At 44.2% G+C, this 61,816-nt stretch overlaps 2 protein-coding genes, 1 long non-coding RNA gene and 1 other non-coding gene across 17 annotated transcripts in view; 2 read left to right on the top strand and 2 right to left on the bottom strand.

Annotated features, from left to right (window-relative positions):
- Positions 1 to 490, top strand: part of LOC130706632 (protein transport protein Sec31A-like) — a 23,796-nt gene extending 23,306 nt beyond the window's left edge. The window contains exon 11 of the mRNA XM_057539328.1: positions 1 to 490. This exon is cut by the window's left edge and continues 100 nt beyond it. Coding sequence (XP_057395311.1) covers positions 1 to 80 — 80 coding nt within the window. The 3' untranslated portion in view covers positions 81 to 490.
- A 7,720-nt stretch (positions 491 to 8,210) lies between these two features.
- TRNAG-CCC (transfer RNA glycine (anticodon CCC)) lies at positions 8,211 to 8,283 on the bottom strand. Its single transcript has one exon. It is a non-coding gene; the product is annotated as a tRNA-Gly (tRNA).
- A 6,275-nt stretch (positions 8,284 to 14,558) lies between these two features.
- On the top strand, positions 14,559 to 45,599 carry LOC130706630 (stearoyl-CoA desaturase 5-like). Of its 3 annotated transcripts, XM_057539325.1 has the most exons (4): positions 14,559 to 15,096; positions 26,225 to 26,367; positions 41,988 to 42,083; positions 45,282 to 45,599. In XM_057539325.1, the coding sequence occupies exons 1-3, from the start codon at positions 14,856 to 14,858 to the stop codon at positions 42,036 to 42,038; spliced, it is 435 nt and encodes a 144-aa protein (XP_057395308.1). In that variant the 5' UTR covers positions 14,559 to 14,855; the 3' UTR covers positions 42,039 to 42,083; positions 45,282 to 45,599. The 3 variants fall into 3 exon arrangements, with proteins under 3 accessions (XP_057395308.1, XP_057395307.1, XP_057395309.1); XM_057539324.1 differs by lacking the exons at positions 41,988 to 42,083; positions 45,282 to 45,599 and adding an exon at positions 40,935 to 41,196; XM_057539326.1 differs by lacking the exons at positions 41,988 to 42,083; positions 45,282 to 45,599 and adding an exon at positions 36,501 to 38,394.
- On the bottom strand, positions 23,693 to 60,725 carry LOC130706631 (uncharacterized). Of its 12 annotated transcripts, XR_009006814.1 has the most exons (9): positions 59,419 to 60,718; positions 41,790 to 41,915; positions 32,590 to 32,730; positions 30,201 to 30,346; positions 27,857 to 28,355; positions 27,390 to 27,572; positions 25,676 to 25,784; positions 24,490 to 24,635; positions 23,693 to 24,000 (listed from the first exon to the last, which is right to left on the bottom strand). It is a non-coding gene; the product is annotated as an uncharacterized LOC130706631 (long non-coding RNA). The 12 variants fall into 12 exon arrangements; XR_009006813.1 differs by lacking the exon at positions 27,390 to 27,572 and having other exon boundaries at positions 27,857 to 28,514; XR_009006810.1 differs by lacking the exon at positions 27,390 to 27,572 and having other exon boundaries at positions 59,419 to 60,717.
- Positions 60,726 to 61,816: the final 1,091 nt, after the last annotated feature.

Consider the following 61,816-nt stretch of genomic DNA (forward strand, 5'->3'; position numbering starts at 1 on the left):
CCAGCAACTTCAGTGAGACCTCTGCTTTTATGCCAGTTCTCAAAGTTGTTCTCACCCAGGCCAATAAGCTGGGTGTCTAAAGGATGGCTTCACTCTCAGCCACTATTGCCGTTTTTCCAAAGAAACATGTTTTAAAAAACGATAAGATGTGGACCAGTCCTCCTTAGCATGTTTCCATAGCAGCCAGTCAAGAACATTTACATTGTTTCTGCAGATATACTCACCTTAGACCTGCTCAAAACCCTGGTGCTTTCTTTTGTTGTAATCTTTGATTGCCTGTGATGATTTTCCTATTCTGCAAATAATGTATTTCCTGGATTACACATAGTATGCTTTCCTGAAGTATTCTGATAAAATATGGTTTCTGAAACCTCAGGTTTACTTTTTGGAGAAGGAGCCTTTGGTTATGTGTAAAGCAGAGCTGCAACTAAATTTCTTTCATGTCTTCCCTACTTCCTCCGTGTCAATCATATTAAAGTGTGTAATCCTATTTATGTGTATGTAGTCTTTTTTTTCAACAGCTACTCACAGTTTAGTTTAATCTCTATTTTTTGTGGCTTTGGCTTCACTTTGGTCCTGAACAAATAACTAAATCTAGAGGCTGCTACATAGATGTTAGCAAATATTAATGAAAAGTGGGATCACTAGTTTCAAGTATCTATAGGAAAAGATTGAGCATTTTCATTGTGTAGGATGCATTGAACTTTTTTCTGTTAATGTTTTCAATATTCTGTTTGAGTTTTAAGATTGAATTGTCTCCATTTTATATTTAGAAACTTATTCATCCATTTTTTAAAAGTTACCTATTTCTCTGAGGTATTTAAGTTCAGAAAGAAAGCTTTAACTTCTGTCAGCCTCCTGAATCGACATATTTTCAGACAGTATTTTCATCAAATGATTTTATTGTAATCTGTCTTAAGAACAGTGTGGTAAACAAAAGATAATGGTCCCCAGAAAATCTTGAGGAGAATTAGATACTAATAATTTTCGTTGTTTAAGCAATTTTACCTAAGTGAGTTGGAAAACCAGAAGATAAAAAGTGTGACTACTGTGAAGACAGGTGCTGTTTCAAGGACTAAGTGCAGTTCATCAGGCATTTTGCAGCCTAAGTGACATGGTTTGCAAGACCCTCTTAATTTCCTTTGCTGGGATTCCCTGCTCACCAAATAAAACCCCTCTTTTAAAAATAAAAATAGGGACTTCCCTGGTGGCGAAGCGGTTAAGAATCCGCCTGCCAATGCAGGGGACACAGGTTTGAGCCGTGGTCCGCGAAGATCCCACATGGCTGCGGAGCAACTAAGCCCGTGCGCCACAATTACTGAGCCTGTGCTCTAGAGCCCGCGAGCTACAACTACTGAACCCACGTGCCACAACTACTGAAGCCCGAGTGCCTAGAGCCTGTGCTCCGCAACAAGAGAAGCCACCACAATGAGAAGCCCGCGCACTGCAACAAAGAGTAACCCCCACTGGACTCAACTAGAGAAAGCCCACGCACAGCAACGAAGACCCAATGCAGCCAAAAAAAAAAAAAAAAGACATTAATAAATAAAAATAGTTTTATAACTAAAAAAGGAGAACCTTGATAACATGTATGAGCATTGGAGACTCACGAGTGGGGTGATATATCAGCTCCCTGGGAGTTTGATGGTCTGAGTCAGTCCTACGACTCACTGAAGTGGCGACTTGACCTTCTGGACCTGACCCTCGACTGTGGTGTCAGCCCAAGACCCCATCTGAACAGCAGGCTGGCCTCTAGTAATATTTTTGATGTATTGCACTTATAGTTAGGATTTGTGTTATGGCTGCATGATTACCTTGACGTGACAATGGCATAACTGGCAGCGTTTTACAAAAAAACATTCCAAAAGATGAGAAACAGGAATAGGTGGCAGTGGAGCCCTGACCAACCCCAAAGATTTTACAAGTATGAGTATAAACAAACGATTTGCCACTGACATCTGAGCAGCTGTTACAAGTGGATGGAGGTAAGAAGATTTGAACCCAAAATAGAGTTTAGTCTTGCAGTATGAAGATAACAGATTATGGGAAGAGAGCAGTTTGTTTTCCTGAAGAAAAGCGAACAAGGAAAGGGGTGCGAGGGAAACTGGTAGGTGGGGCTGGGTGTTGGCTGGGAGACATAGCAGATCCCTGGGATGTGCTTTCTCATACTTCACCTGCTCCTCTCCTCCACTCTGTGTATGACCTTTTGGGCTGGATGGGATGGATGTACCTTAGGCCCCGTCTGAGAATCTTTATGTGTGTGGGATGCACGGCTGATGGAGATGGTGGTTCATTCTAATAGTGTGGCAGCAGGAGAAAGTTGGAAACAACCGCTCTGCATCTGACTGTTGAGAGTCCAACAAGCCTATATATTCCTTTGGATTCAGAAAATTCCCGTGTATGCTGGAGGACGGAAAGATGCAGTAGGATTCTTGGCAAGCAGATGTACTCTATTTAACACCTGCCTGAAAGATAAAGGGAGGGATGGTGATCGGTTAACACTTTTCTGATAACCGCTTATCTCCTGAACCAGATTTGTGTTCACCTAAGAATGGCTGCAAGGCCATCTGTTGACTGCTCAGCCATGGTGGAGACTTCATTTGGAATGGACATCTACAAATGCACACATACATATATACGTATGCACCCCTCTTTGTTGTTTAACTGCTTCGGTGGCAGCATTCCCAAATGTCACCCCTGACAAATCTATCAGGGTGTTCATCAGATGCTGAAGAAGTCACAGGCAGGTAGCATCTCCAATTATTCAGTGAAGAAGGACTGCCTATGCACAGAAGCTCTTAACTGTTTCCTCTAATAGATAAATGCTCCAAATCTTTTAACCAAACTAAATTACAAAGAAAAAGTGCTCAAATTAGCTTTATAGTTCCACTTTTCCTGGCACACTGGTTTTACATACATTTCTGTAGCATCTGCTCTGCTCAGGGCTTTGGTGACTATACCATTCACTCAGGCTCAGGTTGAGTAGTGCACCTACGAGCTGGGGTCAGACTGTGCCACTCCTAAATTTCCAGCTGTTTGCTTTCTCTCCCCTCTGAGAGATACGGAATGTGTGGGTTTTAGGGTGTTGGGACAGACCTTGAAAAACCTAATAAAATCAAACAAAAGGAAACAGACTTTGGTTTAACCATGGTGCATGTTTTTTACACTCTGGATTAATGTTTCCAGAGACCTGCTAAAGTATTTATTTAGCAAACAATGTTAGTCACCTAGTATAACTTTGTATAAACATCATTAACTCAGTAATGTCTGAGATCATTTTTTTAGTGGAGCTGCACACCCTGTTGTTTTTTTTTTAGTCCATTTCTTTTTTTTTTAATAGATGTATTTATCTTTGGCTGCGTTGGGTCTTCGTTGCTGTGCGCGGGCTTTCTCTAGTTGCAGCAAGCAGGGGCTGCTCTTCGTTGTGGTGCGTGGGCTTCTCATTGTGGTGGCTTCTCGTTGCAGAGCACGGCCTCTAGGCGCGCGGGCTTCAGTAGTTGTGGCATGCGGGCTCAGTAGTTGTGGCTCAGTCGTTGTGGTGCATGGGCTTAGTTGCTCTGTGGCATGTGGGATCTTCGCGGACCAGGGCTCAAACCCATGTCCCCTGCACTGGCAGGTGGATTTTTTTTTTTTAATAGATCTTTATTGGAGTATAATTGCTTCACAATACTGTGTTAGTTTCTGTTGCACAACAAAGAGAATCAGCCATATACATACACATGTCCCCATATACCCTCCCTCTTGAGCCTCCGTCCCATCCTCCCTATCCCACCCCTCTAGGTCATTGCAAAGCACTGAGCCAATCTCCCTGTGCTATGCTGCTGCTTCCCACCAGCCAACTGTTTTACATTTGGTAGTGTATATATGTCCATGCTACTCTCACTTCACCCCAGCTTCACCCTCCCACCCCATGTCAAGTCCATTTTCTGTGTCTGCCTTTGTATTCCTGCCCTGCAACTAGGTTCATCAGTACCTTTTTTTTTTTTTTAGATTCCATATATATGTGTTACCATACAGTATTTGTTTTTCTCTTTCTGACTTCACTCTGTATGACAGACTCTAGGTCCACCCACCTCACTACAAATAACTCAATTTTGTTTCTTTTTATGGCTGAGTAATATTCCATTGTGTATACGTGCCACATCTTCTTTATCCATTCATCTGTCGATGGACACTTAGGTTGCTTCCATGTCCTGGCTATTGTAAATAGTGCTGCAGTGAACATTGGGGTACATGTCTCTTTTTGAATTATGGTTTTCTCAGGGTATATGTCCAGTAGTGGGATTGCTGGGTCGTATGGTAGTTCTATTTTTAGTTTTTTAAGGAACCTCCATACTGTTCTCCATAGTGGCTGTAGCAATTTACATTCCCACCAACAGTGCAAGAGGGTTCCCTTTTCTCCACACCCCCTCCAGCATTTATTGTTTCTAGATTTTTTGATAATGGCCATTCTGACCAGTGTGAGGTGATACCTCATTGTAGTTTTGATTTGCATTTCTCTAAGAATTAGTGATGTTGAGCATCTTTTCATGTGCCTCTTGGCCATCTGTATGTCTTCCTTGGAGAAATGTCTATTTAGGTCTTCCACCCATTTTTTAACTGGATTGTTTGGGGTTTTTTTGATATTGAGCTCCATGAGCTGTTTGTATATTTTGGAGATTAATCCTGTCTGTTGTTTCATTTGTAAATATTTTCTCCCATTCTGAGGGTTGTCTTTTCGTCTTGTTTATGGTTTCCTTTTCTGTGCAAAAGTTTTTAAGTTTAATTAAGTCAACTATACTCCAATGTAAAATAAAAATTAAAAAAAATAAAGAATATCTATGTGTAAAAGAAAAAGCTACTAGAGAGCCCGCTCTATCCCAGTTGCTATAATTACATCTTCACGAGGGACAGTGAAGCAGAGCACCGATCTGAGAGTCAAAGAGCTGGGTTCTAGTGTCTTCTCTGTCACTTACTGTTGGTCAAACCACCCCATTTCCTTTTGCCTCCATTTCTCACCTGTAAAATGAGGGGGTAGGACTAGATGATCTCTAATTTCACTTACAGCTCTGGAAGTCTATGACCCATCTATCTGTCCCACAGTGTCTTTGTATGTTACCTACAAGTCTTCAGAAGGAACCAAAGACAATTTTGGGATAGTACCAAAGCTTTGAAGAAAGATAACAGAAACAACTCAAGCCTATTTATATTTGGATACCTTTTTTCCTCTCGTAGACTTGATTGATTTTTCTGAAGAACAATCAGTGCAGTGCTTTCCTTGGTTGGAAATGAATAGGCGGGCATTTAAGAAATAAGTTTCTAATTTGAGGACTTGGGACAGATATATTTGCTTGGCCTTGAGGTCCTTAAATAGTGAGTCCCCCTCAGCAACGATAAATATTTCCATGAAATTAACCTTTCTACACACCCGTTCCCCACATCAAGAATACGCTAGGCCTTCCCTGGTGGCACAGTGGTTAAGAATCCGCCTGCCAATGCAGGGGACATGGGTTCGAGCCCTGGTCCGGGAAGATCTCACATGCCGTGGAGCAACTAAGCCCGTGCGCCACAACTACTGAGCCCATGCACCTAGAGCCCGTGCTCTGCAACAAGAGAAGCCACTGCAATGAGAAGCCCGTGCACCACTATTAAGAGAAGCCCCTGCTCGCCGCAACTAGAGAAAGCCCATGCACATCAACAAAGACGCAACGCAGCCAAAAATAAATTAATTAATTTAAAAAAAAGAATACGCTATATTTGATTACACAGGACACTCAACAATGAATGAGTTTTCCCTCTGGTGCTGCAAATCTGGGTCACTCTTTTGACATTCCTGAACTCTATTGACAAATGCCCTCTCCAAGCTAGAGAACCACAGGGCCTTTGCTTTAAGAGCAGCCCGTGGTAACGGACACAGCAAGAAGAGAAAGAGGTCATTGAAACAGAAACAATGACAGCAGCTAATGCTGAGAAGTAAATAAGAGCTTCTCTGTTCATCTGCCCTTGGAAACCAAAATAACTATCCTAAAAGAAAGGTGGGTGTTGTCGGAGGACGGGGACGGGAGAGCAGGAAGAGATGTGGGAGAAAACCTCATCAGCACTGTCTTTCTTCTGCCACAACAATAGGGATTGTTCATTTAGAGAGCTGGGATTTGGGAGCAGGGAGAGAGAGTGGGGAGGAGTGTGGACCTTGTTTTGGTTTGTAGACCTCGTTTCTAGGCAGCTGTTGGTCAAAGGGGGATGTGGCGTAGGTACTGACAAACGTTCACATGTCACTGCTGGGTCGTAAAAAGGAGTGACTCCTCTGTAGCACTGGTTAGCGTCTGTGCATGCACGCCCTATAGGGATTATTTGATCCCTCTCTGCCTCCCTCCCGGGCTGTGAGTTCCAGGAGCACAGCCGTGCACTCCTCTGTCCGTGGAGCTGAGCTCGGTGCTGGCTTCTAGAGGAGGCGAAATCGATAGATGCTTAAGGAAGGACTCTTAATTGATTCAAACTGAAGATAACTTGGAAAGATGCAGGGGGCAGCATGTCACTGACAGGTGATATCAGAGGCAGGTTTGGGTTGGGTTTTTCACTAAGAAGACCCTCTCCTATCTATGAATTAGGAAGTAGGGTCTTCAGATCTGGCTATTTCCAGTGGCCAGTTTCCTGCTGCCAAATTGGAGCACTCTATGAAGAGTGGTCAGGAAATGGGGGAAGAGTCTTAAGCAGTAAGGCTGGGGTTTTGTTAAAAGAAAACCCCTTCCTCTCTTCACATCCAAAGCAATAGACGCATTCCTTTCAGAGGAACAGCTTCCCCTCATCCACTGCTATAAAATCTTAATGGGGAAAATATTCCAATCCATTTAGTACAGAAGCAGAGATGACAACACTCCTGTGATTGAAGGAAGCTGAGAAGACTAAATTTCTAGTATGCCTAGGTGTTGCTGTATCTCAAAACCGATCCTCCCATAGTCTTGGAGGCTAACTTCCCAACTTTATGCTCTCCTGAGATCACTCTAATCTAAAGCCTATGAGTGGTTTTCTTACTCCGGGAGCAGAAAGAGGTTTACATTTGAAATTGCTGTCCATGCATCTCATCCAAGAGGCAACCCCCCGTCCTTTAATCCGCAAGAGCTGCAGAGCTCATTCCTTCCTGAGCCAAAGGAGTTGCCTTAAATGATTACCTCTGATAAAGTAGAGCAGGAGACTTTATTTTATTTCATAGTTCCCTTCAGAGCAAACGAATCCTGGTGCAGCCAGAATCCCTTCCTTCAAGGTCTGAATCCCTCCAGCCCACCCAGGGATGCGTCTCTTCCCAGTCTGGGGCCCCCAGAAGCATCCTGGCGTCCTGGCCAGGCAGGTTTCCTAACTGCGTGCAGTCTTATCTCTCTGGTATGATTAAAAACCGATAAAATACCAACATTATTCAGCACTTAACTAGGTATCAGATATCGTCCTGAGCTCTATTCCTGTGAGGTAAGGGGTATCTCCATTTAGCACATGAAAAAACCGAAGTTTAGATTATTAGGTAAGTTGCACAGAGTATTCCCAGCGTGGAGCTGTCTTAATTCTCACATTATTTAGAATGAAATTGAAGATCTAAGAGACTGTCATGTTCCCCAAATCACAGAGTACTCAGACTTGCTAATTCAGAGTGGTGAAGCCAAACTCAAACCCAGGTTTTCACATGCCAAACCTGGATCATTTTCACAACACTGTAGTTCCTGTAGGCAAAATCTAAATTTCCTTAAGAAAACCACAGGCATGAGAATCAGTGTAAATCTCTTACTTCAAGAATGGATCTTTTCTTTCTCTTTCCTTCCTCCCCAGAGCTTGCATTTTCTCCACAAACTCCTTTTTTTTTTTTTTTTAATAAATTTATTTATTTATTTATTTATTTATGGCTGTGTTGGGTTTTCGTTTCTGTGCGAGGGCTTTCTTCAGTTGCGGTGAGCGGGGGCCACTCTTCATCGCGGTGCGCGGGCCTCTCACTGTCTCGGCCTCTCCTGTTGCGGAGCACAGGCTCCAGACGCGCAGGCTCAGTAGCTGTGGCTCACGGGCTTAGTTGCTCCGCGGCATGTGGGATCTTCCCAGACCAGGGCTCGAACCCGCGTCCCCTGCATTGGCAGGCAGATTCTCAACCACTGCGCCACCAGGGAAGCCCCTCCTTTTTTAAAAAAAAAAATTAATTTATTTACTTATTTATTTGGCTGTGCCGGGTCTTAGTTGCGGCATGCAGGACCTAGTTCCCTGACCAGGGATCGAACCAGGGACCCCTGCATTGGGAGTGCAGAGTCTTAACCACTGGACCACCAGGGAAGTCCCTCCACAAACATTTCTTATACAATTTTTAAAAATCTTGTATTAACCCTTTAGCTAGATACTTTGCCAGGCTCACTCCCATCTCTGAGACGTCTCTGGCACAGCGTTCCAACTGGGAGTTGCTACCAGGTCATTCTATCTTTCAGGGCCTTGTTTGCTGCCACCGTCTCCAGGAAGCCCTCCTGACCACGCCAGCCCACACATCTCACAAGCAAGTCTCACACACAGTTTTTATAGGTAGTGTTGCCATCCAACACTTCCATCTCCTGTCCTCTTTCTCTCCCTACCTGAAGCAACTTCTACGCCGAGGCACATACTGTTGGCCAGAACCTAGGCATTCTGGCTATGACAGTTTTCTCCCAGTACATCTCAGAGCTGCCCTTTTGTAGTTTGTGTTTATAAACTTGTATAACTGTTCATTGACATTTGAGAACTGCTACCTGTCCTTGTTTAGGAAGCCTCCCCACAGCCCTTGGGCACCTGGCTCACAATCTTCTCCAGCTAAACCCATATGCCTCCCTGTGGGACTTCAGTCTTCTGTGGAGGTGCTGTCCAGATACCTCAGCCTCCTCAGCTCCAGTGACTGCCACCTCCTATATAACCCTGTGGCCTCACCTTGGAGTTTATCATTGGAAACTCTTCGACCACCATAGGTCTTAAGTTCCGAATCCCACTCTTGGTGCACAGTGGCCATTGCTTCCTTTATTCTCATTCCCTGACAGACAGAAATCTACCCTTCAGCTTCCTCCAAACCTCGATGCCTTTGCTTCCTCCACTACCTGCGAGTCCTTCACTTCCTTCTGATCACATTTCCTCCCCCTTTCCCCAGCCTGGACTCCTCACAAACTTCTGTCTCACCAGCACCTCAGTCACCCGGCTCTCTTGTCCTCCCATCAAGCCCCCATCCCCACTTCCATCTGGAGATCCCATCCGACTGCCGAGTGAGGCTGTGTCACCACGACTGTGCAGACTGGCGCCTTACGAGCTTGTGGCTTCCGTTCTTACTTGGGCCCTTAATTTGGCTGTACAACCTTTTAGGGGTCTTGGTCAGCTTCCTCTCTCATTCTGCTCAACAGCTCCTGGAATCTTTCATCACTTTTCCCCAGCTTTCTACCAAATTCCCACTCTGCTTACCTAGCAGGTGATCTGACCTCCCTCCAGAGCAAATCAGCCCTGAATCACACAGCACCCTGCCTCACTTTACTGGCTCACTCTGCAAGCTAAATCCGCCCTCATCCTCATTTCCTTCCAGTGTCAAGAAAAAGCTGTCCCTCTCTTCAAAGCTCAGCCAACCATCTGATCACTTGATCCCATCCTGTCTAACCCCCAACCCTAGGAAAATAGTTCCTTCAAGCATCCTCTTTCTCGAACCTGCCCCCCCTGCACTGGAAGTGCAGGGTTAACCACTGGACCACCAGGGAAGTCCCCCTCCTCCTTCTTATTCTTAAACACACCTCTGTGTAAGGTCTGTTCCCATCACTCAATGAAAAGGCCTTGGCAAAGGTCAGCGATGACCTCTGTATGAAGTGGTCTCTTCATTCCCAGCCTCCCCAGCCTTTCTGTAATATTCGAGGTTGCTCTCCCACACTCTGCTACTTCTTCCCCATCTTTCATCAGTCCTGCTTTGTCCACACCACTGGCTTCTCTTTCTTTGCTATTCTCACAAATAGCAGTTCACTAGAAGTCTATCCTGAGTCCTTTTCTTACCTTCCCTGGGCAACTGCTTCCACTGCCATGGATTTTACTAAAATAATCTTGACAAAGAAGAACAAAGTTGGAGGTCTCATACTTCCAGATTGCAAAACTTATTACAAGGCAACAGTAATCAAAACAATGTGGTACTGGCAAAAAGACAGACATATAGACCAATGGAATAAAATAGAAAGTCCAGAAATAAACCCTCAAGTATATGGTCAAATGATCTTCAGCAAGGATGCCAAAACCATTCAGTAGGGAAAGGAGAGTCTTTTCAACAAATAGTGTTTAAAAAACTGGTATCCACATGCAAAAGAATGACATGGACCCTTACCATACACCATATACAAAAGTTAACTCAAAATGGATCAAAGACCTAAACATAAAAGATAAAAGCTATAAAACTCTTAGAAGAAAACACAGGGAGAGAGCTTCATTGGATTTGGCAATGATTTCTTGAATATGACACCAAAAGCACAGGGAACAAAAGTAAAAATAGGTAAATTGGACTACATCAATATTTAAAACTTCTAAGCATCAAAAGCACAACAGTAAAAAGGCAAACTATGGAATCGGAGAAAATATTTGCAAACCATTTATCTAACAAGGGGTTAAGATCCAGAATATATAAAGAACTCCTGCAACTCAACAACAGAAAACCAAACAACATCTAATTTAAAAATGGGCAAAGCCTAGAATAGACATTTCTCCAAAGATGACATGAAAAGCTGCTCAACATTGCTAATCATTAGGGAACTACAAATCAAAACCACAACGAGATATCACCTCACACCCATTAGGATGGCTGTAATCGAAAAAAAAAAAACAAAACAACAGAATATAACAAGTGTTAGTGAAGATGTGGAGAAATTGGAACTCTTGTGCACCGTTGGTGGGAATGTAAAATGGTGCAGGTGCTATGGGAAACAGTATAGAAGTTCCACAAAAAAATTAAATATAGAATTAGCATAAAATCCAGCAATCCTACTTCTAGGTATATATCGAAAACAATTGAAAGCAGATATAACAGTACATCCATGTTCACAGCAGCATTATTCACAATAGCCAAAAGGTGGAAGTAACCCGAGTGTCCATTGATGGAGTGGACAAGCAAAATGTAGTGTGTGTGTGTGTGTGTGTGTGTGTGTGTGTGTGTGTTTATGGGGGGGGGGGAGAGAGAGAGGGAGAGAGAGAGAGAGGTATATTATTTGGCCTTAAAAAGGAAGGAGGGCTTCCCTGGTGGCGCAGTGGTTAAGAATCCGCCTGCCAATGCAGGGAACACGGGTTCGAGCCCTGGTCTGGGAAGATCCCACATGCCTCGGAGCAACTGGGCCCGTGAGCCACAACTACTGAGCCTGCGCGTCTGGAGCCTGTGCTCCGCAACAAGAGAGGCTGCGATAGTGAGAGGCCCGCGCACCGCGATGAAGAGTGGCCCCCGCTTGCCGCAACTAGAGAAAGCCCTCACACAGAAACGAAGACCCAACACAGCCAAAAATAAATAAATAAATAATTAAATAATTATTTAAAAAAAAAAAAAAGGAAGGAAATTCTGACGCATGCTACAATATAGATGAAACTTGAAGACATTATGCTAAGTGATGTAAAGCAGTCACAAAAATGCAAATACTATATTATGAGATATCCAGAGTAGTCAAACGCATAGAAACAGTAAGTACAACATGGCGGATGCCAGGGAGTAGGGAGACAGAGAAATGGAGAGTTGTTTGATGTGTATAGATTTTCAGCTTTGCAGGGTGAAAAAGTTCTGGAGATTGGTTACATATCCATGTGAATATATTTAACATTATTGAAGTGAACACTTAAAAATGATCAACATGGTCATTGTTATGTGTATTTTACCACAATTAAAAATTTTTAAAAATCAAGTTCCAAAAAAAAGAAAGAAAAAAAAAAAAACCTTTACCCAGATATCACCTGCCTCCTCCCCTCTAGTGTGAATTAACTACTCCTTTCTTCATGGCCCCACTTAATTCCTGCACATACCTCTAGTAGCGTCTTATCACATTTTTGGTAATTCTTTGTTTGACAGGATAAGGGTTACTGTCCCATGAGTGAGATGAATACCCATCCACTTCTAGGCTCTTGACCAGAAGCTAAGAAAATATACTAGGGTCTTTAGTAAGATGGAGAAAAGAGACAGTAGCCCTGACGGCATAATATGCCACAGGGGATACTCAAGAGTATACCTTGTATGTGTAGAGGTGTCACTCTGAGGCTAGATCTGGAGGGGCTAATGTCCTTCAGCCATCCTTCTGTAAGCAGCATCTGAAAGGCCTGAAGAGCACGTCCTCCCACCTCCAACAGATGAAAACATCCCCTTCTCTATCATGAGTCCAACCAACTGAAATGATTGGCCACACCCAGTCTGACCTGTTGGCAGGAAGAGAGGAAGATACTCATTTCAGATAGAGCCAAGATAAAGGAGCTTATGTAACAGACAAGGTACTCTGGGGCCACATAAAGAACTGTTTTGCTGCCTCCCCTGAACTCTTTGTATGTACACTTGATGCCTAACAAGAATTTTTTTTTTTTTTTCTGATAACGGACTGGACCTTCCTACCCTTCCCAGTTCATAGCCAAGAGGTAACACTTGTTTGATCTGTCTTCCCTCCTAGATGAGGAGCTCCTTTAGGGCATGGACCACACCTTATTCGTCTTCGTATCCCCTGTGTGCACCAGTGCTGGCACATAGCAGGACTGGTACACACAGCCTGCCCAACAAATGACTGAATGGTTAGAGTGAGGGTGTGGTGAGTCATTACAATAATCCAGAGAGAGGCTTTTGACAGAGCAACTACTCCACCCCTAGAGAAAGGACAGTCTGAATAGAGAACCACAGGGAAGATGTGGGTCTGGTGGCTGTGGGGAGCAGAAGGGGCATGAGAAGAAAAAGTGGTTCGTTATAAAGCCAAGGCTGAGCAGGCTGATGAAGTTTATGCCCTCAAGTCTCATGTTCTGTTGTCTCACTGGTCTAATGACAGGGCCGGCGTTTATCTGGTCGCCGGGCAAGTGTCCCTTCATTCTATAATTTCAGCTCCAACTAAAGCAACACCGTAACACTGGCTCAGTGGCCACCATTCCACAAGCCACATACGTTGCTTCAGTTTTAAATTAGGTATTGTTTTTTCTGGCTGATTGGACTGATTCTGGTCTACTAACAATGAGATGCTCATGTATGGCCCTTTCATGTAGTCAATCCTTGGTAATGTTTTTCCCTCTCCTGTAACGCTGGAAAGGATTCCTAACAAGTTGATCCAAAAATCAGCTTTCTTTGTCAACATAATGGTATCCTTTCAAACTCACATTTATAGACTTTGCAAGCTGGAAAGAAGAACAAAGCTTAGTTCCTGGTAAGGAAATTTGTCCCCAGAGGACGGAGTTGGGTCCCAGTGAATTAGAAGTAGAATCCAGAGCCCCTAGCTTCCATTCCTGGCCTCTGTCCTTCTGCTATCCGCCGCAGGTGCAGCCACAGCTGCTTGGGACACGGCCAGCTCGCCCTCCTCTGCACTTCGGTGCGATCAGGGCTCCCTCTGGAGAGCTCTAAATTATCCGCGTTGGGAGAGGAGGAATGAGCAGACACCATTCTTCTGAGGATAAGTTTCCTTGGAACGTTCTGGGTGATGTTTGTCTAAAGCTCCATCTCAACAATGCTGACTTTGAGGCTTAGGAGACAGTCCAGAAACGCACTGGTTAGCAGAGAATTTGCCAGAAACAGCTGCGTGGCCGATGGGCCGCGCAGTGGCGGCGCACTACTGTATACTAACCAGCCCCCAAACCATTTATTCATCACTTATAGGCATTATTTGAGCACCTACTGTGTGTCTGGCTGCAAGCTGTCCAATAAGGAGTTGAGCGGCTCGGGGCTTTGTGACCACCTAGAGGGGTGGGATAGGGAGGGTGGGAGGGAGACGCAAGAGGGAGGGGATATGGGGATATATGTATACATATAGCTGATTCACTTTGTTATACAGCAGCAACTGACACACCACATTGTAAAGCAACTATACTCCAATAAAGGGGTTTTCTAAAAAAAAAAAAAAAAAGATTTGAGCGGCTGCCTGCAACCCCCGCCCCCCCCACCCCCCGCCCCAGGCCCAAGGAGCCATAGGAACCGGGAGACACAGGGACTTGTGATTCTCAACTCAGATCTGGCCTTAGCTTGTGTTCCCACCTGGGGCAAGTATTTTAAGTCCTCCAGCCCGTAGCTTCAAAGCAAAAAGAAGTCTTTTCAAAAGGGAAGGGTATTTCTGGGAACCGGAGAAACACACAACAACAGCTGCAGAAGTGCTGTGAGCCCCTCTGCAGGCTCCCTGACCCGGGAACCACCGCTCACCCACCCGCGGGCGGAGGCTGCCCGCTGCCTGCCGAGCAGGCTGCCCCGTCCGGCCCCGGGGAGCCCGGGCAGCGGAGGCGCAGGGGGCGCCTTTCTCTTTAAGAGCCCCACAGGCGATGCTGATTGGCTGTAGCTATGCGGGTCTTTCTTCCCAGCTCCCTCCCTCGGAGCGCTCCCTCCCCCGCCGCTTTCTCGGCTTTTTCCACACCCCCTCCGCCCACCCCCCTGCGTCCCCCCCAGCCCCTGACGCTCGCCTCCGGTTCCTCGCCGCAGAGTTCAGCCCCGGCAGCGGTAGGGGCGACTCGCTAGCAAGAGATGCCGGGCGCCAAGATTTGCATTCTTCAGCCGCGCTGAACGCCAGAAGAAGAGAGAAGGAAGCAGAGAAGCCCCGGGAAGGCGGGGACGGGAGGTGCGGAAATCCCCGCCTAAAAGGCAGAAGCCGTCGCCCCCACCAGAGAGCTCCGCGCCGGCTGCTCGCCTGCTTGCTGCCGCTGCCACGAGCGCCCGCCTCTCCCCAGCCATGCCAGGCTCGGCCGCCGACGAGGGGAAGGTCCCCTTCCGCACCGCCAAGGAGGAAATCCGTGTGGGCTTCGGGGTCGAGGGCTCGGAGGGCGGCGGCGGCGGCCGGGAGAAGCCCGGCGCGCGCGGGCGGCGGCAGGACATCGCCTGGAGGAACGTCTTCCTGATGAGCCTGCTCCACTTGGGGGCCGTGTACTCCCTGGCGCTCATCCCCAAAGCCCAGCCGCTCACTCTGCTCTGGGGTAAGTCCCGCCGGCCCCCCTGCGCCCCGGGCACCGAGGCGAGGCGGCGCCGGGGCGCGCGGGGGCGCGCGGGGGCGCGGGTCGCCGCTGGCTTCGGGCGGTGCGGAGCCCCCCCTCCGCTCTCCGCTCGCCTCCCCACCACGCGCCCCGGCCCCCCCGGCCTGCAGTCGTACGGCCTTTGGGACAGGCAGGTATTTCTGTGCTGGTATTTTCAACTTCTGCCTCCCCCGCTATCTGCTTGACTAGGCGCCTTTGGCGGCGCCTGGACGGAGTCGGGGCCGTTCGGCGCCACCGCTGTGCGCAGAGGCGCACCGGCTGAACCCGGGTTCCAGGGCGGGGAGACCGATGGGATGATTGTGTCGCCCAGGCGGGTCCCAGGGGCGCTCCTTTCTGCCGCCCTTCGGCTTCTCAGTCTCCTCTCTGGGCCACGGAACTTGGGGCCGAGTTAAGGACAAGAAAGGGAGTTGCAGCGGGGGTGGAGAGACCCGGCACCGGATCAGTCTTGATGTTCGTGCAGGAGATGGAAGACACCAGTTCCCTTCCTGCCCCTGCAAGGCCCCCATCCCTGCCCCCTCCGTGATCTCTTGTGCCCAGTTGCACTTCTACGGTCCCAGAAGTTTCTCGGCGAGCACACCAACCCCGCGGTGAGAGCGCTCTGCCCCCTGCGAAAAGCTTAGACCGTGACCGAGCAGATCCCTTTCAGGGACCTATCCCTTCTGACCAGTGCCTGTCTGTCACCGCACCTGTAGCTCTTCCTCTCGCCACCCTCTTTCCTAGCACCCGCAACCCTGCCGGCATGGGAGGGAGCCCAGGAGCCCCCCCCCCAATGCCCCCCACCTCCCGGGGCCCGGGGGCCGCGTGCCTGCCCTACGTGACTCCAGTGGCTGACCTCAGAACCACTTCCAACAGCCCCTGCCCCAGCAACTGGTTTTGGCCTCAGTCCCTGCAGTGGCCACGTTAGCCGGGACAAAAGGCGCTGGCCTTGATATCCTGGGCTGAGAATTGGACGAGATGATCCAAGAAGCCCTTTCAGCTCTCCTCTCCGAGATCGCCAAGGAACGGGGGCAGGCGAAACACAACCTACTTTTATTCCCAGAGGGGAAGAGGAAGGAAGAAAATAAGAAAACCTCTTTCTGCAAGGCGTCTTATTTAGCATAGTGCCAGCTCCAAACGCCTGGGTTCATAATGGGGCCACTCGTTTCCAAGCCTTCCCCTGAAACTCTGCAGTCCCTGCTCTCGGAAGCAAACTCTTCCAGAAGATGGGGGCCTCTTAGGGGAGTGTGGCTGAGCAGAGCTGAGGAATGATGAGAGGGGCGGGGCGTCTGTGGGGATCTGTGAAGCCTCCCAGAGCCGCCTAAGCTTTGGGTAACCTCCCTGCTCAGCCCTCCCCTGCTCAGTACACCTCCTCAATTCAGTGTCCTTTCCACCATCTTCTTTACTGTTATGTGTTGGTTTCATTCTCCCTGTCTTCCTTCTTCCTTTACTTCCAGATGACTAGATCGTGAGATGCTCAGTCATTGCTTCATGGACACACTCCCCCCACCTGCCAACCAAAACCCTTATTGCCCTGGATCCTCCAGGGAGCTGCTCCCTCTCCACCCCACTCCTTCTCCCTGCAGGGGCAGGACTGTGCCTTTGGACTGCAGAGCTCACCTGCCTCCAGGGGATTGGGGCTTAGCTTTAATAGCAGCAGTGTCAGAGAGCTCAGGGAGAAGTGAGCACTTAAAATATTGTCTTACATGCCTGGAGCTCCACAGACCCACAGGCTCCATCCCTTACTGCCACCCACCCGCTGGTTCTGGCATCCCACCAGGAGCCACAAGGACAAGGCCCCCTCTCCAGGTTTGCCAGTCACCTCTGCCCTTTCCAGGCCACTCACCGTGGTGGAGACAGAATCTTTCTTCTGAAAGACCTCGGCCAGAAGACACCGTCCTCGGCCTCAAACTCCTCCAGCTTCCCCGGAGAAGTCAACACACTGCAGGACTCTGGGTTCCCCTTTGTGGGTGATGTTGCCAAGCCCATCCTTGTGCCTTCCTGCATAGTCTATTGCCTTAGCTACTTTTCATCAGTTCCATTCCCTGAATCTTGATTCACTCCCTACCTGGGTTTCATTGCTCCCCCCCCCCCCACCAAAAAAACCCAAACAAACAGAAAAAGAGCCGACAGTGGTGGATATTGTAGTTTCAGATTCAAACTTGTGACTTAGAAACATTCCAAGTAAGTGAATGTTATCTGATGGATAGCTTGTGAGAGAAGAAGTGAGGGAGAGAGACAGCTAAGATCAGTGTGCTGATGGCTAGAATCTATAGGGAGACTGTTGATCAGGGTTATTTTCATTGAAAGCCCTGGTGCTGTGAGCTTCAAATTTCTCCCCACTGGATGCCCGTTTCATCATCTCTCCCACTGGCTCTGTCTAGTGTTAGGACTGAGTTCACGCACCAGTGGGCTGTTCGTCCACTGCAGGGACCTGAGTTGTCAAGGCAGTAGGCTTAACTAGCCCATCTATTATTGCTTGCCACCCTCCACCCCAGGTATGGTTGCCCTGGAAACAGGAGGCATCCATGCAGAGCACCCAGCAGAGGATGTTTTAGGTGTTCAGTTGTGCGACGAGTAATTTGCGTGGCAGTAAAATGTCATCCATGAAAGATCCCATCAAGTTGTTCAGTCCAGACCTCCTCCACTGCCTCACTCCCCACCTTTTTATGACTCTCCTTGGGCCCAGAGCAAGTTGTTTTCTCTTCTTATCCTTTGCAGTTTTCTGAGTGGGCAGGCTGTCAGAACGGAATGCTCTTGGTGCCCGCAGGTCCTGAGGGATGAGTTTATGACTTTTGAGCACAGAACACGACCTCCAGCTGGAGGAAAAATCTTCACCTGAAGCCTTGAGCTCACAAAAGTGCCTGCTTTGAGGGTTTTTGGCCAAAGGGGCAGTTTGTTCATGCCCTGAATCCCAAGACGAGTGGAATAGGGGAGTGAGGAGCTGCAGCTGTGGTGTCGAGGTCAGAGTCCTGGCGCCTCTTCCCAGCAGCTTTGCCCTGTCTCCAGGCGTTCTGGCCCCTGGTTTCCAAAAACATGAGGGACTTTTCTGGTTTCCCTTGAAATGTCATCCGAGTCCCCTAAATATGCCTTGGTGACACCATGACAATTTCAGTGACAGTATCAGGCATGCAAAACAGTAACATGCCTTGCTCCCTTCCGTCTTGCCCCAGGGCAAATGTGACCATTGCTAAGGTAGAGACAGGATTCTCTGGTGCCCTTCAGGTTGCTGGCACCCAGCCTATGGCGAGGAATGTGAGCGGTGGCAGGAATTGACGAGGCGGTCTAGCAGGAGGGAGGGTCAGGAGAGGCTGGGGTTTGGAAGGTACTGGTCCATCAGTCAAATTCTGTCCAATTCGGAGAGTTGCCCAAAGATGAGCTGTCTTCTGTCAGGCCTTGGGTAACCTGAATCCACACCTTCGATGGTCCTGATGTGTTTGTTGGGCTTCTTTTTCCACCAAATCCCTAACATTGTTGAGGCGCTCCAAGAATGCGTGGCCATGGACTTCTGTTTTACCTCCGGGTTTGCTAGGGTGAGCACAGCTCAGAAGAGAAACAACTGAGAATGTGAATCCCTGCTCTCCTACTTACTTACCAGCTGCATGGCCTTGGGCAAATGAACATCTCCAGACCTCAGCTTTCTCACCTGTAAAATGGGTATATCACTACTTCTTGCTCATGAGGCTGTGAGAATTAAATTCGATAATAGGTGTAAACTACTTAGCACAGTGCCTGGACCTTGGCTGATGTCCAGTAATTGTTAGCTGCTCTTATTATTATTGGTCCTGATGCTGGTTTTTTTTCTTTAGTAGAAGGAAAAAAGGCCCTCTTGCAGCACAATCAATTCTACAAAGCTGGCACACAACATGGCTTCGTTGCCTCTCTTGCATAGAAAAGATTGCTTTGGCTTGGGAAACAAGGGTCCTTTCTCAAAGTCTCCAAAGAGAAATGAACACAGATCCCCCTGTCCCTCCTCCCTCCCCCATTCCCTTCTCTTTCCTCCTCTCTTCCTCCTATTTTCCTCCAGAAGGCCATTATTTTGTAAAGAAGAATCTTTTTGTTCAGCTGATAACTCACCTGGTCTTTAGTGTTTTCTTTGGGGCTTTTTGAGCAGAGCCAGTTAAATTGCTGTAAAAACAGGGCCAAATCATTTCTCCTAAATGTCTTAGGGTGTCAGTTTTGACTTTTTTCCCCGTTTTTGTCTCCTTGAATTATCTTTTTTTTAAAAAAATCTTTAATGCTCAAACTACTAAAAAACTGAAAAACATAAATGAATCTTCCTTTTAAATCTTGTAATTCCCAGCCCATTGTTGCAACTCTTGCATTTTTAATAACCAGGCAAGCACTAAGAGCCCTACCCCAGGCTGGGTGGAATGCAGCGAAACCCGAGAGAATGGTGTGCTTTTGCTGGCTTAATAGTCCCAACAAGTATAAATATAGGTTGAGGTTAACATTATTAACTCGGTTTTTTTCTAACACTGGTCAAGGTCACTGCCAACTGCACTGTCATCCTGAAATGTGAAGTCGCTCTGCAGAGTGGAAAGCAGAGCGGGAATCCCAGCATTGCCACTTAGTTCAACTTCTGGCAGGCCCCTTTCTGGTGTGTGAGCCTCGGTTTCCTGGTCTCTGAAATAGGGATGGTAATACTGAGCTGAAAGTTGTTTTAAGAATCAGGGCAAATGTCAAACTGGTGCCAGAGGATAGACATGCAGTGCCCTCTGTTCCTACCAACCCCACCGTGGGCCAGGCGTCAGGGAACCCGCAGGGCTTCCGTGTCTGTTTGTCTGGGACTTGGAGTTCTCGTGGCTCAAATATAAGGCATAGCCTTTAAATCCAAATAGATTATCCTGACCTCGTGTAACATTTAGTTCTCATCTTGTCCTGATTTGTGTATTGTATAACATCATAATAATTGTTTGGAAAAGTCACTGAGAGATTTACAAAAGGGTGACACAGTCATGGTGGTTTCTCTGAATTTTTATAAAAGGCAACATCGTCTTTGGTTGGCATTATTCTTGTCGAACATTTATTTTGACATTCTGTAGTCTCTGGTGTGCGGTCTCGCCATCCCTCTGCTGTGACATGTCCTGCTTCTGTGGAAGTGCCACCCTGGGGTTAAGAGTGTGGACGTGAGAGTCAGAGGATCTGGGTTCAAGGCCCAGCCCCCCAGCTATAGCCTTGGGCAGGTCGCTCACCCCCCCCCCCCCCCCGTAGCCTCAGCGTCCCCAGCTGCACAGTGAGAAGAGCGGTACAACCAGCAGCATGTCGCAGGTGGAGTGAAAGGAACGAGAGTGAGGCACTTGGCCCTCGGTGCTTCCCTTCGCGCCTTCCCTTCCTTTAGCTCCCCCTTTGGTGGCTGGGACTTGTTCCGGCTGCCCCCTGGTTGTCAGAAAGCCCTGGTCAGGGGTAAAGCAGTTGGTTTTCTGAGTTTGTTTTCCCTGGCAATGGGTTGGTGGCCACCCCAGCAGGGACCCGCTATCCTCCCTCATCAGTGTCTGCCGTTTGTTCACTCTGAGTGTGAACGGCCACGAGAGAAAGCCTCACAGTTGCACGTGCAGTCACATATTCACTTGTCCACTAATTCATTCATTCTTTTCCTTTTCAACTATTGTCCAAAGATATCAGAATCACTTGGGGATCTTTTAAAATATTCAGAAGCCTGGGCGCACTGCCCCGCCCCCGGACCTACTGCACTGGAATCTCTAGGAGTGAGGGCCTGGCTTTTTTGAAAAAGGCATTAAGGTGTTTCTGATGCACAGCGGGGCTGAGAACCATTATTTAATTCCCTTATCCATATTCAGTTATGCTTATTACTCACCCATTACTTGCCAGGCACCGACACCATCCCTGACTTCACGGCACTTAAGGCCAGTTGGCGAGACAGACGGGTGCACCAGTGAGAACCGCCAAGGCAGCATTAGCTGCAGGTGCCAGCCTGGGGGAGTTGGGGAGGCTTCCCGGGGGAGGAGGTGGCTGGACTGAGCCTCCAGGAGGCCCGAGGCTGGCTGGCCAAGGGGTTTGGGTGAGATGGCACTGTAGCCACAGGCTACAGAGCTCCCGAGGGGAGAGGGGAGAGCCAGTCAAGGACCTGGTGGTTCAGCGAGGCTGAAGGTGATCAGGGCCCAGATCCAGGGCAGGAAGATCCAACAGGACCAGGAAGACTGGGAGGAGATCAGGCTTTCGGAGGGGCTGCCCTTCAGCCTCTACCTGCCTCTCACCTCCTCTCACCCATCACACACACCAGCCTCTCTTGGTGTATAACTTCTAGACCAGACACATGGCAGCGGGATGAGTGAGTCTGAAGATTTTCGGGAAAGACCCTGAGGCAGACGCCTTGGAGCAGGTGTGCAGTGGGGCCGGGCACCTCTCTCAGGCTGGGCAGAGCTGAGGGAGACCTAGAAATAATGTCTCAGCTGGGCCTTTGATCTCACAGATTCAGGGGTATTGTCCCAGGCCTAAATTACTAAAATGCCCCAAGGGTATAATAGCACAGGCATACCAGACCCAGGGCTCTCTCCTCCTCCTGTGTTCCTCTTTCCTCTGTTTCTCAGAGGTACAGGTGTGTAGGGGAGTTCTTCTCACCTCACTTCCTCCCTTGAACCTGAGCTTAAACAGCTGGTTCTCACTACCCTCCTCAATGTCCTGCTTCCCATTTCTGCAGCTTATTACGGAGGGCTCTGTGGGTCCCTGCAGGCTGTGGTCCAGCAACATCACCTGGGAGCTTGTTAAAAAGAAAGACTCTCAGACCCCACCCTGGACCTATTGAATCACTACCTGCACTGATAAGGTCTCCAGGTGACCCATCTGCAGTGAACTTAGAGAATCACTCCCTCAAGTCAGGCCACAGGCCGACGGGTCAGAGAAGCTGCACACGGGTGGGATTTGGCAACTCTTTCTTTTTCCGTTTAATGGCCTCCTCCCCTTTGCCTCCCCTCCTCCCCTCCTGCCTCCTTGTAGCTTATTTTAGAACATGTCGGGATCCTGCTTCTCTTGCCAACAAAAGGCTGTTGCTAAAATCTTTCAGCCGGCAGCAGTGATGTTTAATTCATGGGCTAGAAAATTAATTTTATTTTCATGAGTAGAGCTGGAGAAAAATAATAGGAAGTCTCTGTGCATGGCCCTTGGGAATTCAGCATGTCTGTTTAACTGGTAAAACAGTTAACAGTTCATTTACCAGATGAACTGGTAAAGGCGAGGGGGCCTCAGGAAAGGGCCACCTTCCACAAAGGATGCTTTTGGCTGCAAGTAGCACAAAACTCAACTTAGGATGGCTTAAAAGATAAGGACAATTTCTAATTTCACTGGTAGGTAATCCTAAGGTAGGGCACTTGTGGGATGACTCAGTAATAACATCAAAGTGCAGGTTTCACTTCTGCCATGGTGGCCTTGAGGAATTTAGTTTTCCTTGTGGTTACAAGATGGCTGCCAGAGTTCCAGGAGTTACAACAGTGTCCTACAGAAGAAGAGAGAGGCTGCCCCTTCCTGAAGTCTCATCAGAGAGAAACTCTCTCCTGGTCATCTCACAGCTGATGTCTCCTCAAGTCTCACTTGCAGGATTGTGTCCCAAGTCCCTTGTTAAACCATCACTGGCAAGGGATTCAGGCTAATCAGTGTTAGCCACTGAGCCACATGCCACATGAGGCGGGGGTTAAGAGCCAAACACAACCCAGGCTCTGGGGGAAGGGAGCAGAGGGCATGGCTGCTGGGACAGCCCACACCTCTGCTCCCGGGCCTGCCTTTACTCCCTCTCATGACCTTCCCTCTTTGGTGTCCCCTCCATTCCCTGGAAAGGCTCTGATTTCCTATTTTAGCTCGCTCTTCCCCTCTACTCCCTACCCGCTCCGCTTGTCTCCAGTCCTGCTGTCATTTCAGCGAGGTGTAAATGTCTGCCTTTTCCGTGAGGCTCTGCGCTCTCCCGTAGCACATCTGCCTCCCCAGAGCCTGGCAACGGCCTCTGCTCAACACACACTGTGCTGGGGAATGGATGCAGGAGGAGACGAGTGAATGAGTTTAATCTTTGTGTGGCCTTGTTTCTAAGGAAAGTTTTCATGTTGTTTCTTTAAAGATGTTTTTGCCCCTGTAAGCGAACTTTCCATGTGATTTGGGGAAAGGACTGGGGAGCGAGAAGCCTTTCTCAGTGCCCCAGGAACCTGCATGCCCCTCTGCACCCGTGTCCACCTGGGAGTCACCCTGACCTCCGTGGGGAGCTTGCAGAATTCTCTATCGCTCCTCTGGGTTTTTATGGGGTGAGACGGGGCTGGGGAAGGTTGCTCTGGGCACAGGGAAGTGTTAAATGCCTTGTGGGAGAATGGATTTAAAAAGAAAAAGATGGACAGTGAGTGACTTAGAATGTGTTCTTTACCAAGGTTTTCCATGGTGACACACTTTCCTCAGACTGATGAATGGTTTTCTTGGCTGGTCATTGTCTTCATTGTTCAGGTGAAGCAGAACGTCAGTGATGACGTCACGGTCAGATTTCTGTTCTCTTGCCTCAAATTTTACTTAAAAGGGCTTTTAAAAGTTCACTTAAAAAAAAAAAGTCCACTTAATCTCACCCAGCAGGTACTCTTTTTTAAAAAAAAATAAATTTATTTATTCATTTTTGGCTGCGTTGGCTTTTCGCTGCTGCACGCGGGCTTTCTCTAGATGCGGAGAGCCAGGGCTACTCTTCATTGCGGTGCGTGGGCTTCTCACTTCGGTGGCTTCTCTTGTTGCGGAGCACGGGCTCTAGGCGCGCGAGCCTCAGTAGTTGTGGCGCACGGGCTTGGTTGCTCTGCGGCATGTGGGATCCTCCTGGACCAGGGCTCGAACCCGTGTCTCCTGCATTGGCAGGCGGCTTCCCAACCATTGCGCAACCAGCGAAGCCCTGCCCTTAAAATGGAAAAAAAACAAAAAATCAAATACCAGTGGACTTGGAAATGAAGAGGTACAAGAATAGAGTTTAGAACTCAGGTTTAAATTTGTTTTCTTCCTGTATCACTGTCTGTTGTATGCATACCATCATGCCCTCGCAATTTGGCTGTATGGGTTTTAGCTCGGTTCCCTAAAGAGACAGTGACTGTAAATGCAACCTGTGACCTGAATGAGCAAGGCCATCTCCCAAAGCATCCTCCACCTCATCGTCAAAAAACATTTATCAAGCAGGCAATTAATTTCCTATGGTCTTGAGCCAGGCACTGTGTAAAAAAACAGAGACCTGGTCTCTACCCTCCTACCTTTTATAACTCAGAGGAACAGCTGTGATTTTCCCCAAGTAGTGTATCCAACTTAATGTTCTCTTGGCATGAGTAGAAGTGGAAAATACTCTTACTTCTTTAAAAGTTCTATGCATGAAATTAGAAATGAATTTCTAAAATGTACCTTTCCTGGAGTAGTTTGTCGGTTCCCTCCTCTAATAAATACATTCATAAGAAGCTTTTGCAGATGGTTACAATGAAGATCGTCTCTATTCTCAGCCTGTGAGTCACTGGAGTGTCCCTGAAAGCATTTGTTTTGCCCTAGAGTCTCTATAAGCAAAAGAAGGTATTTATTAGCAAGTGTGAATAATGCCCACATATCTCCCCCTCCCATCTCCCACCCCCAAATCCATTGTGTTTGGCTCCCTAGCTCCTGACAAGTGGGTGAGTCATTAACATTTTTGAGCTCTGCTTGAATTACTCCAGGGTCTTGACTCCATCTGGAGCTACCCTCTGAGCATAGACTGGGTATGAACCTAAACTTGGCAGAGCTCCCAGGAGGGTTGGAATAAAGCATAGTTATTAGAGCTAATATTCCTTCCTGCACAGAGCTGGTAGTCAGTCAGTGTTCGCCCAGTGGTTAAAATCATTGGATAACTGTGCCTTCCCTGGTGCTCCTGGAATTCCCAACAATCCAAGAGCTAAAGGGCCAATACCTGGCTCAGTTGCAGGGCTTAAATCTAAAAATAAATCTGTTCTGATTGATTGGTTTTGATTGGTTGGTGCCCTTGTGGGTTGTCAGTTTTTTTTTAATTGAAGTATAGTTGATTTACAATATTGTGTTACTTTCACATATACAGCAAAGTAATTTGGAGATATATATATATATATTCCTTTTTTGATTCTTTTCCATTATAGGTTATTATAAGATATTGAATATAGTTCCCTATGGTGTACTCAAATATTTTTAATATCATCTCTGCATATGCATTTTCTTGTTATCATATGATTCATATAATCTTCAGCTTCTATCCTTTTCTATTTTAACTGAATGAGAACTTTGAAAAAATCAGTCAGTCATTCTGGCTTAAATTTATATCCTAAATCATGTAAGAAAAGGTATTAGAGCCCAATCTAAGTTCTGGGGTTGAAAGTAAATCACCTGTCCTAATAAAAACTTCTTTTGTGATAGAGGCAATGTGTGTCTAAAAGGTGATTTTTATTCTCTAGTTTATAATTGCCTTTATGTAAGATTCCCCCCGAAACATTTGATATTAATCATCAGAAAAAAATAACATTGGAAAAGTCAGATTGTGAAGGTGTATCGCTAAGTGTTGGGAGTTGGGAGGACAGAACGTGGAGGACCTTACCGCTAATCCAGGTGGTACTCCTAGCTCACAGGTCATTGCCCGTGATGTTGTGGACGGTGTCTAGGCTCCCAGCAGCCCAGGGTCGGTGCCACTCAAACCATTCCTGAGGCTTGGTACAGGGAATTGTTTTAATGATAGAAAATTTCAAACATACATAAAAGTAAAGAGAATGGAGTCTCTATCCCCACACCCACCCCTCACCTGGGGATTTTTTTTTTTTTTTGGTAACTTTTTACTTTGATATATAATTTCAGATACATAGAACAGTTGTAAGAACAGTACAGGGAACTCCCATTTACTCTACGCAGACTGAACAATTTCCATCTTATCCCATTGGCTTTATCATATTCTCTATGTGTATATGTATACATATGTGTGACTACTATTTTTTCTGAGCCATTTGAGAATAAGTCGGAGATATTGTGTCCTTTTATCTCTAAATACTTCAGTATGTATTTCCTAACAATAAGAATACAATCACAGTACAATGTTCAAAACCAGGAATTTAACCTTGATATTATCTTTTTTTCTTTTTTTGTCCACACCCAGCAGCATATGGGATCTTAATTCACCCACCAGGAATGGAACTGGCCCCCACTGCTTTGGAAGCACAGAGTCTTAACCACTGGACCACCAGGGAAGTCCCAACCTTGATATTATCTAATCCACCGTGGATAGTCAAATGTCATCAGGTATCCTAGCAATGTCCTTTATAGCTTTTTTTTTTTCCCCCTTTCGGATTAGGTTGAAGCAAATTCAAGACAATTGCATCTGTAAATACTTAAGTATCCAGTATTAGTCGGGGTAACTGGCTACATCATCCACATGGAAAACCTCGGGGACCACCTTTCCCCTACCAACTGCCCCCAGCTTTTTGCGGGAAAACATTTGTGAGGGTCAGTTTTCAGAAGCGGGAAGGGGTAGAAACTGAGAAGCAGACATAGGTAATGAGCGAGGCAGTAGTTCTCAGGCTGGTCTGCGGACTGTGTATTGGGGGTCATCTGAGTTGCTCGTGCAACGTGCAGATCAGGGGGCTCTACCCAGACGGGAGCTCCACCCAGGCCCTACAGGATGAGAACCTCTGGGAGCGACCCGGACTCTGCATTTTAACAGGTGCCACGGGTAGCTCTTATACCCTGTGGGTTGGAGGTGCTCTGACCTGGAGGCAGGTGCCCTGGGAGTGATGCTGTGTCCCTAGCAGTTTAATGTCACATCCCCACACACGTGCCCCGTCTCAGAACAGGTGCAAGGCTTTTACATTGCCTCCAATTCCACTAGCCCGAGATTCCTTAGGGTTGATAAGAGGCAGCATTTGGGGAATGGGAATAGCTGCAGGGGCTCCTCTCTCAGCACACAGCTTCTTACACAGGGCTGATCCCGAGGGGGTGGGAGTTTCACTGGAGAGAGGAGCGTTAAAGCGGAAGGAGAACCTGTGATCGGACCCGTTTCTGGCGTGGAGTGAGCTTGTTTTCCCAGGACGGGGTGGGGGTAGGCGCTTGGATCATCCCTGGGGTGGAAGGCTGTTCAGAAGAGGTGAAGAAAACCCAGGAGAAAGCCTCAAACAAATAGCCCTAGGCAGAAACCTCCACCTGCTTGGAAGAGGGCCCTGAAACCTTTCTTAGGACTGCGGAGGGGACTCAGGTGTGGCAGCCAACTGTGCAGCCTCAGCGCCTCCCCTGCCCGATCTTCCCCTCCGGGAAGCCAGCCCCGGTACGAGTAGCGGTGGCATCATTATTATCGATCCCAGGACCAGACAGCGAGTTGGTGCAGGAAATCCGCTGTATAGACGTGACCGTGTTCAGGAAACGTGTCCATTCAAAAAATGGAGGTCGGTGGAGCCCTTCTCTCGGGCCCCTTTCATCTCTGAGGGTCGGGGCTTTCCAGTCGTCTTCATTTGCTGAGGAGCAAATACTTCTTAGACCAGGCAGGCAGGGACACAGTGCAGCCCTGCCTGGGACAAGGCACACTTTAGGGGCGTCCTGGACCCAGGCTCCTCTGCTACCTGAGATACAAGGACCCTTGTAAATGACTCTGACCCACCAAGAGATGACAACCACTGGGGAGACGCTCTAGATGTTCACTGTGCAACCGATGGGCGGCAGTGGGCTTATTTCTAACCTGCATCCTGTCAATGTGGCCACGTGACAAAGGTGACCAGGTGACACAGGTGACCACCCTCACCTAGGACAGTAATCCAAGTGGCTGTTTCAGTTCCTCCCGCTGTTGAATCTTCCTCTCCATTCTCTTGAAAAGGCGCTGCGCTCTCCAAGTCCTTTTCCATTTTAGCACGAGTGGTTCTCAAGCTGTAGCTCGTGCCAGTTTAGATCTCGGGGCTCATTCAGCCTTGCTCAGGGGAGCCGGGCTGGGTTTCTCTCATTCAGAGGTAAGTGTGAAGAGGCAGCAGAGAGGCTTCCAAACCCGGGCAGGCTTGGAGTCTTCACAGAGAAAGAGAGAAGCAAAGTCCTGAAAGCAGAGCTCGCATTGGCGCTGTGCCCAGACTGCACGAAGTGTGGGAGCAGCTCCCGGAGAAGCAAACAGACAGGTGGGCCTCCTTGGCCCCCTGGGGCTGCCAGGTGCTTCTTCAGTCTAAAGGCTGGAGGCAAGAGTCTGGACTCAGATACAGCTTTGCTGATTAGCAAAAGTTCTCATCTCCCAAGTCTCTCCCTGGTCAGGGCCATTCCTAGTGGACATGAATTGGGTTTATGAAAAAAGTATTTGAAAGTGCCAAGGAGGTTCCCGCACCGTCGTGATGATGCTGAATAGGCAGATTGATGTTCTGATGTGTACCCGGGTTCAGGAGCAAGTGAGGGAGCACTTCTGGGGTGCGCTTTTCCACCTGCTTGGAGGCAGGCAGGTGGAGAGATTTAGATGACTAATTAACTTGTGTTTTGCACACATTTATGGACATGTGCCCAGCATGGGCCAGATGCTGGGAATACACAGGTGAGCAAGCTATCATTCCTGCCCACAAGATGCTCACGATCTAGAAGAGGAGACAGACCTAGGAGAATTGTAACTCAGTGTGATGAATACGAGGACTGAAGTGGGCCTGAGGTGCAGGGATGGCTAGAGGAGGTGGGCACTGTAACTGTTTTAATCCACACAACAATAATCCTACAGGGCCTTAATGTCTTCACGGCTGTTCTGAACAACAGCAAAACTTTGCAAACAAAATTATTTCCTAACTAAGTAGAGGGGAAGCTTAACCCAATGAATGCATTTGGTGGCAAAATCTGACCTAAACTGTTTATCCTTTTTAGTCTGAATGTTCGTATTGATGTGTTGTGTGACAGACCCACCATGGGTATTACCATAATGCATAGGCACTCTATTACCTTTATCAAATCTGAACAATTCTGAACCTTGAAGCACATCTGACCCTTGGGTTTTGATGAGGGACTGTGGACTTGTCCTGGTATCGTCTGCATTTTGCATCTGAGGAGGCAGAATGCAGGGCGGACTCATTTGCCCAAGATCCAGAGCTGCTAAGGGGCAGTCAGGGCTTGCGGGAATGTCCTTCTGATGCCTGAGCCCTGCTGGACACCCTCAGGTGACACTGCCTTGAGAGGCACCGACTTACACAGCAGTGGTTTGGGCACCGGGCTCATGGGTGGCTCTGGAGTGGGGATGGATCGGATAGCATTGCCCAGGGATGTACCCAGGTGGCCGTGACGGGGATGTGGGTGTCAGTCTCCCCCTTGGCCCGGGCTCATCCACCTCACTCTGGTGGTAGTCAGATCCTATTTAACAGGGAATGGGGATTTTGTGCCTCTCTGCCCACAGGATATGCTGTTGCCATGTCAAAACCTGTCCCCCACCACACCCCGCCCAGGTCATCTCTCACTGCTTCTTGTCTCCATTCTTTGAACATTTTTTTCCCATCACTGGCTTCGGGTCTGTTACCCGTAAGGTCTCTTCAACCAGTGGGAAAGAGGTACTTGTTAATAATTCTGGCGTTTTGTAGGTTGGCCCCACGATCAGCTTTGTGTACAGGCAGGAAGTAGCCAACAGGTAGTAGTGATTTTAGGGACACAGGCCTTAAACAGCCTTCAAATTACCTTCCTTAGCTGTCCTAGCAATTGGAGCAGGGGTTCTGGGCTGAGGCTGGATGCCTCAGTGGTTTCATGAGCCCCCAAAATAGGTTTTGTGTGTGTTGGCGTTTTTCTTCCATTGGATTCTCAGCAGAGCCTGTGACTTTAAAAAGGTTAAGTGCTGCTGGGTTGGAGTGAGGCTCATTAAGCATGTCAGCATTTCCCAAAAGGATAAACAGTAAATGAGTGTTCATTTATATACTCTCTTCCATTATCCTGTCGTGTATCTATAGTCAATATGATCACTTTCATGCTTTAGTTAATAGCTAGGATAATTAAGCCTTGGTAGGCTGAAGGGAAAACTTGGGAGCTTCTGGATTCAATAGGCCTTTATGGGGTAGGTCTACCTGGAGTCCCCCAAATGAGGGATCCCGTTGGATTGTGGCACAACCCAAGGACAAAAAACAAAGGGTGTTTTTCATCACTTTGCTTACTTCATAATTTTGCCAGGTCTTCTCATCACGAGGGAAGCAGTGATGGTTCCTCCAAGGGCCTTTCCCTGCCTCAGCTTAGCTCTGCTTGTTAAACACACCCCAGTGATAAGAATCTAAGGAGGTAGTGCATGATTTTCCTCTTGCTGCTGTAACAAATTATCACAAAGTTAATGACTTACAGGAAAACAAATTTATAAACTTACAGTTCCATAGGTTAGAAGTCCGACACAGTTCTCACTGGGTTAAAATCAAGGTGTCAACAGGGCGACATTCCTTTCTGGAGGCTCTAGGGGAGAATCTGTTCCCTTGCCTTTTCCAGCTTCTGGAGGCTGCCTGCATTTCTTGGCTCATGGCCCCTTGTTCTGTCTTCAAAACCAGGTTCTATCTTCGACCTACAGGTCAAGTCCTTCTCACATAGCATCACTCTGACCTCCTCTTCTGATTCTCTTCCACTTTTAAGGACCCTTGTGGTTACATTGGTCCCACTTGGACAATTCGGGATAATCTCATCTTTGAAGTCAGCTGATTAGCAACCTTAATTCCATCTGTAACCTTACTTCCCCTTTGCCATGTAATGTAACATATTCACAGGTACCAGGGACTAGGACGTGGACATCTTTGGGACATCATGCCTACCACACCCAGACACCAAAGAAAACTAATCTGCATTAATTCCTTTGGTTATTATAAGTACCACCTGGACAGAAACACTCAGTTATGTATAACCTTCCTTCGAGGAGAGTTTGTCCTTGTGAGAGGCATATCAAAGGGTCACGACATCGCAAGTTCTCTGACCTCATCCTCCCCTTCCTGGGACTGGGGGGAATGTCTGGCCATCCCACAGGTTGTGACCTACTTTCCAGGAATAGCCCTGGAGCATGTAGCCCTCTTAGGGACCTTCTAAAGGATGTGTTGATGCTAACGTTTGACTTCCCACCTCTGGCTAGTCCCAGGGGTGACATATGTTAGCAAAAATTGGCTGGAGGCAGCTTATGGTCTAGAAACCATCAGATAAACATTTTATTAGGGATGTGTGTGAGGAGAGATTCCTGGCCTGCCTGGAATATAATTTATGATTGTGTGTGCAGTGTGTGAGCAGGGATGAGAGGACAGAGATGGGAAAACAGAAACCCAACAGTAACATTAGCCACAGAAACAGGTGCAAATCTATGCAGGAAAATGCAGAGGGGAAAAAAGCCCCTGGTCATTTGACCTGTGTCACATCAAAATGGCAGCAAGACCTTGGAGGGTAGGATGTTCAGGGGGAAAAGGAGTCTCAAGCCAGTAGCAGCATCTTTCCAGGCAGAGGGGCTTTGTCTTGGTGAGGAGATATTGGCTAATTGCATGGATCTGGGGCTTTTGTTGGTTTTGTTTTGGTTCCAAACGGTGGTCGGAAAAGCATCTCTTATAGTGACTGTGTGCAGCCCTGGCCCTGCACAAAGTCCTGAGACTGGGGACAGGGAAGGTAGGGAGAAGGTGACCAAGCAACTTTCCCAGAAGCAGGACCAGCTACATCATTTACAGGGCTGGGTGTAAAATGAAAATACAGGGCCCTTGTTCAATAATTATCAAGAATTTCAAGATGGTGGTGGCAGAGTATTTAGCCAAGCATGGGGCCCTCCTACGGCCTTGCGTTCTCACACTGGTCACACACCATGAAGCATGAAGTGGCCACTGCCCAGGGCAACGTTCCCTGTGTGTGTCCTTGGCTCTCTCTGATATCACGAGTGATGTTCGAGGCCTCTTTCCCAGGGAGTTAGCAGGACCATGGGCCTTGGCCCCGAGGACTTGCTTTCATATCATAGAAGTTGTCTTGATTGCACTGGATATTTGATGCTGCTTGACAGGTACTTTGCTCCGTCTGGGGGGAGCCCACATTCCAGGGGCAGGAAGCAAGAGGGGCGAGGAAGAGAAACTTGGGACTCTTAGAGCCTTCCCTTCCGGCGGTGTGACCTCAGACAAGCAACTTAGATCCTCCCCATCCCTATGGAGTGTGAGAAAATATTTGCAAATCACGTATCTAAAAAGAAGTTAATATCCAAAGTATACAAGGAGCTCATACAACTCAGTAGCAAAAACACCATATAACACAATTTAAAAGTTGGCAAAGGACCTAAAAAGACATTTTTCCAAAGATGACAAACATTTGGGGATCAGGTATATGAAAAGGTGATTCACATCACCAGTCATCAGGGAAATGCAAATCAAAACCACAATGAGATATCACCTCACACCTGTTAGTATGTGTATTATGAAAAAGACAAGAGATAAATGCCGGTGAGGATGTGGAGAAAAGGGAATCTGTGTGCACTGTTTTTGGCAATGTAAATTGGTACAACCAGTACTGAAAACAGTATGGAGATTCCTCAAGAAAATAAAATTACAATACCATGTGATCCAGCAACTCCACTTCTGGTCATATAGCAAAAGGAAACAATATTTTTTTAGGAGTTCCCCAGCTGTCCAGTGGTTAAGACTTCGTGCTCTCACTGCTGAGGGGAGGGCCTGGGTTCAATCCGAGGTTGGGGAACTAAGATCCCACAAGCCACGTGGTACAGGAAAAAAACAAAAACAAAAACAAAAACAAACTTTGAAATGTTATTCACAATAATGGTATGGAAAGAACCTGCCTGTCTCTCACAGATGAATGGATAAACAAAATCTGATACATACACACACACACACACACACACTTACACACAAATATACAGACATAACATACACAATGGGATATTATTCAGCCTTAAAGTAAATCCTTACACTTGCAAGAACATGAATGAGCCTGGAGAACATTATGCTAAGTGAAATAAGCCTGATGGAGAAAAGACAAATGCTGCCCGGTATCACTTATGTGTAGAATCTAAAAAAAAAGTTGGAATCATAGAAACACAGAGCAGAAATTGTTGCCTGCAGTTGGGCATGGGGGGAAATGGGAACATGCTGGTAAATGGATACAAATTTTCAGTTATAACATGAGGGATAAAATGAAGGAATAAGGTCTGAGGAGCTAATGTATATCATGGGGACTAACTGATGATGCTGTATTCTGTAACTGAAAATTTCTGAGAGAGTAGAATTTGTGTCCTCACACACAAAAAGTAAATATATGACAGGTGATGGGTATGTGAATTAACTTGATTGTGAGAATCCTTTCACAATATATACGTATATCAAATAATCACATTATACGTTTTAGATATATTACAGTTTTGTCAGTTATGCCTCAAAATAGCTGTAAAAAGAGGAAAACGATCAACAAAATTGACAAAACTAGTTAGATTGACTATTAAAAAAAGAGATAAGAACAAAATATGTAAAATCAGAAATGAAGAAAGGGACATTACCACCAATTTTGTAGAGATAAAAAGGCTTACAATAGAGTACTATTGACAGTTGTAGACAAACAAATTTGATAACTTAGATGAAATGAACACATTCCTAGAAGCACACATCCTACCAAGAAATACAAAATCTGAACAGATCTAGAAGTTAAGATATGGAATCAGTTATCAAAAATCTCCCAACAACTGAACGCCCAGCACCAGGTATCTTCATGGTGAATTCTACCAACAACTTAAAGAAGAATTAACACCAATCCTTCTCAAGTTCTTCCAAACAATTTAAGAGGAGAGAATGTATCTTCACTCATTCTATGAGGTTAACATTATATCAATTACAAACCTAAAGACACTACAAGAAAAGTACACTACAGACCAATATCCCTTATGAATACTGATGCAAAAACCCTTTAAAATAATAAGAGACAGAACAGCCCATTATAAGGATTATACATCATGACCAAATGGGATTTATTCCTGCAAGGCAAGGTTCGTTCAACATATGAAAATCAATCAATGTAGTATAGCACATAAACAGATTGAAGGGACTAAACTCCATGTGATCCTCTTAATTGATGCAGAAAAAACATTTGACAAAATTCAATGCCATATTATGATTAAAAAAAAAAAAACAACTCAACAAACCAGGAATACAAGTTGATGACTTCAACATAACAAAGGTCACAGATAGAAAACCAACAGCTATTATATTCAGTGGTGAAATCTTTCTCCCTAAGATCAGACACAAAGGAAGGATGCCTGTTGTCACCACTTCTATTCAGCAAAGTACTGGAATTCCTCGCCAAATAAATAAGGCAAGATAAAAAATAAAAGGCATCTAAATCGGAAAGGAAGAAATAAAATTATATTTGTTCAGAGACAACACACAAGCACCAAAAAAAATCTGTTAGAATTACTAAATGAATTTAGAAAATTTGCCAGATACAAAATCAACACTCAAAAATCAGCTGTTTCTCTATACACTAAGAATGAAAAGTTTGAAAAGGAAAGTTAAAAAAAAATACCATTTAAAATATCATGAAATATAGTAAAAGACGAGGACTAACTTAACCAGCGGGACAAAAGACATGTACATTGAAAACTAGAAAACGTTGCTGAAGGAAATTAATGAAGACACCAATAAATGTAAAGGCATCTTGTGTTCACAGATTGGAGGACTTAATGTTGTTAATATGTCAACACGACTTAAGGGGATGTACGGATTAAAAGCAATCTCTTTAAACATCACAGTGAGGTTTTTTCAGAAGTAGTAAAATTCATCCTAAAGTTCATATGGAATTTAAAAGGCCTGAATAGTCAAAATAATGTGGAAAAAGAACAAAATTTGAAGTTTCAAATTTCTTGATTTCAAAACCTACTACACAACCACAGTAATCAAAATAGTACTGGCATAAACACACATACAGGATGGAGAATAGGCCAGTGGAACAAAATAGAAACCCAGAAGTAAACCCGTATATACATCACCAAATGATTTTCAACAGGAGTGCCAAGACCACCCAATGGGGAAAGGATAGCGATTTCAACAAATGGTACTGGAAAAACAATATCCACATTCAAAAGAATGACGGTAGACCCTTACCTTACACCACATACAGAAATTAACTCAGTGAATCAAAGACCTAAATGTGAGACCTAAAACTATAGAACTCTTAGAAGAAAGTTCTGGGAAGAAAACCATGACATGAAAGTTGGCAAAGAGTTCTTGAATATGACACCAAAAGTGGAGGTAATAAAAGAAATAGATAAACTAGATATTCAAAATTTAAAAATACTCCTTTCATCAAAAAATAAAACGAACCTGCTGAATGGGAGAAAAGATTTGCAAATCCTATAGCTGATAAGGTTAATATCCAGTATGTATACACTTGTACACTGTTGGTGGGTATGGAAAATGGTGCACCCAGAAAGGAAAACAGTATGGTGGTTCCTCAAAACATTAAAAATAGAATTACCATATGATCCCATAATTCGAGTTCCTATTAAATACTCAAAAAGAATTGAAATTATGAACTCAAAGAGTTATGTGTTCACCCGTGTTCATAGCAGAATTATTCACTATAGGCAAAAGGTGAAAAAACTCAAGGGTCCATTGAGGGATGAAGGGATATACAAAATGTGACCTATACAAACAATAAATCAATATTCAGTCTTAAAAAGGAAGGGAATTCTGACACATGCTACAACATGGATCAACCTTCAGGCATTACGCTAAGTAAAATAAGCCAGTCACAAGAGGACAAATACTGTATGATCCCACTTATATGAAGTACATAGAGTAATCAAATTCACAGAGACAGAAAGTACAATGGTGGTTTCCAGGGGTGAGGGGGCAAGGGAAATGGAGAGTTGTGGTTTCATGAGTACAGACTATTATAGTTTTGCAAGATGAAAAGTTCTGTGGATGGATGATGGTAACGATAGCACAGCAGTGTAAATATATTTCATGCCTCTGGCCTGCACTCTTAAATTGTTAAGATGATAAATTTTATGTTATGTATATTTTACCAGAATTTTTTTAAATAGAGGAAAATTAAGACATTCATATAAAGAAACACTGACGAAGTTCATTACTGGTAGATCTGCTCAATAAGAACTGTTAAAGGAATCCTTCAGGCTGAAATGAAACATAACTTGAAACCATATGAAGAATTAAAGAACAATGGTAAAGGTAACTACACTAAGTTTAAAAGGCCAACACATTTGCAGTTAGGGTTTGTAACGCCTCTTTTCAAAATGTGATTTAAAAGACAAATATATAAAATAGTTATTATAAGGCTATTAACGGGCACACAATACATAAGGATGTCATTTGTGACAGGTGCAGTGTAAACGAGGATGCGGGATGTAAATAAGCAGAATTTTTGTTATTATTAAATGAAAATGTTATTACTTCAAATTTGTTTTTTCATAAAATTAAGATGTTTACTTTAACTCCTAGGATAAGCAGTAAGAAAGCTGCCTCGCAAATATACAGAAAAGAAATAAGAAGAGAATCAAAATGGTAAACTGGGAAAAACATCAACCACAAAAGAATGCAATAATGAAGGAACTGAAGAACAAAAAGGGTATAAGATATCTAGGAAATAAATAGTGTAGCAGTAGAAGTAAGTTCAAAGGGCTCAATATAGGATCAACACAAAGAAGACTACACGCAATCACGTTATAATCAATTTGTTAAATGTGAAGTACAAAGAGAGAATATTGAAAGGAACAAGAGAAAAGTGACTTGGCACATATGAGGGAACTCCCAGAAAACAATTTGTGAATTTCTCCGCAGAAACCTTACAGGCCAGGAGAGAGTTGGATGATATATTCAAAGTACTGAAAAAAAAAAAAAAAACTGTGAGCAAAAATGACCATACCAAGCAAAATTATGCTTTAAAAATAAAGGAGAGATAAAGTCAACAAAATCAAAGTCAGTTCATCACTACTAGACCAGCCTTATAAGAAATGCTTAAGGGAGATCACTTTGAAATGAAAACATGTTAACAGAAATGCAAAAGCAAACAAAAGCATAAATTTCAATGGTAAACTCATACACACACACACAAATATAGCATAATAACACTGTAATGGTGCTTTATAAAGTACTTTAATCCTGAGATAAAAGTTTAAATTTGTTAACAATATAAAAAGAAGGTAACTGACTATAAGGACACAAAGTTTGGGTGGGAGTAAAAGAATAGATGTTTAGAACTACAAGATTTCTATGTAGCCTTCAGCTAACCACAAAGAAAAGGCCTACTATAAATAAACAAAAGATAAAGAGAAAAGGATCAAAGTAAATCTCTACAAAAAAATAATCAAACAACAATGAAATAAAGCTACAGAGAAAGAGTGCAAAACAGACATAAGACAATTAACAAAACAGCAATAGTAAGTCCTTACTGATAGATAATTCGTTTAATATAAATGGATTAATCTTCCCAATCAAAAGGCATAGAGTGGCTGAATGGATACAAAAACAATATCCAACCTTATGCTGTCTACAAGAGACTCATTTTAGATTAAAAGACACATACAGGCTCAAAGTGAAGGGATGGAAAGAGATACTCCATGCAAATGGCCACCAAAACAAAGTGAGAGTTCCTATATGCATAACAGACAAAATAGACATTAAGTCAAAAATTGTCTGTATAGACAAAGAAGGTTTCTATATGATAATAAAAGAGTCAAGTCAACAGGAGGGTATAACAATTATATATGCATCCAGCATCAGAGCACATACAGCTCTAAAGGAAATATCGAAATTAAATGGAGAAATTGATTGCAGTACACGAATAGTAAGGGACTTCAATAACCCAGTTACAATAATGGATAGAACACCCAGACAGAAAATCAATCAACAAACATGACTTGAACAACACTATGGACCATATGGTCCTTACAGACATATACAAAACATTTCATCCAACAGCAGCACATACACGTTCATTTCAAGTACACACACACCATTCTCCAGAATAGATAATATGTTAGGCCACAATCAAGTCTTAACAAATTTAAAAAGTCTGAAATAATTTCAAGTATCTTTTCTGATCACAATGGTATGAAACTAGAAATCCCATAATAGTAACAAAACAGGAATATCTGGATGTCCCTGGTGGCACAGTGCTTAAGAATCTGCCTGCCAATGCAGGGGACATGGGTTCAATCCCTGGTAAGCAAAGATCTCACATGATGCACAGCAACTAAGCCCATGCACCACAACTACTGAGCCTGCACTCTAGGGCCCACGTGCCGCAACTACTGACCCGAGTGCTGCAACTACTGAAGCCTGCGTGCCTTAAAGCCTGTTCTCTGCAACAAGAAAAGCCACTGCAATCAGAAGCCCGTGTACCACAACAAAGAGTAGTCCCTGCTCACTGCAACTAGAGAAAACCTGCATGCAGCGAAGAAGACCCAACAGAGCAAAAAATTACATTAAAAACAAAATTTTAATAAAGAAAAGAAAACAAGAAAATTTACCAATACGTGAAAATTAAACAATATACTCTTTTCCCTGTTCCACTTTTATTGAGATATAACTGCCATAGAGCCCTGCATAAGTTTTAGGTGTACAGCATAAAGATATGACTTATGTACATCAAGAAATGATTACCACAGTAAGTTTAGTGAACATCATCTCATATGGCCACAAAATAAAAGAAAAAGAGAAAAATGTTTTCCTTGTGATGAGAACTCTTAGGATTTACTCTCTTAACCTTCATACATAACACACAGCAATGTTAATTATATTTATCATGTTGAATAATACAGTCTTGAGCAACCATTGGCTCAAAGAGAAAATCAAAAGGGAATTTTAAAAGAATCTTGACACAAACTAAAATGAAACACAACACACCAAGATTTATGGGATGCAGCAAAAGCAGTACTACAGGAGAAGTTTGTAGTGATAAATGCATACATTAAAGGAGAAGTCAAAACTCAAGTAAACAATCTCACTTTATGCCTCAAGGAACTAGAAAAAGAAGAAAAAAGTAATCTCAAATTTGGCAGAAGGAGGGAAATAGTAAAGATTAGAGCAGAAATAAATAGAGAATAGAAAAACAATAGAAAATAGAAACAAAACTAAGTGGTGTTTTTTGGAAAGATAAATTTGACAGACTCTTGACTACATGAATTAAGAAAAAAATACGCAAGACAACACAATAAAATCAGAAATGAAAGAGGAGACAATATAAATGATGCCTCAGAAATAAAGGAATCATAAGGGTCCATTATCAATTATGCCAACAAATGTGATAATCTAGAAGAAATGGATACATTCCTACAAACATACAACCTACCAACACTGAATCAAGATAACACAGAAAGTCTGAACAGTCCAATAACATATAAGGAGATTGAATCAATAATTAAAAAAAAAAAACAAAATAGAAAATCCAGGACCACATGGCTTCCCTGGTGAATTTTGCCAAATATTTGAAGTATTACTATCAATCCTTTTCAAACTCATCCAAAAAACTGAATAGGAGGGAACACTTCCAAACTAATTTTACAAGGCTAGCATTACCCCGATACCAAAGCCAGACACAGACACTACAAGAAAAGAAAATTACAGCCAATATCTTTGATAGACATAGATGCAAAAATCCTCGACAAAGTATTAGCAAACCAATTTTAACAATAAATTTAAATTATCATACCCCATGCTCAAGTCAGATTTACTCCTGGGATGCAAGGATGGTTCAACATACACAAATCAACCAATGTGATACACCACACTAACAGAATGAAGGAAAAATCATATGATCATCTCAATAGAGGCAGAAAAGGATTTGACAAAATTCAACATCCTTTCATGATAAAAACTCTAAACAAATTAGGTGTAGAAGGAATGTACCTCGACACAATAAAGGCATATGAAAAAGAAAAGGCCACAGCAAACATCTTACTCAACAGTGAAGAACTAAAAGCTGTCCCTCTAATATCAGGAAGAACGCAAGAATGTCCACACTTACCACTTCTATTCAACATAGCACTGGAAGACGGAGGAATTAGGCAAGAAAAAGAAATAAAATGCATCCAAATCAGAAAGGAAAAAGTAAAATTACCTCTGTTTGCAGATGACATGATCATACATGTAGAAAATCCTAAAGATTCAAAACCAACAGCAATAAAAACTGTTAGAGGGGCTTCCCTGGTGGTGCAGTGGTTGAGAATCTGCCTGCCAATGCAGGGGACATGGGTTCGAGCCCTGGTCTGGGAAGATCCCACATGCCACGGAGCAAATGGGCCCGTGAGCCACAGCTACTGAGCCTGCGCGTCTGGAGCCTGTGCTCCGCAACAAGAGGCCGTGATAGTGAGAGGCCCGTGCACCGCGATGAAGAGTGGCCCCCGCTTGCCGCAACTAGAGAAAGCCCTCGTACAGAAACGAAGACCCCAAACACCCAAAAATAAACAAACAAACAAATAAATAAATGAAAACCAAAAAACTGTTAGAACTCATACGTGAGTTTAGTAAAGGTGCAGGATATAAAATCAGCATATAGAAGTCATTATACAAAAGGAATGACCTACCCAAAAAAGGAAATTAAGAAAACAACCCCATTCTTAATTTCATTTCAAAGAATAAAATACTTAGGAATAAATTTAGCCAAATGGGTGAAAGATCTCTACATTGAAAAGTATAAAAAGTTGATGAGGAAAATTAAAGATGACACTGATAATATGGAAAGACATCCCATGTTCATGAACTGGAGGATTTACTATCATTAAAATATCCATACTACCCAAAGTGATCCACAGATTCAATGCAATCCCGATTAAAATCCCAATGGGGGACTTCCCTGGTGGTGCAGTGGTTAAGAATCCACTTGCCTGGGCTTCCCTGGTGGCGCAGTGGTTGAGAATCTGCCTGCTAATGCAGGAGACACGGGTTCGAGCCCTGGTCTGGGAAGATCCCACATGCCACGGAGCAGCTGGGCCCGTGAGCCACAGCTGCTGAGCCTGCGCGTCTGGAGCCTGTGCCCCGCAACGGGAGGGGCCGTGATGGTGAAAGGCCCGTGCACCGCGATGAAGAGCGGTCCCCGCACCGCGATGAAGAGTGGCCCCCACTTGCCGCAACTAGAGAAAGCCCTCGCACGAACCGAAGACCCAGCACAGCCAAAAATAAATAAATAAATAAATAAAATTTAAAAAAAAAAAAAAAAAAAAAAAAGAATCCACTTGCCAATGCAGGGGACACGGGTTTGAGCCCTGGTCTGGGAAGATCCCACATGCCGTGGAGCAACTAAGTCCACATGCCACAACTCCTGAAGCCCGCGCACCTAGAGATCGTGCTCTGCAATGAGAGAAGCAAGTGCAATGAGAAGCCCGTGCACCACAACAGAGTAGCCCCCACTCACCTCAACCAGAGAAAGCCCACGCTCAGCAACAAAGACCCAATGCAGCCAAAAATAAATAAATAAATAAAATAAATTTATTTTTAAAATTGGGCAAAGGACTTGAATAGACATTTCTCCAAAGGAGGCATATAAATGGCCAACAGATGTATGAAAAGGTGCTCAACATCACTAACTGTCAGAGAAATGCAAGTCAAACCACAATGAGATATCACCTCACACCTGTTATAATGGCAATTATCAAAAAGACAAAAGATAACAAGTGTTGATGAGGATGTGGAGAAAAGGGAACCCTCGTGCATTTTTGTTGGGTATATAAATTGATACAGCCACTAAGGAAAACAGTATTGAAGTCCTCAAAACATTAAAAATACACCTACCTTATGACTCAGCAATCCCACTTCTGGGTATACAGCAAAAGGAAATGAAATCGGTATCGTGAAGAGACATATGCACTTCCATGTTTACTTTTCACAGTAGCCAAGACATTGGATCAACCGAAGTGTCTGTAGATTCATGAATGGATAAACAGAGTGTGGTATATAAACAGGCATATCTCCTTTTATTGTGCTTTGCAGATACTACGTTGTCTACAGATTGAAGGTCTGTGGCAGTCCTGCATTGAGTAAGTCCATTGGTGCCATTTTCCCAATTAGCATTACTTTCAAGTTAAGGTATGTACATTGGTTTTTTAGACATAATGCGATCGCACATTAACACACTATAATATAGTAGAGACATAAGTTTTATATGCACGGGTAAACCAAAAAATTCATGTGGCTTGTTTTGTTGCAATATTTGCTTTATTTTGGTGGTCTGGAACCAAACCTGCAGTATCTCCAAGGTATGCCTGTATACGATGGAATATTATTCAGCCTTTAAAATGAAGGAAATGCTGCTATTTGTGACAACATGGATGAACCTGAAAGAGATTATGCTACGTGAAATAAGCCAGATACAGAAAGACAGCTACAAACACTTCAGGATGCTACTTTTATGTGGAATCTGAAATAGTCATAGATGTGGGGTGCAGAACAGTGGTTGACAGTAGATGAGGGCATGGGAAAATTGGCAGGTATTGATCACGAGGTACAAAGTTTCAGTTATGCAAGGTGAATAATTTCTGGAAATGTAGAACTGTGCATATAGTTAACAATGCTGTATTGTGTACTTGGAATTTGCTAAGAGGATAGATCTGAAGTGTTCTCACCATAAAGAAAGAAAAAAGAAAATGGTAATTATATGAGGTGATGGATATGTGAATTGGCTTGATTGTGGCAATGATTTCGAAAATGTATATGTATATCAAAACATCAAGTTGTATATCTTAAAGATATATTTTTATTTCTCTATTATACCTCATTAAAGATGGGAAGAAGAAAGAAATGAGGTAATGATACACACTACAATATAGGTGAACCTTGAAAATTATGCTATGTGAAAGAAGCCAGACATAAATGGTCACATACTGTATATTTTACACTTATATGAAATATCCAAATCGATATATCTATAGAGACAGAAAGCAGACTGTCTCTATAGAGACAGTGACTGCCCAGGGGTTAGGTAGAAGAAAGCATGGGTAGGTCTTCCCTTTAAAGCGATAAAAATATTTTTGAACCACATAGAAGTAAGGGTTGCACAACATGGTGAATGTACTAAATGCTATTGAATCGTGCGAGTTAAAACGGTTAATTGTATCTCAGTAAAAAGTAAACCTTCTCCCCAAGTTACATTTAGTTAATTTACTGTGTCCTGACAAGTTTTAATATGAATCATATCGTTAAGAAGAAACAGCCTCAATTCACACCAAATAAACATTCAGTTTAGCGAGGTATCTGTTTTCTAATGGTTTTTTTAATGTCCTAACTTCAGCATACTACCCCATCCCTATTGTTGTGGTAGAGCAAATGGCATGAACCAGAGGTGGAAACCTAAATCAGACCTTAGAACTCTAACTGAATTTTTGAGACAATGCAACGGCGGGGTTTACGTGTTTTTGCTTCAGCATGTTTGTACCTACAATTTCTTATCTTGTTCTACCTGACTTTTTTAAATCTTTAATTCATTTACCTTAAAATATGTAAATGGTTTATAAAAAGCAAGTAAATATCTATGTATTGCTAGAAAAGAGATAATTTAATGATGAGCTTTCTTTATTCGTCATATTTTATACTGTTAGAAGAATGAGGCTATCAACTGAATTCTGTCCCCCCAAAATTCATATATTCAAGCTCTAACAAAGTGATGGTATTTGGAGATGAGGCCTTTGGCAGGTAATTAGATTAAATGATGTCATGAGGATTAGGCTCTATTAGTGCCCCTGTAAGAGGAAACCAGAGAGTTGTTTCGGTCTCTCTTCACCATGTGAGGACACAGTGAAAAGACAGTTGTCTGCAAGCCAGGAAGAGAGCCCTCACCAGGCACTGAATTGGCCAGCCCCGTGATCTTAGACTTCCAAGCCTCTAGAACTGTGAGTTGTTAAAGTCACCAAGCCTATAGTATTATGTTATGGCAGCTTGAGCTATAAGAGTACTAAATGGAAGAGACATGGAGGAACCCTAAACACATATTGCTAAATGAAAGAGGCCAAACTGAAATGGATACATACTGTATGATTTCAGCTATATGACATCCTGGAAAAGGTAGGGCACTGAAACTATTCTGTATGATACTGTAATGGTCAATGCTTGTCATACTACATTCGTCAAAACCCATAGGATATAAAACAGAGTAAACTGTAATGTAAACTATGGATATTAGTTAATAGGAATGTATGAACTTTGGCTCATCAATTGTAAAAAATGCCCCACACTAATGCAAGACGTTAATAATAGGGGAAACTTTGGTTTGGGGAGTAGATGTGGGGGGGTGTATGGGAACTCTATATTCTGCTCAAATTCTCTTTAAACTTAAAACTACTCTAAATATAGTCTACCAATTTATTTAAACAAAATAAATCTAAGTTGCCTCATCATATTGTGAGGTTATTACCATCTTACAGTTTTTCTATTTGACCGACTTCTTTAATGTTCATTTCTATCTTCTTTTACCCTTGTAAAAAATATATCAAATGTTTTGTACTATTTCACCTCCCAGCCTATTATCTTTTTAGTTATATGTCTTTCATAAACTTTCATTGGAAACTACATGAGATATCCTTGACTTATTACACTCTATGCCCATTACTATTTTCACCACCTCCCTAGTAATGCTTGAACCTTGGCTATGACCCATTGTCACCTCTGGACAAATAGTTTCTGCTCTATTTTCTGTCTTCTGTCCTTCTGGGCCACTTCCATCTACCATCATTACCCAAAGAACTGACTTTACAGATTCTATATGCCAGTGTGTAAGACTTGCAGTGTTTTAAGAAGTATCCCAACTTCATGATGATGATTTGGGGTCATTACCAAAGCACTCGGGATCATACATATTATTTTAAGGTAGTTTTATAGGACAACGCACATTGGTATTTTCCTCCTATTAACAGAGTAGGAAACTGTGGGTTGATCTGCAGCTATTTTGATTAAGAAAGCAGGATATGAACTCTGCTTCTTTGCTGGGGTACTTGGCACTGCTCCTTCTCTTGCTGGGACATATTTTGCGCCTTTACAGCCTGGCATCTAGGCATCCTGATCAGACTAATGTTTGGCTTTATTGGATATGTTGACCAGTCTGATTGATATTCTGGTACATACAGGGTACTTGGTCATGGTTGCTCACCTCTGAACCTCAGCTTCATCACCTGCAAAGTGCAACTAATAGCTCATCCGCTTTGTGGGGTGTTTATGGATTTGGCAAGCGTCATAGTGCCTGGCACGTGCTAGAGACTCAGGTGATGCAGTAATTACTCAAATTTGCATTTTCAGTGGATCCTTCCCACCTGGAGAAGGTGACTCACAGCAGCCTTGGGGGAGGAAGAGCAGGACAAACAGCAAGGGCAGCATGGGCCAAGGCAAGGAGGTGAGAACTGACACGCAGGGGGGCCTCATGCTGGTATCACCAGAGGGCCCAGAGTGAACCAGGATGTGGGGAGAGACTGGCCGGTCAGTAAGACCAGGCCAAGAAGGGCCGTGTGAGGGGGCTTAGCTTTTACCTTGTGGTAGAGGCCATCCAAAGGAGAAAGTGGAAGATGGCTAGGTATAGACTTCTCCCTTAGGAATTGTCCTCGGGGTCTGTTTATCTCCTGGCAGGGTCCATTCAATGAGTTGGCCCCTCCAGCACATTCTAGAGAGGACTGGCCATGTCTGACCCTCTGGAGATTCAGCCCTGACCTCCTGGCCACCTCACTGAGGAGAGGGCTCATGGGGGAATCAGCCTCACTCTGCATCTGTCCACCAGTCCTGCACCCTGGACTCCAGGACCACTCACTTGCAAGAGACACATCCAGCTGCCAGAGGAAGTGACATTTCCTGACTCATCTGGCTAAGAATGAGCAGAGTATTGCTGACCGTTCCAGGGGCGTTGCTGCCGCAGAAGATCAGGATGGGTACAAGCCATAGAAGATCAGAAGGAACAAAGGTCAGTCCACGTGGGAGTTCACATGGGCGCCTCACAGTCACCAACATGCCCTCGAGTTTCCCTTCCAGCCCAACACACACTCCACCTGCCCACAGTCGCCTGTGCCACCATCACGCAGCCCCACAGAGCTCCAAACACCCTCAAACCCACACACTCCCTACCTATAAGCAGATGCCTGTGTGCCCAGAACCCTCCTGCTCCAGTACACATGCACTACAAACCCCAATAAAATCACAGCCACAGTCTTGAATACAAAAACACACCCCCAACGGCCCCCGATAATCAAACACCGAAATCCTCATATCCCACAAAAGTCCACCCAACCCCATATAACCCCCCAATGCAAACACACAAACCCTTCAACAATAGCCAAATACATTCAAACCAAACTCACATACTTCTTAATATAAGACACAACCCCCAAAATCCAAATATAACACATACAGTCCCCCCACAGCTGTGAACATCCACGTATGTACAATGCCTCAGAAGCTGAGACAAACACAAAATACCATCAGAGAGACACAAGGTTTCCAACCTTCTCCTAAATACTCCCCCCACAACACATGATGAACTCACACCCCCAATACAAACATACACCCATCTCCCTCTTGAGATACTATAACCAACCTCTGTCACATCCCCTGATTATACACACACAGCTAGCAACCCCAATTTACACTGACAACCCCAATCTCTGCAAATTCCTCCACACCAAAAATACACTCCCTAAACTCTTACCCTACAGGATGAGCATATGTATAACCCCTATACTCTGAATACACACAGATCCAACACACAAAGCATTAAAATGCATACCCCTGCCTCTTCTCAAGTGCCTGCACACAGAGCCTCAAAACACCCAGAACCAGCCCCACCACCCAGCCGCACCATGCTACACCAACCGTACACTCATAAAGGCACTCAGGCCCCTCATCTCTCCCCAGATCACACATACACAGTCTCTACACAGCTTTACTATTACCCCAAACCATCCTATACCCCAAACATACATCCATGAGTTCCCCACACAGCCCTAACCCGTGACAGAGGCAGCTCTACCAGGGGCATCATGGCACCCCGAGCGGGCAAATGCCGCTGAGGTAAGTGCCTCCTATGTTGCTGCAATTCTTGCTGCTGTTGCAAATCATCCCTTGACCCCACCAAGGCTGACCGGGACACCCTAAACAGGAAGTGGCAGCATATGAGTCAGGGAAGAGGAAAACTCCCTTCCACGTATTCCCTGTCACCATCCATTGCAGCAAAACATCGGATGACCAGCATGAACAAGAAACAGAGACATGTAACTATACCATGATAGAAATGCAAATTTTTCTAGAAAAAATTTCTCCAAGGGAAGGGGGAGAACTGTGTTCCCCCTAATTATAAAGCCATGCTGTTACAATTCAAAGAAACGTCAGATACAGTACAACAGGCATTGGACTGCATCCATGTTGTAGCTAGATATGAGAAAGATAATTTTTCTGAAGCCCCGAATCTCGCTTGCCAGTAAAGGCACATGGGCCCCGCTGCCCCATCGGCCAGGAACCCAACAGAGGACCCTTAAGGGATATAGGGACTTCTGGGACCCTTACTGGTCTCCACCAAGGGGTGGTGCTTCACACAGCTCCATCCTTCATGAGATGACTAACAGACCTCCCTGTACTGGCAGCTCTGGAGATCGGGGTCCCTAATGACGTAACCTGGGGACAGCCCAAGCACAAGGTAGAAATGTTTGCTCAGGCATTACAGACTCTTCAGCAGACTGGAGTGATGGGCAGCTGTCACCTCTCCGAATCCTGTACCCTGACCTCTGCCAAGGCCTCTGCCTTAGGGACCTGGCAGATCCCTGGAGCGTGGCCCTCCTCTGGGACAATTGCCCATATACTTCTCTAATTATCCTTGTGACACACATAAACAACTTTTCTTATGGCTCTCATTGACAACTGGAGCTCAAATTACACTGCTTCCTGGGAAACCCTTCAATTATAAGCAAGGGCCACACGTTAGATTACAACGCATAATAGTCAGGGGAGTAGAAAGCATTCAACTTCCACTGAATGTCACTACTGAAACAATCTTTATTAAAAATCTTTTAGCGCTGGTAGCCCCTTTGGCCCTACCCTTTCCCGTTACAGCTATGGATGCCTTGATGTACCACAACGCCATTTGGAACAAACCCAAATTCCTGGTCTTCCTGGTGGAAGCTGAATATTGGGAGCCCATAAGACTGCCACCCAAGACAGTAAATATCCCCCAATAACATGTATGACAGGGGGCTGTGGGATTGCAGCCCAAAATTCAAAATGTATGACAAGAAGAATTCATTAAACACACCATTTCTCCTTTTCAATTCCCCCATTTGGCTGCTATTAAAGCCTGCTATTAATGAGTGGCGCCTTATAAGCAACTACTGAAATATCAATGCTGATCCCCACTATTAAGGCTCCCATTTCCAACACTGTCCAGTTAATTAAGGATATCCAAAGGGCTCCAGGGAATTACTTTGCTGTGACAATCTAGCTATTATGTTCTATTCAGTACCAGTTATTGAGGAGTCCCAGCTGCAGTCTACTTTTACTGCAGAAGGCACCCAGTATGTTTTAACCTGTCTGCCTACTGGCTATCTTAACAGCCCAGCTATTGCCCACAGTCTTTGCTGGCAAGACCTGGTGTCCCCTTGCACCGTCTGGCACTATACTGAGGTTCTAATCCAGAGCCCCTCAGGAGATTGGTGCACGAGGCCCTAACATGGTTGGTGACCCATCTATAACATACAGGTGGGCTACTGCCCCACAGAAAATTCAAGGGCTGTCCACAACTATTACATTTCTGGGCATTAACTGATCCTCTAAAAGCCAGGAAATTCCTCTTGCAGCTAAACCTCAGCTGTTAACTATTCAGCCCCCCAACACACTATAGCAAGCCCAACTCGTCTTGCTTAGGTCTCTTCACACTTCGCAGGCAACAAATACCACACTTGTCCATCCTTCGTAGACCCATTTATGCAGCCACGTACAAACCCTCCATATTTTACTGGCGAAGAGCTAAACAATAAGCTTTATAGCAGGCACAAAGGTCAGTTAGTCAAGCCCTCCCACTGGTTCCCCCTGGCTGTTCCTTCTGGGCTGAGAATGGACTGTGTGTCCCGGAGCCTTTGCACTAACACAGCTCCTCCTAGCTGCCTGTGGGCTTCTGGACCAGACGGCTGCTCTCTACACCACTACACCCCCTCAGAACCGATTTGGGAACTGGTTCGTTGGTTTTGGTCTTGGTTTGGTGTGCACTGATGCCAGAGTTTGCTTGCGTCTTTTGCGTTTTGGTGTACAAAACGGGAAATACTCCATCTACCCTGAAGGAGAGCCCTTTGGGGCCTATATTAGATAAATGGGTGAAACATAGCCCTGAGCCTATGACTAAGAAACACATGATATATTATTGTAATAGGGTGCGGACCCAAAATATAGGATCAGAAGGGCGGTAGCCCCTGAATGGCTCACTCAACTTTTATAGGATCTCGCAGTTACAAGTGTTTTGCAAAACAGCAAGCTGCACCGGCAGTTGTTCCAACTGCCCACCCTCCCCCCATGCCGCCATCATATTCACCACCTCCTGTTTCCCCTACCCACGGGGGTCAAATAGAAGTTTCTGTGTTAACGCCCAGAGCACAGGAGCCGGATTTAGTATCACCATCTAAGACTCCACAGGCCACCCAACTTGGACCGGGAGCCACTTCCACAGCAGGGCAATTTCCCTTGTGCTGACAACCTATGAGAGGCCAGGCGACGCCCTTGGACTTGAGGCGTCCGATTCCAATTTCCCCACAGGAGCCCCAGGGAACTTTGACAGTGGGGAACGAGTTGATTGACTCTCCAATAGATACCACTCCCCAACCCCTCCCTGTTTATCTTAAGAGGCTTGTAAATATTAAACAAAGGGGAAACAAAGTCATCCTAGGAAAAACTTGCCTGTATCTTTGAGATGCAAACGTCCTTTCTGGTCTTCTCAGGAACCCTCATCTCTGCCATCTTTTTAAAATGCATCTTTTGAAAAGAGGGTAAAGTAATTTAGAAATTGACTTATCAAGGATAAATAAAAAACCTAAGTGTCTTTTCTGTAAAAATTCAGCCATCTAGACAAGTGAGTTTGATTTTTTCCATCTGTCAGAAACCTAATTTGAATCCAACCTCTTTTTGTAAACTGATGGGTTTCACATAGCTGTACCCGACTCCCTGCTGAAATTTGGAAGTGACAACTATGACGTCTCTGTATGTTTGTGTCCTTGTATGTGTCTTTGTCTTTGGATAACATTGCTGAGGTTGATTTGTGGATGAGCTCTATTTAATTGGCTTAAAGAAAAGTGAGCACTTACAAACCAAACTATTCTAAATACAAGAGAAATTGAGCTAAATGAGCTTCAGGTTCATGTGAACTGGGAAATATTTAGTATTAATTCAGACCTGGTACTAACGGTCGTTTGTTGATCTAATAAATATAGACATGCTGTTAGAGTCATCAACATTAAGTATAATACTTTTATTGTGCCTAGGTTTAATATAAGCTGAATAAAATCTTGTTATATCTATTGCAAATTCGTCAGCAAGGAAATAACCTGATGTGAAGAAACTTTTAAGGAAAGAAAATGCAAATGAAATAAGAGCTTTAGGTGAACTTTTTAAAATACTTATCTTTTAGGAAGGTCTATCTAAAATTAGTCTCTCCAGATATTTGACCACTTGAAAGTCAGAACTGTGCTAAAATAAGTGACAGAAGGTTTATGGAAAGTGGACCCTGAAAAAAAGAGTTCTGTACGTGGTCAGGATTGACTAAGTTTAAAATAAGTTTAACTGAGTAAATAAATTTTAAAAGTAAGCTGGTGCAAAACTTGAATTTCGCTTTTCTCTCTGTTAAGTAGACAAGGTTTCTTAAGATTTTGGACTGCCTTTGATACCAGAGTTTAAGTTTTTCTGCCTTTTAAGAGATTGTTCTGTACTTGCCTTTGAAATCTTTTATTGTTACTTTGGCTAACTGAATAACTATTGTTTCACAGTGACATGTGATCCTATCTGACTGTTTTAACCCCTTTTCTTATTTTTCGGACAAAACTTCCCAAATCAAATTATAATGAAGTTCCTTTGACCTCTAGCCAACTTTGGGGTGCTTCAAAGGGCCCCTGAAACATCCCAAAGAGAGATATTAACTAATTAGGTTGACTTGGTATGTTGAATTACACGGGAAGTGTTGTCAAATAAGCAATAAATCTTCTTAAGTTACATTGTATGCCAAATGATACAGGTATTCTACAGATTATATGGAGTTCCTAAAATTTGGTATGTCCTGGTAAAATGTGACCAGTCAGAATTCCCTTTATTGTCGGAAAGTGTTGCATGTCACCGCAGTAACCACGTTACTTTGTCAATTGCATCGTAATCAGATTTAAACGTGCCTTCTCTTTGTTTCTTTTCAAGTAGCCAAATGTATGTCTCAGCCCACTCATCTTTGTAAAAATAGACCTAGAAGTCTTTCAAATGCTGTTTTAGCAGGAAGTTACTGATGTGTATGTGCCATTTACAGTGATTCTGAATATACTCCCCAGCTTCAAAAACACTTAGAACTGCTGCTGTGGTTTCTGGAAGAGTCAGTTGTCGGTTCCTCAATTACACCTGTGCAGCTCGGGTCTGAGTTTTTAAAGAATAGTTAACTTTTAAAGAAGTTTCTTTATCAAAAGAGCAGTTTGAGTTATAGCCATGGTTTTTGCTGGGTTAACATTGGCTTCAGTTAAATCGTTTCAATTATAAAGTAAGTATAACTCTGGTGAAGAAGCTTGTCTCATTTTTAAATGCTGAATCACATTTTATTTCTTGAATTAATGCGATAGAAATGTCAAAATTCCGGACCACTGGAATATGCCAACTTTTTTGTTTTGGGGTTGTGTGTATAGTTTTTGTTGTGCTGATTTGTTTGCTTGTTTTTGAAAGAAACTGAAACTGCTATGTCTGCTAGTGGAAGAAAATGCTTTGTTTTGCTCTGAAGATTCTGAAATTATTCAGGCATATCGTGGTTCATAGATTACAAAGAATAATGCTAGTTAAATGCCAATGAACTATTTTTACTCTTTTTATACGAAATGTACAAATTTCGGGGGGGGTGGTGGTGACGGTGGCAGCGGTGCCTCTTAACTACCTTATGTAAAATACTTGAACATTTTCATCAATATTGCCATCATCTGTTTAATACTCCCAGTATATTTTCTCAACGTGTTTACCTAAAGTTGTATGGAATGACATAATAAGCAATAAAATCTGAATTACACCCAAAAAAAAAAAAAAAAGTGCCGCCTTAAGTCTTTCGTCATTGTACACAGTTATGGTTTCACTCTGATGCCTTTGCAAAAATGCTTCCTCTTCAAGAAGATTTATAGAAGGGACCTTTGGATAAATACAAGTTTCTGGGTTTCAGACCATAAAGGTGAACTGGGTAAGATCTTGAAGAATTCTAATGGGAAACCTGATGGCTTCATAAAGCTGTTAACAAAAACGATTAGTTGCACATGACTGGGTAAACTGGTGACTATGGTTATAATTTTTATGGTTTCTATCTGAAAAATGACTGTTTTCAATCTGTGTTTTCCAGGTGTAAGCAAAACCCTCCCCTTAAACTAATTATGACTTACAGTAATTTGTTAAATTATACCCTTGTAAGCAGAATTGAAACATTTATCTTTTTCTCTCTACCTGGTTGATCCTGCCAGTAGCGAATGCTTGTCTCAAAGATTAAGCCGTGCATGTCTAAGCATGCACTGCTGGTATACTGAAACAGCGGATGGCTCACTAAATCAGTTATGGTACCTCTGGTCGCTCGCCATTGCAATTGGATTACAAGTAGTTACACTGATCATTGTTCTTTGTTTCCAGATTGTTTGCTCTTTGTGTCTCCCTGCTGCACTGTGTCTTTGTTAACGTTACTAGCTGCATTACTTATATCCTGTCTACTTTATAAGATGGGTGTCTCTTACAGTACCCAGTATGTAACCAGGCCTCCAACAATACTTCTATGGCTAAACATCTTGAGGAAATAGATCACATTTATAACGTAAAATAATTGTAATAGTGTGATTCTAGGTATGGGAGGAAGCAACAAGGGAAAATGTCTCCTGGATCATAATGAGATAGAGGATCCAGAGGATCTTTAATTATCAATAGGGCCTAGTCCAAAAACTAGCACCTGGAGTGGCATATCAAGAATTCTCCCCTGACCTGGGATGAGCCTCCCAGCACCGTGGGACAAAATTTGATCCTGAAATGTCTCCCAAATATTGGTCAAAATCCTGACCAAGAGGAGAGGATCTGGGAAATGGAATATTGCCTGACACATCAGTCATTAGCGATTGCAGCCCTCCAACGTGAGCCGGTGAGCCCTGACGAAACTCAGGATATGAGAATATAGGATACAGGCCCCGGGTAGCTGAGGTACATATCAAATGAATGATTTCAGTGAGCCCAGACTCTTGCATCTTCCCATACATAGAAAACTGCCAAATTCCTTAACTTGAGATGCTGCTTCCCAGGCTTGAAGCTCTCAAAATTCCCGTCAAATAGATCATAACTCTCAACTTTTAGGCTGAGAATATTTTTTTAAGGCTACAGGTGTAAAGGAGACACTTTCCAGAGAGGAACAAAAAAAAAAAAAAAACAACGTTTGGAACACTGGCACCGATGGTGGACACTCCCGGAAAGTTCCGTCTGACGAAGCAATTAGAAGGGCCGTCACCCCTTTTTCCACAAGACTGTAGAATGGACATTGACAGTAGGGAATTGGAACAGGGAGGAGCCAAATCTGACTACACGTTGGATCTGTTTCTTTGACTTTAACCTTTGCCTTCCGCTGCTTTTGTTCACTAAAAGGATACTGTCTGTACATAATGGCCTGCCTCGGGGAACCCTGCCCCTCTGCCTGAATGTTAAACCAAAGTGCCTTTGTTCAGGGAAACATACGGACTCTGTCCACCTGTGGATGGCTGCAATTAAGAAGAAATGAACACATCCCCTCCCTGAGGCTGGCCATTCCAGGGGATATTCGCAAAACTTATGGCCCTTTTACTTTACCTCCTCATCTCCTCCCCCTCTCTGTGCTATAAAAGAAACTGGCATCCAAACCCCGATAAGATGGTTTTTTGAAACTTTAGTCCGCCATCTTCTCGGTCTGCTGGCTTTCCGAATAAAGTCATATTCCTTGCCTCAACACCTCATCTCCGATTTATTGGCCTGTCGTGCGGCAAGCACAGCAAGCTTGGACTTGGTAACATCTTTACTCAGGACACGGTGTCACAAAATGGGACATTGTTTTCTGTTTGTTTGTTTTGTGTTTGTTTTTTGTGTTTGTTTTTGTTTTGGGCTGCGCCACGTGGCTTGTGGGATCTTAGTTCCTCGACCAGAGATCGAACCCGCGCTCCCTGCAGTGGAAGCTCGGAGTCCTAACCAATGGACTACCAGGGAATTCCCATGGGACACTGTTACCTTGCAGTCATGGTCCTCACCTTTGTGAGACAGAGGTAGTAGTGTAGCAGGATGGAGAACGTTGTAAAGTTTAAGATAAAGATTAGGTGGTGAAAGCAGGATTTCACAGGAAGTGAAGCTAGTGACACTTGCAGTGAAATGTTGTCAATTCAGAGTTAAGAAGACTGTGGACAATGTGTGGAGTTTGCAAATAAACTTCATTTTCTAGAGTCAAATCTGCCAAGGCTTCCACTAAATTTGCAGTTGTGGCTATAACCTTAAGACAACTGAGATAGGCATAAGCAACTGAATCAAGTTGCATGCTATAATAGGCAAAAGGCCTATGTTTACTACCATGCTCACATAGTTCCACGGGGCCTGATTATGCCATTCATGCACAAATCAAGTAAAAGGTTTTGAATAACCTAAAGTTAATCTGTTAGGTAGAGATCTCTTTGCTAACTTAAAAGGGCTAATATATTTTGCCTCCAGTGGAGATCTCACCTTAAAGTTTCCGGATCAACCTGAACCTGATCATTTGGGTAACCCTAAGGCAGGCAGCTCTTGCAGTGCTTGTTTTAGCCTTATAAAAGCCTGCTTATGTTTATCTTCCCAAGCAAAGGATTCAGGAACTAAATCTTTAATAAGTTCATAGAGTGGAAGAGGTAACAGAGAAAAATTTGGAACCCAGAGCTTGCAATAACCAACTAAACCTAGAAATCCACAATGCTAGCACTTAGTTGTGAGTCTAGGAAGTTCCTGTATCAGCCTAATTCTCTCTGGACATAGCTGAATTCCTTCAGTGCTTAGATTTTGTCCTAGGTAATGAACAGTGTCTAGAGATAATTGTAATTTTTCCTTTGTGTTCTTTCTCAGCTAACTGTTGCAGGAAATAAATGGAATCTTTTATGCATGCCTTATGGAATCTTTACAGTAGCTGAGTACAGCAGGAGGTTATCTCCATATGGTAAAAAGGTGGATTTCTCAGGGAACTAGAGGGTACTTAAATCTTGGTGAAGTACTTGGGAGAAAAAAGAAGGGGTCCCAGTGAACCCTTGAGGCATAAAAGTTCAGGTATATTGTTGACTGTTCCAAGTAAAGGCATATAGATATTGGCTGTTGGGTCTCCGGGTTGCTGAAGAAAGGTGAACAAAGGTCTCCTACAGTAAACCATTCCGAATCAGTTGAACCTTGTGACAGAAGGGTGGCTAGGTTTGGAACAACAGGAAAACAGGGAATAACTATTTTGATTAACAGCTCCCAAGTCCTGGACAAATCGCCATCCTGCCAGGTTTCCAACCAGGCAAGATTGGCATGCTGCAGGGACGAGTACAGCAATGACCACCTCCCGGGAAATTAAGTCTTCTACAATAGGTGTGAGACCTTGTATGACCGCAGGCTTTAATAGTTGTTGAGGAAACCTAGGGAGAGGTTTAGCTACATCTATCTGAATCTTTATAGGTTTGCATTTTTTTATTCTTCTGATGTTAACACTGTCAGAAGTAGCCCCCAAATTTGCAGGCATCTCCATCAAATTAGAGAACTTGTGCTGAACTTCCTCTTTTATGTCCAGGACAGATTGTAAGGAACATAAATAATCAGGTTCAGGTTGATCAGGAAACTTTAAGGTGAGATCTCCACTGGAGGCAAAATGTACTGGCCCTTTTAAGTTAGAAAAGAGATCTCTACCGAATAGATTAACTGGGGCTATATTGCATAGCAAAAAGGAATCTTGGTTGAGATAAAACTTCTCTTTGAACTTTATTAGGTACTCCCACTATGGAAACATCCTCTTGACTCAGAGGGACCTGTTGTTCTTTGAGGGTGGGATTTAGAGTAGAAAGCACAGCTCTGGTTAGGGCTAGGGATAGGGTGTTAAAGGGTTAGGTAATTATGTTTACAGTTAGGGTTAGGGTTTAATGTAGATTTCAAAGTAAACTATGAGAGTGGGGTTTAAAATAGAAAGCATAGCTCCAGTATCAGCTAAAAATTGGCAGTTTTTCATTAATTTTCATTCTATTTTCCTCTGGGCTGTTTAAGGTAATTGCTGGTAATAGTTTACCAGAGAACCTCTGGAGTTCTGCCAACTAGGGGAGAGGGTCATGGGGGGGGCCCTCCCTTTGATACAGATATGAGAGCATTTGTGAAGAGTTTGCATAGGACCTTTGAGGACACCTTTTTTTCCAGTGTCCTCACTGATTACAAATGAAACGTCAACTTTGGGTCATCGAATTGATCATGGACCCCTAGGAGGTTGTAATGGGGGAGACCTAGGTGTTATTTTGTGTCTCTTGCCTTAGAGCTGTTGTAACTGTAAGGCTATGAGCTTGGTGGATTTCTGTTTGTGATCTTGCTCCAAGGTCCTTTCAAAATGCTCAGCTATAGTCAGGAGTTCAGTCAGGCCTACAGCCTCCCAGCCTATTTTCTGCCCTTTTATCAATCCACTAATCTCAGAAGATAATCCATTTACAAAGAGGGCAGTTAAAGTAGGCTGAGTGGCCTTTTTATTGCTTGGAACCCCGAATGCTGTAAAAAGAGAGCCTACAAACTGGCTCTAAAGTCTTCCACAGATTCACCCCTCTTTTGTTTGTATGAGTGAATAACAGGCCAATCATTATTAGGCCAATTAATAATAGACCAAGTGTGAGCAGGGAAGATTTTAGGAATAGCTTATAAAAGGTTAGTTGTTATTCTGCAAGCCTTTTTAGGTTGAGGATCTTGAATATCATTCTAGGGATTATGTCATTTTGCTTCCCGCGTCCATTCTGGGGCTTCCCCCAGTCCTACCAACATGTGTACAAGCGGATAAAGATCTAGCAGTTTGGGGACATAGGCCGTGACGGTGACTCTAAATTCTTCAAAAAATGGTGGGAGTTCCTCCCTAGGTTTAGAGAATTCTTTGACTATAGCTCTCAGTTCAATCTTTGACCAAGGGGTAAAGGACACCTGAGGGGGCTCACCTGCAACCTCAGGTAGTTTTACTTTAAGTGGCAATTGTTAAATATTCCTTTGGGAATAGAAAAGTATTTCAGACAGAAAATGAGTAAAACAAGAGTACTCAGGTGAAAAAGGAAAGGGGGGGACAGTAGGAGTTAAATCTGCAGTCACAGCCGTCCTATGGTCTTTTGTTTCAGGTACCTCTTGTCTCTTCAATTTTTCATTAGCTTTTTGTTCTAAGTCTCTAAACGAAGCTATTTTGGAATCTTGAAACCTTCTGTAAACTTTTACATACCAATTAAACAGGTATCTCATTCTCCCTGTCCAATTTGGGAACCCTTGCTCTCTAGTGTTTTCCTTAAATGAACAATCTTGTCTAACTGGAACATTCCCCACAATGACCATTGTAATTCTAGATCAATATTAGTATAATTTTGCCATCTTTCTAAATATCTACAGCCTCCAGGACCATAGTTCTCAAATATAAAATAAGCAGGTGTGCCAGAAGCTGGCATTCTCAACCCTTTGGTGATAAAGGATCTCATTTCCTTAGCTAGCCTTTGTCAACCCAAAAGAACACACAAAAGAACTGCGCCTTAATATATCAGCAGTAACAAAGAGATGTCACTATGTCCTGGCCAAAAGAAGGCCTGGTATGCACCACCACCAATTCCCAGGGATCCCTGGACTGAGGAAAAAGATCCAACCAGCAGATCCCAAGGAATGGGGACTGCAAACTGATGCCAAACAAAATGGAGAACTATAGCCACCACCAACAGTTCCAAGCATGGAAACTGAGGGCTGATTCCAAACAGATGGGGAAGTGCAGACTACACTGCCAGCAGTGCCCAATGTGGAATCCAGGGAACAAAATTAGGGGCTAGGGTTTCCCACTCAAAAATATACTGGCAATAACCAAGAGATGTTACTGTGTCCTGGGAATTTCCATCAGAAAGGGCTAGGGGTTTGGCCTCAGGGAGAATCCTCTACCAGCCAAACTGACCTGCCCTGTAAAGGAAAGCCAATTAGATTTCGAACACAAACTCAATCAAAGAGAATGGAGCTCAAACCAAGAGGAGCTTCCCAACAACCTTCAGGAATGGCAAGAAAGACAGTGAACTCAAAGGAGTTGTGGGCACTACACCTGTTTCTCCTTGTCCCAAATGTTATCAGAAATTTGCTTCAGATCCCATCACTGCCACCAATATATTTATCTTTTTCTTTTTAAAAAGATAAGCATTTAATCATAAAATCATCCTGTTAGCAGGAGGAATCATAAGAGTGGATTTTAGAAAAGTGCACATACATATTTTGATACAGAACATTTCTGGAGGGATACATATTCAACTGTTAGTGGCCACCTCTGAATGCCACCAATGTATTAAAAAACAAAATTTAACCGAGTAAATGTGAAGATTTACTTTGAATTTTGAATAAATTGGCTTTATTAAACGATTCATGAATCAGGCAGCATCTCATCTGACAGAAAGGGAGATACTCCAACGGGTTACACAACATGGAAGGCTTTTTGTTTTTTGGCCACGCCACACGGCATGTGGAAATCTTAGTTCCCCGACCAGGGATCGAACCCATGCCCCGTGCATTGGAAGAGCAGAGTCTTAGCCCCTGGACCACCAGGGAAGTCCCAGAAGGCTTTTAAAGTAAAGAGGCTGGGACAAGGAAAGAAAGTCATCATCAAGGGAAAAAATGAAAGTTCACTGGAGGAAAGTGAAACTTCAGGTGACAATGGCTTCTCATTGGCTAAACTGCGGAATTTTCTATTAGCTATTTCTATTTTCTATTTCTTGTTGCTGGCCAGGAAGGAAGTCTTCCCTCCTCCAGCTGGGGTAGTAAAGTGGTTGCACTTCCTGTTTGGGGTCACTAAATGACCTCTTCCTGTTGGGGTCATGGATGATGAGTGACACGGCATGAGAGCTCCCTCTACGGGCCTTCCAGACTCCAATTCTAGTTGAGGTTTCCTTTTGTTAACACTCACAGCATGTTTTATTGGCAGGAGGATTCACAATGAGGGAGAAAAGGCCACAAGACTCACCATAAAGAAGGCTCAGAAATTCCTGGGTGGGTCCAAGGGAGGCACAAGGTGGCTGTGGGGTCAGCTGGCGGCCACAATGATCACATGGTTCCATCTGATGGGTTTGCAGCTCGATGTGGAATAGTGAATAAAAGGGTCAGTTCATCCTATCAGAGCAACATGAAACTGAGCTAAGCTTCCCACTGCTAGAAGCATCTTGAGCCTTCAGAAAAGAACAGAGAACATGTCTAAAGGGTTTGGGAACATCAGAGCCATATCTCCTCAGAGTGGGACTCCCTAGGCTCTCCAGGTCTCAGTCCCCAACTCTCCCTCAGGGACAAAGCCTCCTCACCTCTGTCCTTGTCAGCTCACTGATCCCTAGAGGTCCTGCCTATCCCTGAGGACTTAGATTTCCATGGAGACAGGTTGGTTGAGACCTAGTGATACAGTTGACCAGCCTGATACGCAACAGTTCCCACCACCCTGGGGCAGTTGGGCTCAGGGACACGTGGCTCTGGACCCCATGTGGAGGGTGTCCTTGCACGTCAGCTGTGCCCCAGAAGAGCCAGTAACGCCTGCAGCTGTCCAACTGATTCTCAGGGTATTTTCCTGGGAGAGCCCTTGGTCATCTGACCTCCTATCCAGGAAGCCCCGTGACTTTCTGACTGCTGCCTGTCACGCCAACAACACACCTGTGAAGGTTCTGCTCTGCATGGCCATCTGTCCACCAGGCCCCCCCCCTTCTAGGGACCCAGATGCTAGGACCACACAAATGCTGAAGGAGTGTCCACCTGCCTAAGGTACAGACACCCCTGTATCCATCTGCATGATTTCTACTGGGAATCTACAACATTTGTGGGGATTCTTTGGCCCTAAAGAACAGACCAACCTGATAGGAGCAATGCAATGATTCACAATTACCAGGGTCAATGCACATATACAGGGGCCCATAGCCCCAGATGCCCCACTCACAATTCACATGGGTGTCCCATGCGTACCCACCGATGCCCAAATATTCTTGCTTCATACATACATACATCCAAACACGCACATCAGTGGTGTGCTGGTAAGTGCTAAAAAACTCTTCTAGAAAGGTGGGAAAGACTTCACCTATGCTATCTACGTGGTATAAATATTCCCAGCATGACCAGTTTCAAGCTACCCACCTGAAATCACTGAACACAGAGCTGGGAAGAGATATGCACCATTGACTATCCCAGGATAGTATGAACCAGTTCCAGCACATCCCATACCTTTTCCTATGAATTTGTGCACACAATCCACTTACACCCCAAGTAGAACCCTCACCTCCCATCACAGATATATAACCAAAAGGATACCACATACACATATGTGTTTGTACATATACATATATATATATATATATCCTGAACACACACGTACATTTCTACCCTCACCCTGAATAAATACACAGACTACCTCTTACTACCTAAATTTTTACAGACAAAACCTTACTCACCCTGAATATTCACATTCCACTCTCACGACTATATATACACACACAACATGGGCCTGAAAACAAACACGTGCAACCAATATGCCATCCAGATGTACACACTGAGTACCTAAACACACAGGCTCACCAAGTACACAACTGTCTCATGTGCAACCCAAAAAAGACCCATATGCAATCCCACAGCCCTAAAATACATATACTCCAGGATTCCGGCACACACACATAACCTACACCGTCTACTGGTTTCCAAACACACAAACTAAACTCTCACATCCCCCAGAATACATACCCCAGAAGCCCCAGGAACTCAAAAACACACACAGCCACAAATAACCTATTCTTATCAAATACAGCTGACCCTTGAACCACTTGGGGGTTAGGGCGCCAACCCTCCATGCAGTGGTTCTGCATCCATGGATCGTGTAGTCGTCCTGTAGTATTTACTGGAAAAAAAATCCACTATAAGTGGACCCGTGTGGTTCAAACGTGTGTTGTTCAAGGGTCAACTGTACATATAAGTCCGCCTCACTAATACTGAGAACACACATACAAGCAACACCACTCAATTCTTCAGGCATTACATTTGGAAATAGACACATAGAGGACTCTAAGCCTCCTGATATACTCACAAATCACAAATACACACACCCACAAACTACTCATGAGTATACACCCCAAATGCTCAGACACACTCAAAACAGAAAAACACCAACAACCTCTGCAGTCTTACTAATATACATACACAATTCTCACACACCTATGGACACACACATGCAAATATTCCCAAGCCCTGAACATACAGATCCCCTCCCAAACACTATACATTATGCTACCTCTCCAGAATACAAGCTCCCCACCACTACCCCAACATATAAACTGTATATGTGTGTGGGGGTGTTTATATATATATATATTTCTACCCTCACCCTGAATATATAGACA

The sequence above is a fragment of the Balaenoptera acutorostrata genome, unplaced genomic scaffold (assembly GCF_949987535.1).
Source record: "Balaenoptera acutorostrata unplaced genomic scaffold, mBalAcu1.1 scaffold_924, whole genome shotgun sequence".
Taxonomy (NCBI): Eukaryota; Metazoa; Chordata; class Mammalia; order Artiodactyla; family Balaenopteridae; genus Balaenoptera; species Balaenoptera acutorostrata.

Bases quoted from the DNA above. Each gene is read 5' to 3' on its own strand.
- LOC130706630 (XM_057539324.1), top strand. From the start codon at position 14,856: ATGCCAGGCTCGGCCGCCGACGAGGGGAAGGTCCCCTTCCGCACCGCC. The intron at 15,097-26,224 runs GTAAGTCCCGCC...GTCCACACCCAG, and splicing joins GCCGCTCACTCTGCTCTGGG to CAGCATATGGGATCTTAATT. The intron at 26,368-40,934 runs GTATCCTAGCAA...CTGCTAATGCAG, and splicing joins GGATAGTCAAATGTCATCAG to GAGACACGGGTTCGAGCCCT.